The 72,089-nt window shown below is 36.3% G+C and overlaps 1 non-coding gene across 1 annotated transcript; it reads left to right on the top strand.

The window, feature by feature from the left end:
* Nucleotides 1–36,927: 36,927 nt before the first annotated feature.
* LOC120883418 lies at nt 36,928–37,032 on the top strand. Its single transcript, XR_005725777.1, has one exon. It is a non-coding gene; the product is annotated as a U6 spliceosomal RNA (small nuclear RNA).
* Nucleotides 37,033–72,089: the final 35,057 nt, after the last annotated feature.

A 72,089-nucleotide genomic window follows, 5' to 3' on the forward strand; every position in this document is an offset into this window, starting at 1 on the left:
TGGCTTACAGCTCAACATTAAGAAAACTAAGATCATGGCATCCAGTCCCATCACTTCATGGGAAATAGATGGGGAAACAGTGGAAACAGTGGTAAACTTTATTTTTCTGGGCTCCAAAGTCACTGCAGATGGTGATTGCAGCCATAAAATTAAAAGACGCTTACTCTTTGGAAGGAGGGTTATGACCAACCTAGATAGCATATTCAAAAGCAGAGACATTACTTTGCCAACAAAGGTCCGTCTAGTCAAGGCTATGATTTTTTCAGTAGTCATGTATGGATATGAGAATTGGACTGTGAAGAAAGCTGAGTGCTGAAGAATTGATGCTTTTGAACTGTGGTGTTGGAGAAGACTCTTGAGAGTCCCTTGGACTGCAAGGAGATCCAACCAGTCCATTCTAAAGGAGATCAGCCCTGGGTGTTCTTTGGAAGGAATGATGCTAAAGCTGAAACTCCAGTACTTTGGCCACCTCATGCAAAGACTTGACTCATTGGAAAAGACTCTGGTGCTGGGAGGGATTGAGGGCAGAAGGAGAAGGGGACGACAGAGTATGAGATGGCTGGATGGCATCACTGACTCGATGGACGTGAGTTTGAGTGAACTCCGGGAGTTGGAGATGGACAGGGAGGCCTGGCGTGCTGCGATTCATGGGGTTGCAGAGTCAGACATGACTAAGTGACTGAACTGAACTGAATTGAATGAGATTATGTTTTAAACCAGAATTATATAGGTTTCTTATGAGAAAAAAAAATGTGCTTAGACTAAAATTCTATAACCTCCCAAATTTACTAAATGTTGTGATAATTCTGTTTGTTGTTTAGTCACTAGCTCATGTCATGTTCTTTGTGACCCTATGGACTAGAGTCCATTAGCCTCCTCTGTCCATGGGTTTTCCCAGGAAGAATACTGAAATGGGTTTTCATTTCCTTCTCCAGAGGCTCTTCCTGACTTAGGGATCCAGCCCAGATCTCCCGCATTGGCAGGTGGATTCTTTACCACTGAGCCACCAGGAAAGCCCTATGATAATTCTATATGCAACTAATATCTTATTCTTATAGTGAAAGTGGTTTATAGTTGATTTATTAGATTTTTATCATATAAGGTGTACAGTGTCACAAAAAATGATGTCATACTTTCAACTTCATATATGGCCTGCTGTACCTAATTTTACAAAAGCAAAAGCAATTAAGGAAAAAATAATAAATTGTGTATGAAAATAAGACTGTATAAAAAGTTAATATAATTTGTCACTTCACAGAATGTTTTTAGATATTTTTGCTTTATGTCTTTCTTCATTACATTTACTGATTAATGTATCTATTTATATTTTATCTAAATATAATATTTCATTTTGAGTTGGAAATCTATCTTAATAGAATCTTGTAAAAGTTTGGGATTTTTACCCCCAAACCATCATTTGATAGATTTTTTTCTTGGAAAATAATGTACAAGTAAACCAAATGTATACTATAAGTTATGCCTGTAGATGGATGTCATATATAGCAGTTTATTTGCAATTTATTTGAGTTTTTGCTTCCTGATTAAGCTTCTGTGTTGCTAAATGGAGCTTAGATAAAAGTGTTATGTTAATGAGGTATAATGATTGTGGGGGAGAGCAAATTAGCCAAGACGGCATGACCAGGTTCTCTTGCCCCACAGCCTCTTGCTGTCGCCTCACATTTTGTAAATAATGTTTATTTAATAGGTGAGATCCCTTATTGCACTGCAAATGTGTGTCAGGAGGTTCTTACTTGGTCACAAGATACTCACTTTGTCATGAGGTACTCAGGAGCTGCTTTGTGCAGGATGCCTGTAACAGCTTCACCATGAAAGCCCTGGCTGCTGTGGCACTGGGGCTATATTAGTGTGGCATCATGGTTATGTTACATGAGGTTATGTCATAGCTATGTTATGGCTATGTTATGGTTATGTTGTGGCTGCTGCTAGGGCTGCTGCATCAGACAGAAGAGAGGCTATGTTATGGCTGCTGTGCCAGCCAGGAGAGAAGAAATGTGTTTGTTGTTCCTTTGGCTCCTCAAGTCTCCTTCCAGCCTCTTAGCTCATGCCTTGCCTACCCTGCGTTCAGCGAACAGTGTGGGCAGTGTGAACAGCAAGACAATTGGTGTTATGAATAGCATGAAATGATACAATGAGTAACCCAAAGTCTGAGGAAATGACTTCATTAGACTTCCTTCATCTGTTACTATTATTGTTATTATTATCTGAAAGAAGTTTTAGGATAACTAAAGGTAGGTACTGAGATACCTCATAGTGATTCTAAAACAATTGTGGACATATGACATACACATACATTTTGGAAATTCTCACTAATATTAATTTAACATTTGCTTCCTTTTTCTTCCCAGCTGCCTTATCTCTAAAGTGTCCGTTTAATAAAATCTCCTTGAAATCTCTATTACCTATCCTTTTCTCTTTTTTTTTTTTTTGCCCTTGCAATTTATCTAAAGATTTAGAGCTGTGAACATGAAGATTTCTTCTCCTGAAATGTTTTTGCTGATGGATATTGTCCAAACAATTTGTGTAACACTACCAACCCATTCATGTAAGAGCGTGTTTGCTTTTCTGTTCCAGGTCATTGTAGAACATACTCCAAATCATTAAGAAGTGTGGAGAAATAGTGCCTTAAGGAAAAAAGCCCTGTTAAGCAATGTTTGACTATATATTTCTTCACAGAAGAGTCCATAAAAAAGTGGATATTATGTTTTGTTTATGGAAGTTTAAAGCTGTTACAGACAAAGACTGTTATATAACCATTAAAGAATACTATTTTGAAATATGTTATTACCTTGAATATGAAAGTTTTATTTTTAATTATTTGTGTCTAACTGAAAAATATTGTTTAATTGAGATAGACTAGAGTTCAATAGTTCACAGTTAGATGTTAGATGCCTGGAGTATCTGTAGTAGTGAATCATCTGAAAACATTACTACTTTTGGCATTTGACTTTAGAAACAGTTATAGCTCCTATAATTACTCTTGATATATAAGAAACTTAACACTCTTCCCAAAGTTGTTTAGCTATAAAATTAATCTCTAGTATATTACCTCATGAAGACCAATTAACCCTGTTTATCTTTCTGTGCTGAGAGATAACATGTGTATGTAACCAACTGAATGTTAAAGATTCAAAACAGTTGTCAAACACTATATTCCCCTCATCTGATTAGGCATTGCTGAACCATCAGCACTAGAGATCATAGATCATTTCTTTTGATTTTAACATTCATCTGGGATAGCATTCATGATTTACGATCTTATAATTGCTGACAATGTTCTCAGTTTTCTGCCTACATCCAGAATCACATCATGGTGTCAACAGGTATTAGGCATGTCACTTACTTTGTAGACTTGGTCAAATAGCATTAATGCTTCAGGTATAATATTTTTATAGCCAATTTCCTTGTAATCCCTGGGATGTACCCCATCTGGCCTTCCATATTTTTAGCCATACAATATTGTAGTATCAAATCCCTCTTCCTTTTACATGTTAGTGTCTGTAACAAACATATGCTACTATGCCTTCTGTTTTATATCAGTTGTTTGAGTATATTCAGTAAAGCTTTACATGTGAATTTTTTTCATAGAACTAAAATAGTGCTATACATTATATTACATATTAGAAATCATAATTTCTATATGAGCTATTTTAAATTTCATTTGAAAATTACCATTTTGTATTTAATCTGGAGTTTTTTCTTCCCTAATGTTCTTATCTATTTCATGTTTCCTAGCAAAAGTAAGTCTAAGACATTCTCACAATATGTTAGAATTAAATGTATACATAAGATGATAAATTTTGTGTAAGTTTAATTTGTCAATTTTTCTCATATGATTACTATAACATACTATTTGAATAAAATGAAAAACCTGGACATCTCCCAAAGCTGAAGTAATGTGCAACTGAAAAAAAACTCAACCTTATCAATGTTGTTGTATTAGTGGAATGTCCAATTTTATCCCTAAATATCATGAAAGAATCTTGGATTGGATTTACATGGAGACTGTGCATTGCCAAATAAAACATTTTAAACAATTCAGTTCATATTTTTAATAGAAAGGGACTGAACAATAGTAATAAGTGCAGGTCTAGAATTCTGAGTCTTATAATACTGATAATTTGGGCATATTTTTAAATCTTAGGGTATATAGTCATAAGTAATTTTTTTCTAATAAAACAAATAAATCACTACTACAGAAATTTGACCCCAGTGCTAGGAAATCTGTATCATTCAGTATTGACCAAAGAAACAGTATGAAATGAAATGACATAGTAAAAAAAATACTAGGGAACACAAATAGTTAAGATATGGCTGAAATGTAATGAATAAGTGGTATAATTACATCAACTTGGAAATATGTTCTTAAAACTAATGTTGGAATATAGCTAGCTTAAAATATTTTAAATAATTTTAAATATGTTCTTATTATTTTAAAGACAAGTAACATACATTAGTTCTAACTTTTGCATCTTAGAGCTCACAGCCAGGAGAAGGATTTCTCTTCTGATGGCTGACTGTGAAAAAATTAATTGGAACGTATCTGTAAGGGCTCAGCAGGAGAGAGAATGTGAATTCAAACTGGATTTTGATGAAAGTTTAATAAAGAGACTAATTTAAAAATGTGGGCAGAACTTAGGGAATCCAGAAAGTTTAAGTGCAGCTGGAAATTGTCCAAACACGAAGGAGCTGCTGCTGCTGCTAAGTCACTTCAGTCATGTCCGACTCTGTGAGACCCCATAGATGGCAGCCCACCAGGCTCTCCCGTCCCTGGGATTCTCCAGGCAAGAACACTGGAGTGGGTTGCCATTTCCTTCTCCAATGCATGACAGTGAAAAGTAAAAGTAAAGTCGCTCAGTCGAGTCCGACTCTTGAGACCCCATGGACTGCGTCCCACCAGGCTCCCCCATCCATGGGATTTTCCAGGCAAGAGTACTGGAATAGGGTGCCATTGTCTTCTCCAAACATGAAGGAGAGGGAATGTTAACTCAGAGAAGTAGTTGTTATCAAGAAGGTCCCCAGGAGGCTATAACCTTTGGTAGAGGATGCAGTCACTCACAGGTGCTTTGCAATAAACAAGCTAGGTAATACTAATGAGCATCCTAAAGTTCCTTTTCTCCATTCTGATTTCTCACACAAGCACCTCCTATTGGTCAAAGTCAGTTGGAAGCCCTAGTGGAGAAAGCCTATTGACATAGTCTATAAGGTCAGTCCATCAGAGCACAGAACAGAGTGGACATGCAGAGATAAGACACATCAAAGATTTTTAAACAATAATGAAGATAAACCATCCATTATACCACTTGTATGAAAGGTAAAACCAGAATATCCTTTAAATGATAATAAGATACAGCTGGAAATATAGTTTACACCTATGAATATTATATAGGAATCAAAATGTTGAGCTTATATTTAAATCACATAACATAATTCTTTTGCAATTGATATCGTATGTTGTGGACGGTGGGAAGAGCCCTCTAACCCATATCAAAATTTTGTTCAAATGTTGAGGCTGTTGACAAACCAAGGGGATAGGCATGTAGGAAGAAATGTATTACTAATGTAATGAGGTTTTCGGGGTACAAGTAGGATCTCAAACAGGTCCAAAAATAGCTTTCTCTGAGAACATATGATAAGTTTGGAGTTTTATAGAAGTTAGCTGGGGCAAAAAGCATCCATGCAAATAGGCAGAATTTTCATGATGTGAACATTCTGCAGGAACCAAAGGAGAGAACATTGAAGCTTATAATCTTGCTCAAATATGGTGCAGAAGAGAAAGGTACGGTGGTGATGCTTGAGAGCTATCAGCAGTCAAACAACAAAAATGGAAACAAACTCTTTATTACCTTAAGAAAAATGAAAAGAAATTCACAGGTAAAACAATTAAAGTATAGGTAACCGTTAAAAGACCCTACTGTGTGTCTGCTGCTATATAGATGCTAACAATAAAGAATGCTAGTGAAAAAATAAAGAACATTTCCTAAAGGAACTTATTTTCCAGTTGTAATTCAAGATTACAATTTGAATTACAAAATATGTGAAGTTATTAGGACACACAGTCTGTTCTTTTACCCTGATTTGTCTTTCTTTGCCTCACCAGCTAATTTATTGTTTTGCTTATTTACGTTACCTAAATCTTGAATTACATCTTCTCACCAAAGACTCAATTTAGATGTGAAATTGGTCAGTTACTTTTAATTCCATGGGGTCCTGAGAGAGTAGAATTGTTCATATCAAGGCTTGTTTTATTGCTACCTTCACTGTTTTTATCCTTTCCTTCTATAAAGGTTCCCATTCAATTTTGGCTGTTTGTCTAATGACTTGGACAGGAACCAGAGTAAAATCTTCAGATGTAAAATAGTCAATATCTATAAAAGCCATTCAGCATTGAGGGTTCTTTATTGTAGTTGGTAAATGCAGATCAACATTTTTTCTTAATAAGCTCTGAAATATTTCTATATGTTGCAAGATGCATTGATATCAAGATAGGCCTGTAGAGGAAAAGACATTGATTGTGTCCCCATTCTAGTTACATTGGGTTAGTAACAAAGTAATATGCAGCACAGGCAAGTTTTCTTTTTTCAGTGCAAACTCTTAGCAAACTATGATTATTGTAAATACAATACTTTATGTTATCTACCAGTTTACATTGAGTTGCAGCTCTTTCAACCCACAGGTGGATATCTCTCGTATATTCAGGAGAGTAAACATACTGAGTACTTTGCCTGAGAGGTATAGTAATGGTGTCATTTGCTAGCAGCAGACTTACTATCTGTACTTCTTACTGCCTTATTATCATTATATCTTATTTAAATAAAAATGCACTTCTCTTTCATATTCTTCATTTGTTTGGAGATTTGGTGGCTAACAGACTTTTATTCTGCTCCTCATGCCTATAGGCCTGGAGCAGACATTTCTGAGGCTTCACTGGATCCTGTCCTAGCTAACTTCCCAAACCTCTGGAGGACTCAGCTCCTGGACTCCTCTGGCTGGAGGAGGAATCCTTCATATTTACTCATGGTTGGTATATCCCTGTTGCTGTGCCATGGGAGTTTGCAACTGGTGGTATGACCCAGTGTAGCTCTCTCTACACAGAGCATTGGATCTGAATGTGCTCACCACAAGGGGGAAAAAAAAATATATATATATATATATATATACACACACACACACATATATATATGATAGAGGTATTAGCAGCTAAAGCTATGATGGTAATCACATTGAAATACATAAATGTATGGAACCAATGCCTTGTACACCTTCAGCTTATACAACTTTATCAATTATACCTCCGTTAAAACATAGAAAGTATCATGTGAAGTCATGTCCACCTCTTTGTGACCCTGTGGACTGTATGTAGGCCAACAGGCTTCTCCGTCCATGGGATTTTCCAAGCAAGAATACTGGAGTTGGTTGCCATTTCCTTTTCCAGGGGATCTTTCTGACCCAGGGATCAACTTGGGTCTCCCACATTGCAGGCAGATTCTTTACTGTCTGAGCTATCAGGGAAGCTCCAAAACCATACAAACCATTGTTCATTATTCACTGAAGATATAGAGAACTAGAAAGAGTGATTTTTCTATCCTTATTTTGAAAAGGCAGAAAAAAGTACAAATTCAGAAATTGTCTTGGAATCAACCAGCCAAAGTCACAGGGCAGCAAAGCAGACATGTCTAAGAAAGATGCACATTTGCAGAAAGTGATAGATGACATATTTGCTTACCTAAAGCAAACACTTAATGATATATCTTACATTTTGTATGTTAAACTTTATTTCTATAATTCTACTATCTAGTTTGATTTTTTCCTTTGACTATGAACTATTAAGAAGTGCTTATTGTTTAGTGAATGAAATTTCTTTAATTTAATGTGTGACTTAATTGCATTGTGATCAGAAAATGGGTTTTGTATAATGGTAATTCCTTAAAATTTGATTGTGATTGTTTTATAACCATTGTTTACTGACATTTACTGTTAACGATCCTTTTATCTTTTGCTTTTTCTTTGGTACTTATTTTCTATTTGTTTCTCCCCCTCCTTCCTTATCTTTTCTTCTTTTGAGTTGATTGATTTTCTTCTTTTATAATAAATCATGTGTACTCAATGTTCATAAATGTTCTGGGCATATTTTAAAAGTTTTATGTAGTCTTACTTCTGGAGCATATCATTCTGTATGCTTCCATTAGATCAAACTTACTAACTGAATATGCCAAATATTAGCTGAATATGCCAAATATGACTAACTGAATATGTCCTTACTGTTATTTTACATTTCACCCATTAAACAATAAAACAAAGGTATTCAATATGAGGCCTTCCTTCGTAGCTCAGTCAGTAAGGAATTTGCCTGCAATGCAGGAGACTCAGGTTTGATTCCTGGGTCAGGAAGATCCCCTGGAGAAGGAAATGGCAGCCCACTCCAGTATTCTTGCCTGGAGAATTCCATGGACAGAGGAACCTGGCAGACATAAGACTGAATGGCTTTCACTTCACATGATCCAAGACATATAGCAATAACTGTTTGTGATGATCATTTTCACACATTTTCCCATTCTTATTTGATGTTAGTGTGTGCATGTGCACGTGTGTTAGTTGTTCAGCCGTGTCTGACTCTTCACGATCCCATGGACTGTAGTCCTCCATGCTCCTCTGTTCATGGGATTTCCTTGGCAAGAACACTGGAGGGCATTGCCATACCTTTCTCCATGGAAGGCATAATATAATAATATAAAATCCATTTATATTATTTTATTGGTTAACCCAGATTTTATATATATATATATGACAATATATCTTATATACTCACATATGCTCTGAATTATGTGTATTTGAAGTTATGCTAAAAGTATGCATATATTAGAAAGCTAAAATTTTATATTTGTAGCATATACCTGCTGAATTATACAGTATTTTTTTACTTTGTAATGACCATGTTTCCTCAAAAACTTTAATACTGTAATAGTTTCTTCTTTTTATAAGCTTAGTGCTATGAATCTTCCAAGCTATTTGATTTTTACTTATTTATTTTTTGGTGTCTCTTTAAAATAGCTAGATTTTATAAAGTTATTTTTTTTAAGTTCTAAATTATTTTCATCCTGTATTAATGTCCATTTATTTAAATTACTGACATTTATGGTTAACAGCTATTTTATCTTTTGCTTCTGATTTGGTACTTATTTTCCATTTGTTTATTCCCCTCCTTCCTTATCTTTTCTTCTTTTGAGTTGGTTGATTTTCTTTCAAATATATTCTGTGTGATTTCTTTTAACTACATGAAAAGCTATTTATGTTATTTATTGGTTAACCCAGAAATTTCAGTATGTGTACTTAAATGATCAAAATATGTAATGCAATTACTAACTTTACTGTCTTCTCATACAATATAAAAACCTTAGCACAATTTTTCCAATCACTTCTTCTCAATTTTGATATTGTTGTTAGTAATTTTTACACTATTTTCATCACACACTAGTTTATTGTTATAATGTAAGCAGTTAATGCTTTTCTATGTATTGAGAAAAGTGTGAAGCTAAAGAAAGCCAAACATTGGTTTTTTATTAATATATTAATGTTAAAAATATGCCAAGGATCACAAACAAATTGCAAATCCCATTTATCATTTTCACCACAAGAAGGATTAATTGAAAATGAAGAGTGTAGAAAATGCCATTGCTGTTGTTATAAGAGTAACAGTTTCAGTTATTGCATATCCTGGTGCTTCTCAAATTTTAATGTGCGTTGGAGTCACTGCACATCTTGTTAAAATGTAGATTCTGAATCGATTGGTCTGAGATGAGGCATGGCATTTTGCATATCACAGAAATGAGTATGTGATGCTGGTAGTCACGGTCCATGAATTACACTTTAATGCAAAGTGCATGACCTGTTTAAACACTGTAATAAGAATACATTTCATACAGAGGATGAAATGGAATCTACGACTACTTTCTCCACTTAGAAAAATATTGATAAATCTTTATCCCTTTTTTTTCCAATGTGAGCAAAATATAGTCTCATGATTGTTAAATCTAAAATATATGAGTTTACTCATTGACTAACAAACAATACACTCCAAAAATAATATGAAATGAAAAATAGACTATTTATCTTTTCCTAACTACTCATTTGACATATGGATGTCATTAATAAATAGATTAAAATAATCTATTCTGATGTATATTTGTTGCAGTGAATAATCAACAGTCTGATTAACTTATTGCTTATCATAAAAATAACATCAAAAACATGTAAACATTTGCACACTTTGTTATACTAAATATTTTTTAATTTACATTTTATATTCTCTATGGTAATTTTAAAGGAAATGTCACAACACATGTTGCTAAAATAAGAATAAATTAAATCAGTGATGAACTGATGCCATTAGTAACTTCTAAAATGAAAACACTACACAAATAATAAATATCTATTTATGTATTAGCTATATATGATTATATCTTTATGTCCAATGCCTTTAAACCATAAATCAATCTATTGTTTTTTGTTGTTTTGCTGTTTTTCAAAATAGAATTGACTATATCAATTTAGGTACATATCAGTCATGAGATATTTACTAGTCATTTTCCAAATTAAAACACACAGTAAATACCTTTCAATTAACCTTTCCCATTTGGTTGCATGCATGTATGCTCAGTTGCTGAGTCATGTCCAACTCTTTGCAACCCTACAGGCTATAGCCTACCAGGCTCCTCTGTCCATGGGATTCTCCAGGCAAGAATACTGGAGTGAATTGCTGTTTTCTCCTCCAGGGGATCTTCCCAAACCAGGAATTGAATCCATGCCTCCTGTGTCTCCCTCATTGGCAGGCAGATTCTTTACCATTGAGCCACCTAGGAAGCCTTCCCATTTGGTTATCCTGTTATATCCTAGAAATCATTTAATTCAGAGGAAAGTTAAATTTTTGTGTAGCTTAAATTATCTAAAATTCTGCTTTTATTTTGTTTTGATTTAATATCTTTATTATTTATATTGCTTTACTGGTTTCTGTGCTCACAAATCTCCAATATATACCTTCTTAATTTATTGATTCTCAACATTTACCTGAAGGAAGAAGACATATTTATTTAAATTATGTCCTAAATATGTCATGTATATTTAACTGTTAACTTTATTTTTTGAAGAAAATATACCTTATATTTGAGCTATGCTTATGGACTACATTGTCAATGAAAAAGACAGAGCATAAAATAATAGTGCTTAAATGCACATGCAATATTTCATTTCAGAGAGAGATCAAGTTGAATTTTAAAAGATGTGTTTATGCATAAGTAATCTTAACTCATTATTACCTATGTTTACTTTTTCTTGACATGACTTAATCTGCCTATTTATTTCTGCATTATTATAAGAAACAAAAAGGAAGTAACTGCACTTAACCAGAATGTACAAGAGAATAACATGATTCATGTTTAGCAACAGCATACCAGCAATGTACACTCAATGTATGGTTTGTTTTCCTTCAAAAATATGGTTTAACTTATATGTATACAGCTAAGGAATTCTGTTTAGAAATATTTAAAATAATCTTTATCATCATAATTATTTATAATCCCCACCCCTACTGTCTGGCCTGAAGTAGAAATAAATTAAGCCTCACCAGTGAAGATCATGTCAGCACGTAGGACTAGATTAGGAATTCATAATTTTTATTAAAACAAAACTAAAGACAGTTTTATCATGATTACACTACAAATTAGAAAGATTTTCTTCATTATTTGCTGATTTATAAGTTTAATTATAAACTTCACTGTTTGCATTGAACTGTCTTTATATGTAAACTGTCATAATTGGCATTAGGCACATCCATATTTAGAGCACAAAGTCATGTTATCTAGAGTCCATATTAATTAAAGGAAATATATGGAATTTTAATGACCTAGTTTCTGTGAATAGATTTGTATTTCAGACCCTACTTTCCTGTTTAGATAAAACACTTATTTGATAAAATTACCTAATCTTTGCATTGTTATATCAACAAAGAGAATAATAACTAGAACAAATAATTCTAAAATTTGTGTGGAGACACAAAAGCTCCTGAACAGCTAATACAATCTTGAGAAAGAAGAATAAAGGTGGAGGTATCGTGGTCTCTGATTTCAAATTATACTACAAAGGAACAGTAGTCAAAACAATATGCTGCTAGCATAAAACAGACACATAGATGAGAGAACAGAATAGAGAGCCCAGAAATGAGCCTCCACTTACATGGGCATCATTCTATACCATAGGAGGCAAGAATATGCAATGGAGAAATGATAGTCTTTTCAATTTGTTTCGGAAACTGTACAGTTACATGGAGAAGAATCCAACTGGACCATTTTCTCATGCCATATACAAAAGTAAACTCAAAATTTATTAAAGACCTATTTGTAGTTCTTAAAAACATAAAAGCACGAGAAGAAAACATAGACAGTGAGCTCTTTGATATTGGTCTTAGCAATACTTTTTGGATACCTTCCCTCAGGAAAAGGAAATAAAAGAAAAAGGAAAAAGTGAGACTACATCAAACTAAAAGGTTTTACACAGTTAAAATTGTCAACCAAACAAAAAGGCTGCCTACCAAATGGGTGAAGATATTTGCTACAGTTATGTGAGATAAGGAGTTAATTTTGAAGATATAAAAATAATTTATACAACTCAACATCAAAAACAAACAAACAGCAAGAAAAACCCAGGTAAGAAAAATGAGCAGAGAACCTGAATAGACATTTTTTTTCAAAAAGACATGCAAATAGCCAACAGGCACCTGAAAAGACATTCAACATCTTTAATCATCAGGGAAATGCAAGTCAAAATCATGATAAGTCATCACCTTGCTTCAAAATGGCTGCTGTTCAAAAGACAACAATTAACAAGTGTTGATAAGGCTGTGGAGAAAAAGGAATCCTTGTGCCCTGTTGGTAGGAAAGTAAATTGGTTCATCCTTTATGGAAAACTGTACTGAATTTCCTCAAAAAATTAAAAATAGAGCTATGATACAATCCAGAAATTTTACTCCTGGATATGTATTTTTAAAAAAGCAAATAAATGAATGAATATATACACTTCTATGTTCATTGGAACACTATAATAGATAAGTGGATAAGGATGTGGTATATACATGCAATGGAATATTAGTCATAAAAAAATGAAATTGTGCCATTTGCAACAACATGGATGGACTTAGAGGGTAATATGTGAAGTGAAATAAGTCAGAGAGATAAAGACAGATGCTTTATGATCCCATTTATATATAGAATCTAAAAAGCAAAATAAATGAGCAAACATAACAAAACAGATACAGAATCATTAATACAGAGTACAAACTGGTGGTTGCCAGAGGGGAGAGGCGTGGGGGATGAGAATAATTGATGGAAATTAAGACATGTGACTTCCAGTTATAAAATAAATGAGTCAAGAGTATAAAGTGTACAATGTGAGGAACAGAGACAATATTAAACTCATGTATTTCTATGGTGATGGACAAAAAAAGGTGAAAAACCCTTGGAATATGAACAGACACTGTATTGGACAAGAATAATAGCACTTAATATTTTAGTATGTCTTTAGTGTGTGTTTAGCATATTAAAAAGATATATACGTTCTATACATCTGTAACAACTCTGATATGCATATAAGGAAATAGACGCACAGAGAGATTGTATAACTTTGCTTATGTTCACACAAATGTTAAGTGGAAGAAGTGAAATCCAACTTGGACAACATTATAGGTGAATTATGTCCCTTCAAAAACATGACTTGAAGTTTTAATTACAGTTCTTCAAAATGTGGACTTATTTGGAATTAGATTATTTGTTTGTGCATTTAACCAGGTTAAGATGAGGTCATTAGAGTGAGCACTAAATCCAACATGAATAGTGTACTTATCAAATGGAGATATTTGGACACAGTCACATCCAGAGGGAAGATGATATGAAGACACACAAGGAGAACTGGAAGATTGGAGTAATGTATCTACAAAACCACGAATGACTGAAGCCACCAGAAACATGGAAAATTTTCTTTCCTGATTCCTTTAGAGGGAGGGTGGTCCTGCTGACCCATTTCACACAATAAATTTTAATTATCATTCATCTGCTGCTGCTGCTAAGTCGCTTCAGTTGTGTCCAACTCTATGCAACCCCATAGATGGCAGCTCACCAGGCTTCCCCATCCCTGGGATTCTCCAGGCAAGAACAATGGAGTGGGTTGCCGTTTCCTTCTACAATGCATGAAAGTGAAAGTGAAGTCGCTCAGTCGTGTCCAACTCAGCGACCCCATGGACTGCAGCCCACCAGGCTCCTCCATCTATGGGATTTTCCAGGCAAGAGTACTGGAGTGGGGTGCCATTGCCTTCTCCATCTAGTGTGTGCTATTTTGTTATAGCAACTTAAAAATCAATGTTATCTTGAGAAAGTCATATAATAACACTGTCTACTTATGAGACACATAGCTTTGATTGAGGTTGATAAAAGAAAATTACAGTAAATATTTTTGATTCAGTTCAGTTCAGTTCAGTTGCTCAGTCGTGTCCGACTCTTTGCGACCCCATGAATCGCAGCACGCCAGGCTTCCCTGTCCATCACTAACTCCCAGAGTTCACTCAGATTCATGTCCATTGAGTCAGTGATGCAGTCCAGCCATCTCATCCTCGGTCGTCCCCTTTTCCTCCTGCCCCCAATCCCTCCCAGTATCAAAGTCTTTTCCAATGAGTCAACTCTTCACTCAGAATGGACTGGTTGGATCTCCTTGCAGTCCAAGGGACTCTCAAGAGTCTTCTCCAACACCACAGTTCAAAAGCATCAATTCTTTGGCCTTCTTCACAGTCCAATGCTCACAACCGTACATGACTACTGGAAAAACCATAGCCTTGACTAGACGGACCTTAGTTGGCAAAGTAATGTCTCTGCTTTTGAATATGCTATCTAGGTTGGTCATAACTTTTCTTCCAAGGAGTAAGCGTCTTTTAATTTCATGGCTGCAATCACCATCTGCAGTGATTTTGGATCCCAAAAAAATAAAGTCTGACACTGTGTCTACTGTTTCTCCATCTATTTCCCATGGAGTGATGGGACTGGATGCCATGAAGAATTGATGCTTTTGAACTGTGGTGTTGGAGAAGACTCTTGAGAGTCCCTTGGACTGCAAGGAGATCCAACCAGTCCATTCTGAAGGAGATCAACCCTGGGATTTCTTTGGAAGGAATGATACTAAAGCCACCTCATATTTTGGATTAGATTAATATATGTTAAAATATAAAAACACAGGCAACTGAGAAATAGCATAGTAGCAACCTTTTGGCTCCACTGTTTTTAAAATTGATGTCATTTATGTTACTTTGTAAGACATTTAAATATACTATTACTGAAAATAGAGGGCTTAATCTGATAATATAAGTTTATAAGGGAAAGACTGTACTATCTTTCAAGCACACAAGAAAATGGCTTCTACTATAGTCAGTCAAAAAACTATCACATAAATCATTGAACCAAATACTTTGTAACTTGCTGTCTCATGCCATCGATGTCTTATATTTAACTGTTATCTTTTCATATTAAAAATAAATTTTTTGTCAGAGAGTGTTTTCCTCTCCAACATAAATCACAGCAGAATCCTCTATGATCCACCCCCCAGAATTCTGGAAATAAAAGCAAAAATAAACAAATGGGATCTAATTAAAATTAAAAGCTTCTGCATAACAAAGGAAAATATAAGCAAGGTGAAAAGACAGCCTTCTGAATGGGAGAAAATAATACTAAATGAAGCAACTGACAAACAACTAATCTTCAAAATATACAAGCAACTTATGCAGCTCAATTCCAGAAAAATAAACGACCCAGTTGAAAAATGGGCCAAAGAACTAAATAGACATTTCTCCAAAGAAGACATACGGATGGCTAACAAACACATGAAAAGATGCTCAACATCACTCATTATTAGAGAAATGCAAATCAAAGCCACAATGAGATACCACTTCACACCAGTCAGAATGGCTGTGATCCAAAAGTTTGCAAGCAATAAATGCTGGAGAGGGTGTGGAGAAAAGGGAACCCTCCTACACTGTTGGTGGGAATGCAAACTAGTACAGCCACTATGGAGAACAGTGTGGAGATTCCTTAAAAAATTGCAAATAGAACTGCCATATGACCCAGCAATCCCACTGCTGGGCATACACACCAAGGAAACCAGAATTGAAAGAGACACATGTACCCCAATGTTCATCGCAGCACTGTTTATAATAGCCAGGACATGGAAACAACCTAGATGTCCATCAGCAGATGAATGGATAAGAAAGCTGTGGTACATATACACAATGGAGTATTATTCAGCCATTAAAAAGAATACATTTGAATCAGTTCTAATGAGGTGGATGAAACTGGAGTTGATTATACAGAGTGAAGTAAGCCAGAAAGAAAAAACACCAATACAGTATACTAACACATATATATGGAATTTAGAAAGATGGCAATGATGACACTGTATGCAAGACAGCAAAAGAGACACCGATGTGTAGAGCGGACTTTTGGACTCTGTTGGAGAGGGAGAGGGTGGGATGATTTGGGAGAATGACATTGAAACATGTATACTATCATGTAAGAAACTAATTGCCAGTCTATGTCCAATGCAGGACACAACATGCTTGGGGCTGGTGCACAGGGATGACCCAGAGAGATGTTATGGGGAGGGAATTGGGAGGGGGGTTCATGTTTGGGAATGCATGTACACCCATGGTGGATTCATGTCAATGTATGGCAAAACCAATACAGTATTGTAAAGTAAAATAAAGTAAAAATAAAAATTAAAAATAATTAAAAAATGATTAAAAAATAAATTTTTTGTAGTTTATCAGTAATTAGTTCTTACTTTGAAGAAAAATCTATTACTTTATCATCCAAATGTCTCTTTTCTAATGCATGTGTGTTGAGGTACACCTTTTGTATTATGGCTTCCAAGACAAATGACTCGAGATTGTCATTACATTAGAGTTTGTATAATGTATTTTGGATTCTAGCAAGAACCTTCTTTGTACTGATTATACAATCTATGGCATCTGCTCATTTTCTGTTTTATTTTACTCTGTCAAAAACATTTTATTTTCAAAAATTTCATTGACAATGAGAAACATACAGTTCATTCACACTACTGGAATGTCTATCAGCCTTGCAAAGTGTGAGGATACCAAAATTTCTGACATTAATCATAGCAGTACACAATGGATGGCACATTGCATTTCAAGAAAATAATGTATAAAGATTAATACACCAAGTTTGTGCTTTACTGAATGGCATTTATTTTATCAAGTGGGGCCATCTCAATTAGTCCCTATATTCTAAGAATTTTACTGTTGTGTTCAATTCTTCCACTAGTTTTCAAACTGCAATGCATCAGAAACACACGTGAACGACCATAAGGCCCTACTACTTTAAAATGCTTACATTTTACATGTAAATAATAAAAATTAAGAAAAGCTTTATTAAGGTATCCATATCTAACATAACTTTTTAAAACATTTAGGCCCCAGATCAAAGCAATATTTTCAACCAGGCTGAGTTGACTAAAAATAGATGAGAAAATAGAATTAATTTGAAGCAGCAGAGAAAACTTGGCTGAATAAAAATCTGCAGATTAGACTTAATGACGGCTACACCAAACAGAGAATAAAATTGTATGCAGTGGAGTTTTAAAGATAATGGAAGTTTGTAGATTAAATATAACAAAATTGCATTGAATGAATATGTTGAACAGAGAGTGATGGCTATGAAAGTTTAGAGCCAATATTGTCAAATTGCATTACAGATATCCATGAATTTGAAGAAAATTCAAAATAAGGATATTTCTTAAAAGGAGTTAGACTAATGGTTCAGTTCAGTTCAGTTCGTTCGCTCAGTCATGTCCGACTCTTTGTGACCCCATGAAGCACAGCACGCCAGGCCTCCCTGTCCATCACCATCTCGCGGAGTTCACTCAGACTCACGTCCATCCAGTCAGTGATGCCATCCAGCCATCTCATCGTCTGTCGTCCCCTTCTCCTCCTGCCCCCAATCCCTCCCAGCATCAGAGTCTTTTCCAATGACTAATGGTTACTGAATGCCTATGTGCCACACGCTATTCAAAATGCTGGAGTTACAGTGATGAACAAAATAGACCTGTTGCCATACTACCTTTTTAGCAAAGGGAAGCAATGATATTAGACTTTGAGAAAAGAGATAACAAGTGATGAAAGCAAAGTAACCTATTCTGAAGCTGATGCTGTAATACAGGTAAGAGATGACAGTGACTTGACAACTGAATGTAATGTGGTCTCCTAGGTAGAATCATGGAACAGAAAAAGAACACTAAATAAAAACTTAGAAGAACTGAATAAAGCAAGGCTTTTAGTTAATAACAGTGTATCAATATCAATAAAGGTTCAAAAATTGCACAAATGTACCTTACTAATGTAAGATGTTAGTAATAGGAGAAAGGGTTGAGATATACAGGAACTCTGATCAATTTTTCTGTAACTCGAAAACTGTTTAAAACTTTAGGTTACTATTCATAAAAATAATAAAATACAATGACAATATCATAATAATAGAAATAAAAAGCTTAATGTTATCTTTGCTGTCATCTGTATGTTTCTTCCTTACTACTCTGTTTTGCTAAGAGGTCTATTGGCCTCTGGTTATCCTTTCTCAGGGGTCATTTTTTTAACCCCATACTAAAAACTATTTTACTCATACCTTCTGAAATTTCACAAGACTTGTTAATATGCTTCCTTTTTTTAAGTCAGTACATCTCTGTGGGCTCTTATAATGTGACAACATCTGTCTATATTTTATTCAAGGACTTTTTTCCTATTATTTATTCAATTCTTTCTCTCTCACCACCCTATTGAATTTTCTTATTTTGGCACTCTGATATGAGGGCAATTTTCCTTTTGTAATTTATTCTCCAGTGCTTTTTGTTTTAATTATGTCCCACTCCTATCTTTATCATTTCCTTTCATGTTAAAAGATTTCATTTACTTCATACTGAATGTGAAAAAGACTTAAATGTATTTCGTGTTGTTTATTTTCAGTCTTCTCATTACAAATTTTTATGGCAGTAATTGTACTTTAATTTTCACAACAATTTGTTATTTTCTGCTTTTACCTGTGTGTGTGCTGTTTGCTTAGTTGCTCAGTCATGTCCAACTCTTTGCGACCCCATGGACTGTAGCCTGCTAGGTCCTTCTATCCATGGGGATTCTCCAGGCAAGAATACTGATGTGAGTAGTCATTCCCTTTTCCAGGGGATCTTCCTGAGCCAAGGATTGAACCTGCATCTTCTCATCTCTTGCATTCCCAGGAGGATTCTTTAGCATTAGGCCACCTGGGAGGCCCCTCAACTTAAATGTTTGACCACAAAATTCAAGTGAGTCCTTAGCCCTTCCTGGAAATCTACTACATATCTCTAATTACTTATTTCTTTTCCTCTTAAACAAATTTTTCAAACATTCTTCAAAAAAGGTTCACCACCCCCTCACTTTTAGCTTATGAGCTTAATTCTGATTTAATAAAAAGAAAAATCAGTATAGAATTTTCTAATCCTATTACAACAAATCTGCCTCCACCTCTGTCCCCTTTTAATATAATAGCACTCTCTCCAACCTAACCTCAGCCCCTCCACCTTTGTGTAGATTACATCATGTCTTACTTCCTTAGGCAGGCAAGTTGCTGAAATGTCTCGAGTTACTGTCTGTGCCCCTGGTTAAAGAATAATCTCTTTATGGAAGAAAATTAAACTTTTATAGAAGCATCCACATAAAAAGAAGACATTTGGCTTCCCAGCTGGTGCTAGTGGTAAGGAATCTGCTTGCAAAGAAGGAGCCACAGTTAAACGTGGGTTCTTGGGTCAGGAAGATCCCCTGAAGAAGGGAATGGCTACCCACTCCAGTATTCTTGCCTAGAGAATCCCATAGACAGAGGAGCCTGGCAGGTTACACAGTCCGTAGAGCTGCAAAGAGTCAGACAGGACTGAAACAATTTAGCACGCAAAAAACAAAACAAAACAAAAAGATAGTCTTCTTTCATCTCATACCACCCTCTAAGGGCCATTTCTTTCTTTGTTACCCATTTTTGCCAGTGTCATCAAAGTAGTATTCCCAACTTACTGATCCACTTCATTGTTGTTAGTAATCCAGTTAGTTAAAGTAGGTTATTATTCCCAGCATTCATTTTAATATTTCAGTTCTCAATTTAGTGGACAGTCACTTTCATTGTGATTAGCTGACTATTTATTCTTGAAGAACGAGTTTTACTATGCTTCCACTATTTTCTTGCTTTTCCTCTACTTTGCTGGCTCCTTGTTTAAGATAAAGTGAAAAGTGAAGTGAAAGTGAAGTTGCTCAGTCGTGTCCGACGCTTTGCGACCCCATGGACTGTAGCCCACCAAGCTCCCCTGTCCATGGGGTTCTCCAGGCAAGAATACTGGAGTGGGTTGCCATTTCCTTCTCCAGGGGATCTTCCCGACCCAGGAATCAAACCCATGTCTCCTGCATTGCAGGCAGACGCTTTAACCTCTGAGCCACCAGGGAAGCCCTTGTTTAAGATAACCTACTGTTAAATCTTTATCTTCTAAATCACTGGATGATGGAAATGTTGGGGAAAGTTCTAAGGCTTTTTTGTAAGAGTGATTTGTAACTATGTAAGTAAAGAGAAGGGCTTTGGTGTTATAGAAGGATTGAGGAAAGAAAAAGAGCAGACATGAACGTGTGAAGGCACTTACTTTGCAAATAATTTGATTCTAAATAATAGATTTAAAGGGACGAAAGTAAGAAAATAAACTGCCAAGCAACCTCTCTCATTTTCATTCACTTTGACTTATGTTGTTATCCAGTGAACAGGTAATACCTCCTCTGAACTCCCATACCATTTCACATATGTCAAGATTAATTTTTCTTTCTTGTGGTTCTTAATGTTCTCATTCTCTCCCCTTAGGTCCCTGCAATATATTAAAACTAATTTTCAAAATTAAGTTAATCTATTTCCCCTAAATTCTTCCTGGGAATATAAGTTTGAATGTATGACTTGCATCTTTTGAGGGCCTGGTCTTGAATATAAAGAAGGCAAAGCTTCACAAGACATATTCATTCTCACAATCTGTCTGATGGGAACATAGGAATGAAATTGCAGTTTTACTTCTTCCACATTCTCCTTTCTTTACTAGTTAACAATGGGATTATTTAAGGATAAACTCTATCACTCCTCTATTTCATTCTCTTGAACTTGTGATTGAACATAATTTATATGCTCTTATCATAGAGCTGAGCTGATAATTTTTATGCATGTTTATATGATTTTTATTTTATGTGGTTTTTATTTTATAATGTTGGTTTATGTGACTTTTCTTCTCATTTAAAAGCATTTTGAGAGAAGGGTAAGGGCTTCCTAGAATAGATTCTCTTATTCATTATATAACAATGAAATAGAATGGTAGAAACTGAAGAGAAACAAAGTGTTCCATTGTTTTTATTAAAATATTATTAATGTTGTTTCCAGTCATCTGTCCATAGGTGAGTATACATCACTTTGATATTACAGACAGAAGTACTGCTGACATTTCATCATTTGGTATATGACAAGAAAGTCTATTGGCTCCCACAAAGCAGTCTCCATAGATAATTCATCTCAGGTGTTCTGAAAGAGAAGAGGTCCACTCAGTGTTTTACAACTCTTTTGGGGAAGATATTTGGGTCCATTTTGAATTCCATCACAAGTGCTTTTTGCTTTATGTTAGCTAAAGAGGTAACAAAATTATTTCTTAACTATATGACAGAAATTCTGAGCCTTATTTGGAGATTGCTGATAGTTTTTTTTATAACCAGCTAGAATTGGAATCAATAATCTTTTTTATATCCATTGCTAAATATAGCATGCACACATAAGCATTAATAAAGATTTTGTTGATTGAATAATTAAATGACTAAAAAATTAACAATTACAAACTGAACAATGGCTATGGTTACATAACTTTCTCTTGCAAGGTATTTCATGATATTTTGCATATATTTATGTATGAATATTTAAACTTATGATCATGCTTAATAAAACAAGAGATAAATGATAATAGATGACAGGTTTTAAATGAATAAACTATCAATCACAGTGAAAAGCTATGAAATTTTATTAAGCATATTTGAAATTCAGTGCTATTTCAGCCACAATTAAGATATTAACTCAAACTTTTAAATCATAATTTTTCTATTGAATAGTTCAAATTATGAATCATTCTAATTTATAGGAGTTTATTTTGTTTTTACATTTTTGAAATTTCAGAGAGTGAAACTTCACAAAATTGTTACAAATGCATAGCTTCAAAATGGACCTTATGAAAATATTCAGTAAAATGGAATTCTACTATGATTTATCACAAACTTCAATATATTTAAATATTTAATATATATATATATATTTATGTGATATCTATCTTCTTTGACTGCTGTACTGGCTACTTGTGGCACAAAGAAATAGAACTGAATGGGAAGCTAGACTTAAGATACAACTGTTGCTAGGGGTGCTTAGTCATTCAGCTGTGTTCAACTCTGTTGACCCCATGGACTGTAGTCCACCAGGCTCCTCTGTCCATGGAATTTTTCAGGCAAGATTCTGGTGTGGGTTGCCATTTCCTTCTCCAGGGGATCTTCCCAACGTAGGATCAAACCCAGGTCCCCTGCATTGCAGATGGATTCTTTACCTGCTGAGCCATTGGGGAAACCCTAAGATACAAATATTTAAGCATATATTTTCCTTCTTTGTAACTCTGTGAAAGAAATTTGACCTCTCTGGGATTATATGTAAAATCATATATTACCAAAAGATATGTAAATATTAAGGCTTTTAGTAAGTTGTATCTTATATAACTGAAGTACTTTCATGTCTTATATAGCCAAAGTAATGCAAACATAGGAAGATACTTTATGTAAAATTGGTCTCTAATTTTTAAAAATTTCACTCATGTATTAAATAAAACACTGGGACTAGCTAACTCTTTTTAAAAGTTGTTTTTTAACCAACTAAAATTTATGAATTGCATTCAAATTAAGCAAAATATACATACTTTTTCATTTTATAAAATATTTTTATCATTTATTTAACTTATACTAAACTTTATCTCGTTGTTGTTATTGTTCAGTCATTAAGTCATGTCCAGCTCTTTGCAACCCTGTGGACTGCAGCACTCCAGGCTTCCCTGCCCTTCACTATCTCCCAGAGTTTGCTCAAATTCATGTCCATTGATGAGTCAGTGATTTTATCTAACCATTTCATCCTCTGCCACTCTCTTCTCCTTTGCCTTCAATCTTTCCCAGCATCAGAGTCTTCCAATAAGTGGCTCTTTGCATCAGGTGGAAGTCGCTCAGTCCTGTCCAACTCTTTGTGACGCCATGGACTGTAGCCTACCAGGCTCCTCTATCCATGGGATTTTTCAGGCAATAGTACTGGAGTGGATTGGCATTTCCTTCTCCAGCAGATCTTCCTGACCCAGGTATTGAACCCAGGTCTTCTGCTTTGTAGACAGACACTTTTACCATCTGAGCCACCGGGGAGGAGATCCTACCAGTCCATTCTGAAGGAGATCAACCCTGGGATTTCTTTGGAAGGAACGATGCTACAGCTGAAACTCTAGTACTTTGGCCACCTCATGCGAAAAGTTGACTCATTGGAAAAGACTTTGATGCTAGGAGGGATTGGGGGCAGGAGGAGAAGGGGACGACAGAGGATGAGATGGCTGGATGGCATCACTGACTCGATGGATGTGAATCTGAATGAACTCCGGGAGTTGGTGATGGACAGGGAGGGCTGGTGTGCTGCGATTCATGGGGTCGCAAAGAGTCAGACACGACTGAGCGACTGAACTGAACTGAACTGCATCAGATGGCCAAAGTATTGTGGTTTCAGCGTCAGCATCAGTCCTTCCAATGAATATCCAAAGTTGATTTCTGTTATGATTGATAGGTTTGATCTCCTTGCTGTCCAAAGGACTCCCAAGATCTTCTCCAACACCACAAGTTGAAGGCATCATAAATTTGAAAGTATTTTACCTTATGCATTATCATTTGTTGTTGAACTTTCTTTTGCTTTTTTTCATATAAAGCAACATTCAGGAATGATTACCTTTCATGTATACGGAAGTCATATGACTATCTGATTTATTGTTTTGAGGGTCAGAATTAGCCTGTTTAGCTTATCAACTAGAATTCTAATGGTTTTAGAATCACACAATATCAAAAGAGGGACCATTAACTTGAATAAATTGTGAGAATTCACATTTCAATATAAGTACTGTAATTTTTGCTCAATTGATTTACTTATTGATTATTCAAACTAAGCTATTTTCCACCTTTTGCAAATTCTATGAAAAATAGCAACATAAACCTAGGATGGATTTGCAATAATGTAATTTCTATTTTCCTTCTAAGTGAGAAAGTATTTTTCATGCTTTTTTCTTACTAATAAGCTATTGGCTACTTTGATAATTGATTGGTGTTGCCTAACGATTCATCTCTGAGAAAGTAATACATTTCTTATTTATAGATATATTTCTCAATATTTTTAGCATAATACTACTTTTCAAAACATTTCTATATGTAATATTTAGCTGTTATTGATTTAGTTAAACTTTTTCACAAGGCACATTATGTCCAGTTTATAACTGATAGTAACTTTATTAACAACATGTGTTTAAGGTAAATATTTTTAATACACTTAATGAATAATAATAAAAAAAACCTACATCTTTTTTTGTGTGGTGCACATTCACTTGGGCCAGATATGTGAATTGTGCTTAACTCTTAGAAATGTTTCAAAATGAAGATTTTTCAAGGTACCTTTTCCCTTGTTCTTAAAACCCATTTAGAATTTCTTTGAGAAAATGTATTACAGCCTTAAGTAACCTTAGTGACTGCATCATAAACAACTTAAGTAAGGTGTGCTATTTCTCAGAAGTAAATCTTTCTTTGTAGTTGACACAATAATAGCTAACACTTTTATAGCTCTTACCATGTGCCAAATATTTCTAAGTACTTTGAGTATATTAACACACTTAATCTTCTTAATGACTGTATGAGTTAGTGCCCATTTTGAAGTTGAAAAAAAACGAAGGACAAAGTAGTGAAGTAACTCAATGTGTATTACAGAGTTAGTAAGGAGAAAAACCAGGATTCTAACCCAAGTACTTTGGTGCATTCTTACAGCTTGCTCTTAGTTGGTAGCTCTGTTAATATTTTTACTCCTTCTGTCTCATCAATATTTAAATCCACTATCTCCTTAGGATATAGAAAAGCAAAGAAACCTACCAGATATTTTTTTTTCAAATATTTTTAATATTAAATAAGGAAAATTATATTTCTCTGCTACTAATGAAGGAATTGAGACATTTAGATTATGAGGTTAACACTAAAGATCTATCTACTCCAGAACAAATGCTTACCAAGAATTTTAAATTCTGGAGTGAAAACGGGTTTAAAATCATGAACGTGCCAAAATAAGAAAAAAAATGTACTGATAGTGATGAATTTCAGAGATATTATGGGTTTATATGTTTTAAAGAATGGTAAAACAATTTCATTAAACAGCTGAACCATAAAACATATGTGCTTCAACATTTTGAAGGAAATCAATCTTTACTGAAATAGTTATCACTATATTTGAGTATATAAATTATATATACTTACCTATGCCCATATATGTATCATAAATATAGCAAATATTCTTTTTTCAACAATATAATAAAAATTTTATGTGATCACAGTGAATGTACTCATTTGGATAAATTTTTATCAAAACTCTTTCAGGTAATTAAGTAAATTAATTGCTATGAAATGTCCTAAAACTTCTATATTTTATCTCCTAGTATTCTATATCAAACTTTAATATATAATTCCTTTGAAGATCAAGGTACTGAGTACAGCAAAAACAAGTGAGTAGTTAGCCCTTGATAAGATGATATAATTCATATAAAATAATTTGCCTTTGAAGTAGCAATATATCCAGATATGATTAAACTCTTCAAAAATAGTTTAAAATATTTAATTAGTTTTTTTCTTCTAATTATTGGTCAGCTTCCATTTGTCTCAAATATTTATTTTCTGTGTGAATTTGTGTGTCAAAGTGCAGGCAAAAATCACAGTGGTTATTTTAACTTAGAAAATTTAGTATGAACAATTTTAAATTTGATACAAGGTTTTATTTAGGTAACTGTAAAAGCAAATTAAAATACTAAAGTGTTCCTTAGAAAACGGAGAACAAAGGGAAGAAGTTGGGATTCTTAAAAGTTTGAAGTTTGAAAGGGAGGCCTTAAAGAACTGAAGCTCACATCTGTCAGAAGTTGTATCTGTGCCTTGAGAAGGAGCTCCATGGCCCTGGTTCCAGACTTTTCAGATGGTTCTCCAACAGAGAGGTGAGGGTTATGTCCCCTTCCTTTAATTCACTATCATAATGCTAGCCAAGAAAATGCATCACAAGTGATGCTGTGTAATTTGAGTCTATATCTGAAAATCTTCCTTTGTTTCTCATGGAACACTTGTGGGGCAATCACTTGCTATGTAAAAAGTCTATCTGCCCTGACACTACTGTGGTATAGAACCTATTTGTATGTATTGTATTAATAGTAAGTAGCCTAACTGAGCTGCCAGTTGACAGCCAGCATCAATTGCTAGCAATGAAATGAATCATCCTGTATGAAGGACCAATTATGCCAGATGATGATTGCGTGACTTCAATTTTAGTCAATAGCTAACTTCAGTGGCACAGGACACCCCAAGTCAAGCCCATACTGAGTCCTTGAATTAGTAGTCTATTATATTTTTTTAAATGGGAGTTCTATACCTACAGAATGTTACATTTTGGAGGTTGTTTGTTTTGTGGCAGTAAAAATTGGAGCAGAAGTAACAGTAAGCAACTAAAATGCAATATAAAATAACTGTATGCATATGAAAAAGTAAAAAGTAAAAGCTCTTTATTCCTTCCCCAACTTTGCAGATTCTTTCAAGTGCTCACTATTGGCAATGCCTCGTTGGGTGGTAGCTGGCAAAACAGGAAAGCATTTTTGCAGAATTTTAGTTTCTGCATCACAAAGAGGAATATAAAATATCAGATTTAGAGCTGAGAGACAATAGTTTAATAGATGGTGCTGGATATTTATATAAAGGATGAAGATGATTTCAGGTTAAAACTGAAATTTTGATTACACATAATAATACTTACAGTATTACTTTTTTAGGTATTAAAAATAATCCCAAAGTATAAAACTAGGATATGAGTTTGAAAAATGGTTAATATGGGTTAATATTAAGTGAAACTAATCTACTTAATAGAATCAGCATACATTAAATTCGATCTCAGTTACCACTGCCATGAATAAAAAATAGCTGATTATTAATACAGCTTTCAGATAAACTGATGTTATCAGTAAAAAGACTAACACACATTTAACCTGCCTCTTGTCACTGTTGATACTCTGGCCACATTACCAGTGTAACTTCATGAGTTAAAAAGAAAAAAATTCCAAAAAATAAGAATCAAGAGACATTACTTATTTCCTTTTTGCTATTCCCTACTCAGACTGGTCTTATTATAGTGTATTTGCGCCTATTAATATTATTGCTATCAAAATACCAATAGCATTTTTCACAGAACTAGAACAAAAAAAAAATTAAATTTATATGGCAACACAAAAGGCTCCAAATAGCCAAGCAATCTTGAGAAAGAAAAATGAAACTGAGGAAGCAGACTTCCTGACTTCACTTCTATAATATAAGGTTACAATGATCAAAACAGTATGGTATTGGCACAAAAACAGAAATATAGATCAATGAAACAGGATAGAAAGCCCAGAAATAAATTGATACATCTATGATCAACTAATCTACAACAGAGGAGTCAAGAAAATACAATGAAGAAAAGAGAGTCTTTTAAATAAATGCTGCTGGGAGAACTGGACAGCTGCATGTAAAAAAATGAAACTAGAGCACTCTAACACCATATACAAAAATAAACTCTAAATGGATCAAATCATTAAATGTAATGATGGACAGTATAAAAGTCTTAGAGGAAAACATAGGTAGAACTCTTTGACATTAATCACAGCAATATGTTTTTGATCCACCCCCTTGAGTAATGAAAATAAAAACAAAGATAAACAAATTGGACCTAATTAAACTTAAAAGTTTCTGCACAGCAAAAGAAATCGTAAACAAAATCAAAAGACAACCCACAGAATGGGAGACAATATTTGCAAATGAAGAGACTGACAAGAAATTAATCTCCAAAACAGCTCATGCAGATCAATGGTAAAGTTTTTTTGTTCTTTTTTTAATGGACAGGAGATCTAAATAGACATTTCTCCACATAAGATATACAAATGGCTAAAAAGCACATGAAAAGATGCTCAGCATCAGTAAATATCAGAGTAATGTAACTCAAGCTGCTGTGAGGTAATTGGCCATCATCGAAAAGTCTACACACAATAAATTCTGCAGAGTGTGTGGAGAAAATGGAACCCTCCTACACTATAGGTGGGTATATAAATTAATACAACCGTTACGCAGAACGCTATAAAAGTTCCTTAAAAAAATATAGAACTACCATATGATCCAACAAACCCTATCCTGGGCATATATACGAAGAATTCAATAATCCAAAAGGATACTTGCACCCCAGTGTTCATTATAGCACTGTCTACAATAGCCAAGATATGGAAGAAGCCTAAGTGTCCATTGACAGAGGAATGGATAAAAAAGATGTGGTGCATATATACAATGGATTATTACTGAGCCATCAAAAAGAATGAAACAATGTCATTTGCAGTACATGGATGGACTTAGAGATGATCATATTGAGTAAAGTCTGACAGAGAAAGACAAAACCATATGATATTGATAACATGTAGAATCTAAAAAAAAAAAAAGGTACAAGTGAAAATATAAAATAAGAATAGAGTAACAGATGTAGAGAACAAACTTATGGTTACCAAAGGGGAAAAATGGAGAGAGACAAGTTAGGTGACTGGGATTGACAAATACATACCACTATGTATAAAATAGATAATTAAAAAGGACCTACGACTGTATAGCATGTGTTTCCCTGTGGCTCAGATGGTAAAGAATCTGCCTGTGATGAAAGAGACCTGGGTTCAAGCCTTGGGTCTGGAGGATCCCCTGGAAAAGGGAATGGCTACCCAGTCCAGTAATCTTTCCTAGAGAATTCCATGGACAGAGGAGCCTTGTGGATTATAGTCTATGGGTTTGCAAAGAGTCAGACATGACTGAGTGTGCACACATGCACACACACACATACACACACACAATGGATAGCACAGTAAACTCTACTCAATGCTCTGTAATAATCTATATTGGGGAAAAATCTTTAAAAACGGTGGATATATGTATATGCATAACAGATTCACTTTGCTGTATAGCAGAAACTAACACAAGATACTATAAATCAACTATACTCCATTAAATTTTTTTTAAATTAAATAAAACATACCAAGAAACCCATTCTTCTGAACAAGATTAAGGAAAGTCTATAATTTACAACTGATGGCCCCACCCATCAGAACAAGACTCAATTTCCCCACAGTCAGTCTCTCTCATCAGGAAGCTTGCATAAGCCTCTTATCCTTATCCTTCAGACAGAATGAAAACCACAATCACAGAAAGCTAATAAAACTGATCACATGAACCACAGCTTTGTCTAACTCAATAAAACTATGAGCCATGTCCTATAGGGTCACCCAAGAAGGACAGGTCATGGTGGAGAGTTCTGACAAACTTCGTCCATTGGAGAAGATAATGGAAAATCACTTCAGTATTCTTGCCTGAGAACCCCAAGAATAGTATGAAAAGACAAATATATGACACTGAAAGATGAACTCCCCAGGTCCGTAGATGCCCAATATGTTACTGAACAAGAGTAAAGAAATAACTCCAGAAAGAATGAAGAGAAAACAACACCCAGTTGTGGATGTGACTGGTGATGGAAATAGAGTCCAATTCAGTAAAGAGCAATATTGCATAGGAACCTGGGATGTTAGGTCCATGAATCAAGGTAAATTAGAAGTGGTCAAGCAGGAGATAACAAGAGTGAACATTTACATTTTAGGAATCAGTGAACTAAAATGGATTGGAATGGGTGAATTTAATTCAAATGATCATTATATCTACTACTGTTGGCAAGAATCTCTTAGAAGAAATGGAGTAATTCTCATAGTCAACAAAAGAGTCTGAAATGAAGTACTTGGGTGCAGTCTCAAAAACAACAGAATGATCCCTGTTCGTTTCCAAGGGAAACCATTCAGTATCACAGTAATTCAAGTCTATGCCCCAACCAGCAATGTTGAAGAAGCTGAAGTTGAATGGTTCTATGAAGACCTAGACCTTCTAGAACTAACACCCATAAAAGATGTCCTTTTCACCATACAGGACTGGAATGCAAAAGTTGGAAGTCAAGAGTTACCTGTAGTAATAGGCAAACTTGTCCTTAGAGCACAAAATGAAGCAGGGCAAAGGCTAACAGAGTTTTACCAAGAAAACACACTGGTCATAGAAAACACCTTCATCCAACAACACAAGAGAAAACTCTACACATGCACATCACCAGATGGTCAATACCTAAATCTGATTGATTAAATTCTTTGCAGTAAAAGATGGAGAAGCTTAATACAGTCAGCAAAAACAAGATGGAGAGCTGACTGTGGCTTATTGTCAAATTCAGACTTAAATTGAAGAAAGTAGGAAAACCACTAGACCTTTCAGGTATGACCTAAATCAAAACCCTTATGATTATACAGTGGAAGTGACAAATATATTCAAGGGATTAGATCTAATAGACAGAGTGCCTGAAGAACTATGGGTGGAGGTTCATGACATTGTACAGGAGGGAGTAATCAAGACCATCCCCAAGAAAAAGAAATGAAAAAACTCAAAATGATTGTCTGAGGAAGCCTTACAAATAACTGAGGAAAGTAGAGAAGGTAAAGGCAAAGGATAAAAAGAAAAATATACCCATTTGAATGTAGCTGCTGCTGCTGCTGCTGCTGCTGCTGCTGCTGCTGCTAAGTCACTTCAGTCGTGTCTGACTCTGTGCGACCCCATAGACGTCAGCCCACCAGGCTCCCCCATCCCTGGGATTCTCCAGGCAATTACACTGGAGTGGGTTGTCATTTCCTTCTCCAATGCATGAAAGGTAAAAGTGAAAGTGAAGTCACTCAGTCGTGTCCGACTCCTAGCAACCCCAGGGACTGCAGCCTAACAGGCTCCTCTGTCCATGGGATTTTCCAGGCAAGAGTACTGGAGTGGGGTGCCACTGCCTTCTCCATTTGAATATAGAATTAAAAAAAAAAAAAAAAAAAGAGAGAGAGAGAAAAATAGGAAAGTGTTCCTCAGTGATCAATGCAAAGAAATTGAGGAAAACAAAGGAATAGGAAAGACTAGATATCTCTTCAAGAAAATTAGAGATATCAAGGGAACATTTCATGCAAAGGTCACAATAAAGGATAGAAATGGCATGGACCTAACAGAAGCAGAAGATACTAAGAGGTGACAAGAATACACAGAAGAACTAGATAAAAAGATCTTAATGACCTAGATAACCACAATGGTGTAATCACCCACCTAAAGTCAGACATCCTGGAATGCAAAGTCCAGGGGGCCTTAGGAAGAATCACCAGGAATAAAGCTAGTGGAGGTGATGGAATTCCAGCTGAGCTATTTCAAGTCCTAAATGATGATGTTGTGAAAGTGCTGCACTCACTATACTATATACCAGCAAATTTGGCAAATTCAGCAGTGGCCACAGGATAGGAAATAATCAGTTTTCATTCTAACCCCAAAGAAGGGCAATGTCAAAGAATGTTCAAGCTACCACACAATTGCACTCATCTCACATGCTAGCAAAATAATGCTCAAAATTCTCCAAGCCAGGCTTCAACAGTACATAAACCATGAACTTCCAGATGTTCAAGCTGGATTTAGAAAAGGCAGAGGAACCAGATTTTCAAATTGCCAACATCTGTTGGAACATTGAAAAAGCAAGAGAATTCCAGAAAAACATCTACTTCTGCTTTATTGATTACCCCAAAGCCTTTGACTGTGTGGATACCAACAAACTGAAAAATTCTGAGAGATGGGAGTACCACCACCTGATCTGCCTCCTGAGATATCTGTATGCAGATCAAGAAGCAACAGTTAGAACTGAACATGAAACAATAGACTGGTTGCAAACTGGGAAAGGAGTCCCTCAAGGTTTTATATTGTCACCCTGCTTATTTAACTTATATGCCGAGTACATCATGCAAACTGCAGGCTGGATGAAGCACAATCAAGATTTTGCCAGAAATATCAATAACCTCAGATATGCAGATGACACCACTCTTATGGCAGAAAGTGAAGAAGAACAAAAGAGCCTCTTGATGAAAGTGAAAGAAGAGGGTGACAAGGTTGGGTTAAAACTCAACACTCAGAAAACTAAGTTCATGGCATCCAGTCACATCACTGCATGGCAACTAGTTGGGGAAATAGTGGAAATTGTGAGAGACTTTATTTTCCTGGGCTTCAAAATCACTGCAGATAGTGACTGCAGCCATGAGATAAAAGACACTTGCTCCTTAAAAGAAATGTTATGACAAACCTAGACAGCATATTGAAAAGCAGAGACATTACTTTGCTGACAAAGGTCAGTCTAGTCAAAGCTACGATTTTTCCAGTAGTCATGTACGGATGTGAGATTTGTACTCTAAAGAAAGATGAGTGCTAAAAATTGATACTTTTGAACCATGGTGTTTGAGAATACTCTTGAGAGTCCCTCGGATGGCAAGGAGATCCAACCAGTCCATCCTAAAGGAAATCAATCCTGAATATTCATTGGAAAGACTAATGCTGAAGCTGAAGCTCCAATACTTTGGCCACCTAATGCAGAGAATGAACTCATTATAAAAGACCCTGATGCTGGGAAAGATGATTGCAGGCAGGAGGAGAAGGGGACGACAGAGGATGAGATGGCTGGATGGCATCACTGACTCGATGGACATGAATTTGAGCAAGCTCCAGGTGTTGGTGATGGACAGGGAATTCTGGCTTGCTGTAGTCCATGGGGTCACAAAGAGTCGGACACGACTGAGCAACTGAACTGAACTGAATGTAAGTCATCTATTATGAAAGATTGATAGCATCTGAGATTTGATAAATGGAGAAGTAACCAAATTATATTTCCCAAAGTAAATATATACATACATATATACATACATATGTGTATATATATATGTATGTATATATATAGCCATTATGTTGCCTATCATAATCTGAGCTTGTTTGAAATATTTATCTATACATATATGTTTTATATATATCATATGATTTTGTTACTTTTTTGGGGGGGGCTTCTATTTGAGACCAAAAATGATAGCATTTAACTAACAAATAACTTTAGCAGAATGAAATATTTTCTGCTTTCTATCTGCCCTGACACTACTGTGGTATAGAACTGAACTAACTAAACAAAAATAAAATATTAGGACATACAAAGCAAAAGGGATCTATTATTTGGTGTGTTTGACTATAAAGAGAATGCTAAGTCCTGTCAGAAAGTGAAGGGCTGAATAAATGATATTTATTTTTAAAAATAAATGTTAGTGTTAACTGTAGGAAAAATATATACACAATGAATGATGTTCAGTTCAGTTCAGTTGCTCAGTCATGCCCGACTCTTTGCGACCCCATGGACTTCAGCAGCCAGGCTTCCCTGTCCATCACCAGCTCCCGGAGCTTGCTAACCATGATTCCAGACATCATGCTGCAAAGGGTCCTTGGAGGGTCAGTGGTGCTGATATCACCTGAAATATGTTTAGAAGCAAAATGTCTCAAGTCTCACTAAAGATTTATGGAGTCAGAATCTTCAGAAGTACACCAGGGAAATTTTGTTAAAATGTTGACTGATTCAAATTCTAGGGGTAAACTTTGGAACTAATAATTCAACTGTGAAGCTGCCAGGTGAGGCTAATGCTTCCTTTCTGCTTTTAGGGTTGATTAACATTCTAAAGGAGATCAGCCCTGGGTGTTCTTTGGAAGGAATGACTCTAAAGCTGAAACTCCAATACTTTGGCCACCTGATGTGAAGAGTTGACTCATTGGAAAAGACTCTGATGCTGAGAGGGATTGGGGGCAGGAGGAAAAGGGGGACGACCAAGGATGAGACGGCTGGATGGCATCAGCGACTTGATGGACGTGAGTTTGAGTGAACTCCAGGAGTTGGTGATGGACAGGGAGGCCTGGCACGCTGCAATTCATGGGGTTGCAAAGAGTCGAACACGACTGAGCAACTGAACTGAACATTTCTCAGCCATTAACCATATGTCCATAGATAGAAACATAAACATGAATCAACTAAATTCTGTGGCAAACAGTATTGGTAGGGTAAATGGAAGAAAGATGCATGCTTGGATATGATGTAAGGAAGCTAACACCTTTTTTTGCACAGGTAACTGGGAGTTGGTGATGGACAGGGAGGCCTGACGTGCTGCGATTCACGTGGTCACAAAGAGTCAGACACAACTGAGCAACTGAAATGAACTGAACTGAACTGAATAATCTATAATATTGATTATTAACTTAATAAGTTTTTTCTAAAATATAAATATGGTATTATTAAGAATAAATATTACATGAAACACAGCCACCTTAAAGAGTTTATTTGAATTTCAATATAAATTTCAAAAATGTAATATATGTTATTTTTATAAATTTTTAAAAATATTTATATTTAAATATTTTTAATATTTTATATTTATATAAAAGATATAAAAGTTCAAAAATCTGCCTCCATCACATTCTTGTCACAATTATTGGTTAAACAGAAAATTTATGTCATTGCTACCCATAAAAGAGAAAGAATTGCTGGTCCATATAAATACATTTTGATTGCATATTCTAGATTGAAATGTCTCTAATAATGTGCATGCATTCATGCTAAGTCACTTCAGTCGTGTCTGACTCTTTGCAACTCTATGGACTCCTCTTTCAATTGGATCCTCTTTCAACTGGATTCTCCACCCAAGAATACTGGAGTGAGTTGCCATGCCCTCCTCCAGGGGATCTTTCCATCCCATGGATCAAACCTGAGTCTCTTTTGTGTTCTGCATTGTCAAGCGGTTCTTTACCACTCATGCCACCTGGGAAGTCCTGTCACTAATATAAACTAGTATAAATAACATTCTGCATTTTAGATTTACCTGGAATAAAAGGAGCCACTATAAAGGCAATTTGATTCTGTAAGTCCATATGTCAAGAAAACAACAATTGGGCAGTTAAATCTGACTAAAACAAAATATGAATCCTGGGATATTAATATCATTAGTAGCCTTGGTTAAAACAGTATTAGCTATTAAATATTAGTAAAAATAGTTAATATTATGTAGTCATGTTTATCATCAAATATTTTCTTTTTTTTTCCTATTGTAAAGGGAAAAAAATTGCAATAGCTGAAGCAGAAAATATTTTTCTACTTATTGTCAGTCCTTTGGATTTCTACAGAGATATCCAAACATGTGTGACTTCTTTTCCTTGGCAAGAGAATAAGCAGCGTTTTAGTATGTTTTAAGACAAAGTTTTGTGTTGGTACAAATCCAAATTTTGGTGAGGTTCCAGATCTTTCAAATTAAGCATCCTTTAAACAACAACAACAACAACAATATCCAATAAAGTAAAAACAAAAGCCACAAAAATCCATATGGTCCAGGATGGAGCAATAAAACTTTTCCTTCCAGCTTTGTTTGCTTTATATATCCATTAGCTAAATTCCTACCACACAAGAAGCACAATGCCTTTTTCATCTCTTTGTGCTGAGCAATGAGAGTAAAACTGAAAGATACACAGTATTCACCCTGCATACTTTCTTTGACATTTCTGCATTAAGCCGAGATGAATATAAACAAAGACAGATGTCCATAATCATAATGTCAAGTTATGTTTTCATTAATTCTTCTCAAAGGCAAATAATGTTGTACATTATAGTATGGGGATGATGAAAATTATACATTCCTTAAACATGTCATATAAAGGCCCATGGGCTCCAGTATGTTTTGAAATGAAGCATTATCTTAACAACATGACTTCCTATAAATAGTGTGACATAGAAACTTTTAAAATAAGCGATGAGATACTTTTTAAAATAAAGTTTTAATCTAATCATTGGCTTTGCTGAAAATTTAAGGATCTAAATATCTCTAGGTAAAGATCATGTATCAATTCATGGATACTAAGTCTCTTCAGTCATGTCCAACTCCTTGTGACCCCATGGACTGCAGCCCACCAGGCTCCTCTGTGCATGGGATTCTCTAGACAAAAATACTGGAGTGGGTAGTCATTTCCTTCTCCAGGGGGGTCTTCTCAACCCAGGGGTCAAACCAGCATCTCTTAAGTCTCCTGCATTGGCAGGTGGGTTCAATAGACATTTGTGGCATATAGTCATTTTGCATTCCCAATTGTAAAGGCTTTCAGATCTGTGAGTCCGCCTTGTATCTCTGACTGCTTCACAAGCTTCTGTGAATAAGCTTCTAGTGACAAACATGATACTTTGTAATTTTGTAGTTGTTGATACTATTGAAGACTATTAATTTTCACTAAAAAATGGGAAACTGGAAGACCTAGTGTTTAATGAGTGTCAATGATCTACTATAATTCACACCTTGCTTACAATATTTTCCAAATTCTTTTAATTAATTGTTTAATTAGTTACAGAATATTAACAAGAGTGACTAAGCTGTCATTGTTATTCATAGTCATATTCATATTCATATCAATGATTAATTATGAACCACTTGTCTTTTATTTAACCTCAGTGAGCTTAGTTATTTTGAAGTCCATGGTAAAGCACTCCTTTAATTCCAATTCTCTTGCTCTTCAACAGCACATATATGCTAAAATTGGAGTGATACAGAGAAGATTAGCATGGTCCCTGCACAAAGATGACAAAAATTCATGAAACATTCCACATTTGAGGGCATATATTGAGATAAAACTAAAGAAGAAACATGTACCTCTATGTTCATAGCAGCACTATTCAAAACAGCCAAGACATGGAAACAAACTAAATGTCCATTGACAGATGACTGGATAAAGAAAATATGCTACATATATACATGGATTACTATTTAGCCATAAAAAAAAAATGACATAATGCTGTATGCAGTAATACATGGACCTGGGAATTATCATCCTAAATGAAGTAAGTCAGAAAGATAAATGCAGTATGGTGTAACATATAAACTATGACACAAGTGACCGTATCTCACTGACGCAGAGAACACCACTTGTGGTTGCCAAGTGGGAGGTGGGGGTGGGGGTGGATTGGGAGTTTGGGGTTAGAAGATGCACACTATTATATATAGGATGGGTAAACAAGGTCCTGTTGTATAGCACAGTGAACTGTATTCACTATCCTGTGATAAACCATAATAGAAAATAGATTAAAAATAATCTAAATAGATGTATAAATGAGTCACTTTGCTATAACGCAGAAGTTAACACACCATTGTAAGTTAACTACAATTAAAAAATAATTCTGATCTCTGTCTTCATCTCATTGGTATACCATGTTCTCTGTTGCCAGGACTCTCTATGTCAATAGAGCACCATCAGATGTTATATGCCACTGCTATCACCAAAGCTCCACACCTCTGTCAGTAGAGAAAGGTTTTCTGCAGAACCCTGTCACACCTATGACCTAAGCAGCAATGTTTATTCCAAGACCAGTACATGAAACCTATTAGCAAAGAAGATGAGACATTGGAAAGAGCATGGGAAGATAGAAATGGAGAGGAAATACGGATACAGATCATTGGATTTTACTGTTTACCTATTTATATCCATTTACTATACAAGGAAATAATGAATTAAAAGTATAGAACAAAGATGCAATGTTTGATTATGAGAATAGCACTTGTGCAGGTTAACTCTGAGGCAATAAATTATTGTTAACTATATCAATTCGCTCATGTAAGTGGGATTATCTTAACGAAATTGTCTTTCCAAAAATGATGACTTCCCATTATGTTTAGCCATTATAATAAAATAAAGGATTTTTCTGTCTTTTCTATTATTTTTCCTTCATCTTGCTTCTCCTAGGCTCTAAAAGAGAAATGAATATAATTTTCTAAGATATTTCTCAGAATCAAATGATAATGAAGACAAAAGTCAAACTATCTTTTGAAATTTGAAAATAATACCTTTTTTTTCTCCCTGAAACATTATCTTCTTTCTCCTTCCTCACAAAACAAGTAGACAACAAATTTTATTAACAGCATAGCTCTGTAAATCATCAATTTAGAAATTCAAGATTTATTGTAAAGAATGTGGATAATAAAGTAACCATGAACTTCATTAAAAAAATTCATTTTATATTGGTAGTATAGTTGATTAACCTCATTCCATAGTTCATCAGGCACTCTATCTATCAGATCTAGGCCCTTAAATCTATTCCTCACTTCCACTGTATAATCATAAGGGATTTGATTTAGGTCATACCTGAATAGTCTAGCGGTTTTCCCTACTTTCTTCAATTTAAGTCTGAATTTGGTAATAAAGAGTTCATGATCTGAGCCACAGTCCACTCTTGGTCTTGTTTTTGTTGACTGTATAGAGCTTCTCCATCTTTGGCTGCAAAGAATATAATCAATCTGATTTTGATGTTGACCATCTGGTGATGTCCGTGTGTAGAGTCTTCTCTTGCGTTGTTGGAAGAGGGTGTTTGCTATGACCAGTGCACTTTCTTGGCAAAACTCTATTAGTCTTTGCCCTGCTTCATTGTGCATTCCAAGGCCAAATTTGCCTGTTACTCCAGGAGTTTCTTGACTTCCTACTTTTGCATTCCAGTCCCCTATAATGAAAAGGACATCTTTTTAGGGTGTTAGTTCTAAAAGGTCTTGTAGGTCTTCATAAAACCGTTCAACTTCAGTTTCTTCAGCGTTACTGGTTGGGGCATAGACTTGGAAAACTGTGATATTGAATGGCTTGCCTTGGAGACGAACAGAGATCATTCTGTTGTTTCTGAGATTGCATCCAAGTACTGCATTTCGGACTCTTTTGTTCACCATGATGGCTACTCCATTTCTTTTGAGCGATTCTTGCCTGCAGTAGTAGATATAATGGTCATCTGAGTTAAATTCACCCATTCCAGTCCGTTTTAGTTCACTGGTTCCTAGAATGTCGACGTTCACCCTTGCCATCTATTGTTTGACTACTTCCAATTTGCCTTGATTCATGGACCTGACATTCCAGGATCCTATGCAATATTGCTCTTTACAGCATCAGATCTTGCTTCTATCACCACTCACATCCACAACTAGGTATTGTTTTTGCTTTGGCTCCATCCCTTCATTCTTTCTGGAGTTATTTCTCCACTGATCTCCAGTAGCATATTGGGCACCTAATGACCTGGAGAGTTCCTCTTTTGGTATCCTATTATTTTGCCTTTTCATACTGTTCATGGGGTTCTCAAGGCAAGAATACTGAAGTGGCTTGCCATTCCCTTCTCCAGTGGACCACATTCTGTCAGGATGGGTCAAGACCATCCCCATGGAAAAGAAATGCAAAAAAGCAAAATGGCTGTCTGGGGAAGCCTTACAAATAGCTGTGAAAAGAAGAGAGGTGAAAAGCAAAGGAGAAAAGGAAAGATATAAGCATCTGAATGCCGAGTTCCAAAGAATAGCAAGAAGAGATAAGAAAGCCTTCTTCAGTGATCAATGCAAAGAAATAGAGGAAAACAACAGAATGGGAAAGACTAGTGATCTCTTCAAGAAGATTAGAGATACTAAGGGAACATTTCATGCAAAAATGGGCTCGATAAAGGAAATGGTCTGGACCTAACAGAAGCAGAAGATATTAAGAAGAGGTGGCAAGAATACACGGAAGAATTGTATAAAAAAGATCTTCATGACCCAGATAATCATGATGATGTGATCACTAATCTAGAGCCAGACTTCTTGGAATGTGAAGTCAAGTGGGCCTTAGAAAGCATCACTACGAACAAAGCTAGTGGAGGTGATGAAATTCCAGCTGAGCTGTTTCAAATCCTGAAAGATGATGCTGCAAAAGTGCTGCACTCAATATGCCAGCAAATTTGGAAAACTCAGCAGTGGCCACAGGACTGAAAATGGTCCGTTTTCATTCCAATTCCAAAGAAGGGCAATGCCAAAGAATGCTCAAACCACTGCACGATTGCATTCATCTCACATGCTGGTAAAGTAATGCTCAAAATTCTCCAAGCCAGGCTTCAGCAATACGTGAACCGTGAACTCCCTGATGTTGAAGCTGGTTCAGAAAAGGCAGAGGAACCAGAGATCAAATTGCCAACATCCGCTGGATCATGAAAAAGCAAGAGAGTTCCAGAAAAACATCTATTTCTGCTTTATTGACTATGCCAAAGCCTTTGACTGTGTGGATCACAATAAACTGTGGACAGTTCTGAAAGAGATGGGAATACACCTGACGTGCCTCTTGAGAAATCTGTATGCAGGTCAGGAAGCAACAGTTAGAATTGGACATGGAACAACAGACTGGTTCCAAACAGGAAAAGGAGTACGTCAAGGCTGTATATTGTCACCCTGCTTATTTAACTTCTATGCAGAGTACATCATGAGAAACACTGGACTGGAAGAAACACAAGCTGGAATCAAGATTGCTGGGAGAAATATCAATAACCTCAGATATGCAGATGACACCACCCTTATGGCAGAAAGTGAAGAGGAGCTAAAAAGCCTCTTGATGAAAGTGAAAGAGGAGAGCAAAAAAGTTGGCTTAAAGCTCAACATTCAGAAAATGAAGATCATGGCATCTGGTCCCATCACTTCATGGGAAATAGATGGGGAAACAGTGGAAACAGTGTCAGACTTTATCTTTTTGGATCCAAAATCACTGCAGATGCTGATTGCAGCCATGAAATTAAAAGACACTTACTTCTTGGAAGAAAAGTTATGACCAACCTAGATAGTATACTCAGAAGCAGAGACATTACTTTGTCAGCTAAGGTCCATCTAGTCAAGGCTGTGGTTTTTCCTGTGGTCATGTATGGATGTGAGAGTTGGACTCTAAAGAAGGCTGAACGCCAAAGAATTGATGCTTTTGAACTGTGGTGTTGGAGAAGACTCTTATGAGTCCCTTGGACTGCAGGGAGATCCAACCAGTCCATTCTGAAGATCAACCCTGGGATTTCTTTGGAAGGAATGATGCTAAAGCTGAAACTCCAGTACTTTGGCCACCTCATGCGAAGAGTTGACTCATTGGAAAAGACTCTGATGCTGGGAGGGATTGGGGGCAGGAGAAGAAGGGGACGACAGAGGATGAGATGGCTGGATGGCATCACTGACTCGATGGACGTGAGTCTGAGTGAACTCTGAGAGTTGGTGATGGACAGGGAGGCCTGCTGTGCTGCAAATCATGGGGTCGCAAAGAGTCGGACATGACTGAGTGACTGAACTGAACTGAACTGACAGTTGATTAACAATATGATGGGGGCAGTGGTGATGATAGCTATGATGGGTCTGGTATTGATAGCATTGTTCGTGATGTGGTGATGTGACGCTGATGCAGTCTTTGAAACAGAGAAATGTCTTCTCATGAATGACTTCTTCCTTCAGTTCATGTCAGATTGTTAAATAGCTTTTGAAGATTACATGATCTTTTAAAAAAAAGATTGAAAATAATACAAATAAGCAATTACCTCCAGATTTGCTCTATACAAATTAATATGCAGCAATAAAATGTTTTAGAAAATTCTTATGATTATGAGGTATCCAGAAATATGGAAATTTGTGTGGTATGGTTCTTAGGAATTTGTACTAAAAGTAGAATCTCTAATTAAAATTAAAATTTAAAATTAAATTAGAACTAATTAAAATTAAATTCTAAAATTAAAAAAGAAAAAAGTTGCATCACTTACATGCTTTGTGACTCCTAACAACAACACTTAATCCAGACAAACTTAAGTTTTACCACCTCTGTAAAGTGTGTTATAACATTGACTTAATGATACAGTTATATAAAAGGGCTATGTAAGAGGGTCTAACCCAGTTCCAAAATACATTAAATATTCAATACATATTACTGTAGCTCTTTATAGTATTAATGCTGCTGCTGCTACTGCTGCTGCTAAGTCGCTTCAGTCGTGTCCGACTCTATGCGACCCCACAGACGGCAGCCCACCAGGCTCCCCTGTCCCTGGGATTCTCCAGGCAAGAATAGTGGAGTGGGTTGCCATTTCCTTCTCCAATGCATGGAAGTGAAAAGTGAAAGTGAAGTCGCTCAGTCGGATTCCTAGCGACCCCATGGACTGCAGCCTACCAGGCTCCTCCGTCCATGGGATTTTCCAGGCAAGAGTAGTGGAGTGGGGTGCCATTGCTGTATTGTTGTTATTGTTGTTATTTTATTGTTATTATTATTTTTTTAAGAATGAATTATAATGTTGAAAGACCAAAAGAATATATAAGTATTAGTCTCTTACTGGGAACAATTTCTAATAGATGTAAAATGTTTGAAAGACATTCATTATCTCCCAAAACATGAGGAGAGACACCTGAAAATATGCAAACTGCAAAATATTTATTGTAGTTCAGATAGAGCATAGACTGTGGAAGTAGTATGGCTATATGAAAACAGTGAAATAATGATAGAATGGGGGCATTGGAATATGTTTGTGGTTGCCCTTTGTTTACAAGACTTGAGGGGAAAAATGTGGATGAAAACAAGAAAAATAGTAATATATTCATGACAGGTTTAGTAGAAAAACACAGCATAACTTTCTAATCAAAACTTTGATTTTGAAAATTTGGTTAACAACTTATGAGTTAAATATTAAACAATTTATTCGATTTTTCTGGTTAGATTGGCTAATATATCTGTATATATAAAATAAAATTTTTATAGCTACCTTGCGGGATAACAATAAAGATTAAATAGGTTATATAATATTAAAATGATTTTACTGTCTCCTAGGAAAATAATTATGATTCATAATAATCCAAATAATACAATCACAGAAGTTTAAGAAAAATATGAGTACACATTACTTTTCTAGATAGAAAATAACAAACTCAGAAATTCTAATGAAAGTAGTTAGAAGAAAGTGCTGATCCATTTCCACTCATGGATACACATGTCTATGCCTCCAAGAAGTTGGGCCATCTGTGTGCACTGCAACTTCATTGCTCTGTCAAAGCTTGCTACTGAGTGCAACACAGCTAAATCTAGAGCAAATTAAAGAATGTATTTATTTTCAAGTGTGTTAGTCATTTATTTTGCTGTCAGGAAATGCTTTTATTTGTTGTCTTTGAGTTTCACATCCCTAATTTTACTGCATGTTTAAGCAAATAATCATTAGCCACTCTTCTATATGGCTGAGTGACTTGGCACACTCGAGCTTAAATATGTCATATTCTCTGAGTTGTATATGCTGAACAATTCCTGACTGAAGGTATCAAAAGAGGATTCATCATGTACAAAATTTGTTTAATAAAAGGTTTATCTTTTAACCTAAGTAATGTGAAAGTTCTATTTCTCTATTTTTTTTTTTTACTTCATAAATAAGTAATCAATATAGTAAGAAATCTCAAAACAGATGAAGATTTGTGTGGAATTTACTTCACAATTTAAAGATACAAATTTGTAAACTTTACAGAAAGTTAAGCTTGTATTAAAAGATCTATCTTTTCTTTTTTTTTCCCCATGGCTCTTCCCTGGAATTGCACCATACTTCTCCTAATTTTTACCAGCTCTCACATCTGCCTTTTACCTCAGGTTCTTTCAAAGTGTATCCTAGCATAAAATTGAAACCTTTAAGGTGGGAGGAATATCAACAGCTTACTTAAGTTCACTTATAACATATCTCCTTGTGCTTAAAGTGGTGCTGCTGCTCACTGTCCTTCTGCACAGAAACAAGACTTTCATACACACAAAGTGTTCATGGTTGATATTCATCCAGTTTGATTTTCCTGTTATCTAAGTCGCTGTTGCTGCCATGAGTGTTTGCAACATTTTATTTTCCTCTGCTTATAAAAATGAATTCTTGTATATTTTTTATACCTCTTCTTATATAATTTCTGTATTCAAGTGGTATGATGATGCTTTTATATAGGCTAAGGGATGCCCCAGATAACCTGTAAAACATTATTTCTGGGTGTGTCTGTGTGGGAGACTAGCATTTGAATTAGTAGAGTGAGTAAATAGATCCATCCTCACCAATCCTTTCAGGACCCTATTGGAATGTAAAGGTAGAGGAAGGGCCAGTTATCTCTCTTCTTGAGCTGGGACAGGGCATGTTCTCCTATCCACTGACTTGTGAGCTCCTGGTTCTTAGATCTTCAGATTTCTTTGTCCTTTGGATTTACCCTTTCCCAAATTCTCAGCCCTTTGCACTTGGACTGAATTATACCACCTGATTGTCTGATTCCCCATCTTGTAGAGGACAAATAGTGGGATTTGTCCTCCACAATCACATGAGTAAGTTTCCATAATCTCCTCTTGCATGTCTTTTAGTCGCTCAGTCCATGAAACACCACAGACTGCAGCCAGCCAGGCTCTTCAGTCCATGGGATTCGCCAGGCAAGGATACTGGAGTGGGCTTCCATTCCCTTCTCCAGGGGATCTTCCTGATCCAGAGATCAAGCCTGGGTCTCCTGCATTGCAGGCAGATTCCTTACCATCTGAGCCACCAGGAAAGCCCATATTTCCTTTTATTCAACTCTTTATATCCTATTGATTCTTATCTCTGGAGAACCCTGACTAATGCAGGGTTGTTCTCAGGCACCATGTACCCTTGCTTATGTCCCCTGGCTTCAAATACTTCTTGTATATAACTTAATGACAACAGATTTCCTGTTACAACCACTTTCCTAAACATAGTCATTTTATTACATGAATCCCTCCTTTGAGGGTTGTGACCTTTTGGGTTCTAGTCCACTCTAATCCACTCTAGCTAGTTTAAGTACAGTGAGATTTCCCAACTGTTGAAAAGATAAAAGACTTCATCTCTCAATATCTCTCAGTTAATAAAACTTTACTGATTTATTTTTAAAGGCTTTTCATAGATTTTTACTCATATAAGTAGCCCTCATCCTGACCTTTAAAATCCATTTTCAGATGTTAAAACACTTGTCAAATTGAACACTAGTTTTACCTAACTCCAAAGCATACTTCAAAATTTATAACAGTATTATACTCCTGCTAGAAACACACACTGACAAAGAATAATCTGTTTCATATTCATTCCCTATTGAAATAAAGGTAACTCATTCAGTATCCAAAAAACTAGTCTCAAGACAAACATTCACACGAGCTCAAATCTATACACAGAATTGCTTAAGATGTCCATTGGCAGATGAATGGATAGGAAGTTATGGTACATATACACAATGGATTATTCAACTACAAAAAGGAACACATTTGAGTCACTTCTAACGAGGTGGATGAACCTGGAGCCTATTATACAATGTGAAGTAAGTCAGAAAGAGAAAGACAAAAACTGTATATTAATGAATATAGAGAGAGAATTTAGAAAGCTGGTACCAATGATCCTACATGCAGGGCAGCAAAGAAGACACAGATGTAAAGAACAGACTTTTGTACTATATGGGAAAAGGCAAGGGAGGGATCATTTGAGAGAATGGTATTAAAACATGTACATTACCATATGTAAAACAGATGACCAGTGCAAAGTCAGTGCATAAAGCAGGGCACCCAAAGACTGTGCTCTGGGACAATCCAGAGGTATAGGCAGGGGAGGGAGGTTCAAGATTGCAAGGGGCACATGTATACCTGTGGCTGATTCATGTTGATGTATAACAAAAACCATCACAATATTCTAATCATCCTCTAGTTAAAATAAATTAATCTTAATAATAAATTTAATTTTCATAATTTATCCAAAAATTGAAAATTTGATATCCTTATTTTGCAGTGACCCTAATACCTGCTTCTTCTTGTCATACTAAATGGCACTGCCCTTTGTAAAAAGTGAGTCAACCTAGAATTATAAGAATTATTCCTGACACCTTCCTCTTCCAGACCCCTATCGATTCTACCTGAAAACTCAGGTACATGAGCAATCAATGTATAATCTATTTTTCATTGAACAATCTATCATAAAATGAAATAAGGCAAAAGACATAACTGACAAGAAGGAACAGATCTGAAGGGTTTTATATAATAGAGTATTGGGTACGATTTTTAAGTATGTGTGTGCATGTGTGTGTATACTTCACATATAGTGATAAAATATATTTACAAACTTTTAAAAATTAGCAAAGAATCAGACACTTAAGAACAGATCAGTAAAAGATCCCAGGAGAACTCATAGAAATAAAAATATCATTTTTGGAATTTAAATAATGCTGAGGAGGATTTCAACAGAAAATTAGGTAAAGTTGAATAACAAATTAAAAAGATAGATCAATGAAAATTATCCAGAATGCATGAAGCTCAATGAAGTTAGGTGATGAAATATGTAAATATTTTCCTTAAGTGCCCACATTATTTGTTAAAGTCTATCAATCATTAATTATGCATGTGATAGTTACCTGATATAGCCTAGTTCTCAACTTTGTTCAGAATGCCACAGTTGATATGTAATAGAAAAAAAAAAACCATAATAAAATATTCAGAAACATACCAGCCCACTAAAACACTCTAAGACCAAAAAGCAGTTACATATGCTGTCTATATTAAGACATAAAAACTGATCATCTTAAATTTTTAACTTAAATATTTATAGATTTTAATTAAAAATTTAAATTTCTGGGCTTTAGGTTTTTTATGTTGATGAAAATGAAAACCATTTTAAAAACTATTCATGAAAACATAACATATCTCAAAATAAAAGAGATATTGAAAACTCAAATTACAAATATTATTTGTTAATATCTTTTAAAAACTTGTGATGATTAAAAAAAAATCCAATATTATCTTGCTACCTATTTTCCTTAAATCGTCTAGAAACTAAGTAGTACTATTCGTGCCTGTTAGTGTAGTATACATTTAACCATTTATTAAAATTGAGAATTAAATTAATTATATATATATTTAATGTATTTATATATATATATTTTTTATTCATCAGTTGAGTTCAGTTCAGTCACTCAATCTGTGCGACCCCATGGACTGCAGCATTCCAGGCTTCCCTGTCCATCACCAACTCCTGGAACTTACTCAAATGCATGTCCACCAAGTCAGTGATGCCATCCAACCATCTGATCCTCTGTAGTCCCCTTCTCCTGCCTTCGATCTTTCACAGCATCAGGGTCTTTTCAAATGAGTCAGTTTTTTGCATCAGATGGGCAAAATACTGTATTTTCAGCTTCAGCATCAGTCCTTCTATTGAATATTCAGGACTGATTCTCTTTAGGATGGACTGGTTGGATCTTCTTGCTGTCCAAGGGACTCTCAAGAGTCTTCTCCAACACCACAGTTCAAAAGCATCAGTTCTTTGGTGCTCAGCTTTCTTTATACTCCAACTCTCACATCCCTACATGACTACTAGAAAAACCATAGCTTTGACCAAATGGACCTTTGTTGACAAAATAATGTCTCTGCTTTTTAAAATGCTGTCTAGGTTGGTCATAGGTTTTTTTCAAGGAGCAAGCATCTTTTAATTTCATGGCTGCAGTCACCATCTGTAGTGATTTGGGAGCCCCCAAAATAGTCTCTCACTGTTTCCATTGTTTACCATCTATTTGCCATGAAGTGATGGGACTGGATGCCACGATCTTAGTTTTCTGAATGTTGAGTTTTATATATCAAGGCTGTGTATTGTCACCCTGTTTATCTAAGTTATATACAGAGTACATGATCCGAAATGTCGAGCTGGATGAAGCACAAGCTGGAATCAAGAATTCCAGGAGAAATATCAATAGCCTCATATATGCAGATGACACCACCCTTTGGCAGAAAGTGAAGAAGACTCTCTTGATGAAAGTGAAAGAGGAGAGTGGAAAAAGCTGGTTTAAAACTCAACATTCAGAAAACAAAGATCATGGCATCTGGTCCCATCACTTCATGGCAAATAGATGAGGGAAACAATGGAAACGGTGAGAGACTTTTCCTTCATAGAGAGTGGAAAATAGAGCTGAAATTTAGTGATGTCTTTTTTATTTTCTTTAATAGCTTAGCATGTATCCAAATATCAACATAACTCATACAAAGTACATATCATAATTTTGGAAAAAATAATTTGATAATATCTTTGCTTAAGTTTATTTTAGAGAAATGCACTAAAGGTACAATTAAAGATCAGGAAGTATTTTGATAGTTTCTAACTTTCTTAGATATGCAAAAATATATTAGACTTGCCCTATAATTGCCAACTTAGTTGCTGAAATAGCTTGGCTTTAGATTTTTCATTATCAGCAACATGTAGTGTCCAGAAAATGTTATTTTGTTTGTAATAATTCATATATTATGTAAGATCAGATAACTTATCCTCCATTTATGTTCTTTTTAAATGTCTATAAAACACTGGTTTAAGGCAGTAAGAAATCCACTGAAACAGGACATATCCACATCTCTGATTTTTGTTCTAGATTAAATTTATAAGCCATTGTCAGTTGGACACTCATGATAAAAACCTGTGTTCCTTTGCTGCTTTGCATCACTGTTATAAACATGGCTTTTGATTAGCTTTTCTGATTAGCAATCTGTGTCTTTGTGTAGCTTGGAATATTGCCTTAAACTCATGTTCACTTGGTTAGGTCTTTGACATGAGGATTTATTTAGTAAGTTCCTTCCTTGGAAACTTATTTTGCCATTTTTTTCCTTTCCCCTTCTCACACAGACAGCTGACTGAGCCTCTGCTGGAATTATTTCCTGAACCACATCAATGTAACCTCACTTGCTATGTATTCACAAAACTCAAACAAATTTTCATGTCCAACCTTTTAAACTAGATCTCTCTGGATAGTTTTCTGACTGCAAATTGAAAGTTTAGTTTGCCATAAAATTTTTGGAAAAAATTTGCTAGACTACTGATATTTCCTTCAGCCCAAATCTATAAAAAAGTTTGTTCCTTTAGACTTGGACAGAGTTAGTAGCCATATGTGATATCTGTACTGGGTCCAATGAATGTTTCCAGTAAGTGAAGAATATGGACACATTTAGAGAAAGATGTCTAAAACAGGAGGAGATGAGAATGCTAGAATTCATATATTATGTAAGACCAGATAACCTACTCTCCAATTTGGCTCAGAGGTTAAAGTGTCTGCCTGCAATGCAGGAGACCTTGGTTCGATCCCTGGGTCGGGAAGATCCCCTGGAGAAGGAAATGGCAACCCACTCCAGTATTCTTGCCTGGAGAATCCCATGGATAGAGGAGCCTGGTGGGCTACACAGTCCACGGGGTCGTAAAGAGTCGGACACAACTGAGCGGACTTCACTTCACTTCACTTCACTTCAATCACTCAGTTGTGTCTGACTCTTCACGACCCCATGAACTGCAGCAAGCCAGGCCTCCCTGTCCATCACCAACCCCCGGAATTCACTCAAACTCATGTCCATCAAGTCAGTGATGCCATCCAGCCATCTCATCCTCTGTCGTCCCCTTCTCCTCCTGCTCTCAGTCCCTCCCAGCATCAGTCTTTTCCAATGAGTCAACTCTTTGCATCAGGTGGCCAAAGTATTGGAGTTTCAGCTTTAGCATCAGTCCTTCCAAAGAACACCCAGGGCTGATCTCCTTTAGAATGGACTGGTTGGATCTCCTTGCAGTCCAAGGGACTCTCAAGAGTCTTCTCCAACACCACAGTTCAAAAGCATCAATTCTTCAGTGCTCAGCTTTCTTCACAGTCCAGTTCTCACATCCATACATGACCACTGGGAAAACCATAGCCTTGACTAGACAGACCTTTGTTGGCAAAGTAATGTCTTTGCTTTTGAATATGCTATCTAGGTTGGTCATAACTTTCCTTCCAAGGAGTAAGTGTCTTTTAATTTCATGGCTGCAATCACCATCTACAGTGATTTTGGAGCCAAAAAAATTAAAGTCTGACACTGTTTCCACTGTTTCCCCATCTATTTGCCATGAAGTGATGGGACCAGATGCCATGATCTTCGTTTTCTGAATGTTGAGCTGTAAGCCAACTTTTTCACTCTCCTCTTTCACTTTCATCAAGAGGCTTTTTAGTTTCTCTTCACTTTCTGCCATAAGGGTGGTGTCATCTGCATATCTGAGGTTATTGATATTTCTCCCAGCAATCTTGATTCCAGCTTGTGTTTCTTCCAGCCCAGCATTTCTCATGATGTACTCTGCATGTAAGTTAAATAAGCAGGGTGACAATATACAGCCTTGACATACTCCTTTTCCTATTTGGAACCAGTCTGTGGTTTCATGTCCAGTTCTAACTGCTGCTTCCTGACTTGCATAGAGGTTTCTCAAGAGGCAGGTTAGGTGGTCTGGTATTCCCATCTCTTTCAGAATTTTCCACAGTTTATGGTGATCCACACAGTCAAAGGCTTTGGCATAGTCAATAAAGCAGAAATAGATGTTTTTCTGGAACTCTCTTGCTTTTTCCATGATCCAGCAGATGTTGGCAATTTGATCTCTGGTTCCTCTGCCTTTTCTAAAACCAGCTTGAACATCTGGAATTTCACTGTTCACATTGCTGAAGCCTGACTTGGAGAATTTTGAGCATTACTTTACTAGCATGTGAGATGAATGCAATGGTATGGTAGTTTGAGCATTCTTTGGCATTGCCTTTCTTTAAGTGTATACAAAACACTTTGTAAGGCAGTAAGAAATCAATTGAAAATGGACATACCCACATCTCTGAGAATGTTGATGGTGGCTGTTCTCTGCATTTTGTGGTTGTCAATAGGGATATAATGTACCACTTAATGGTCAATGGTAAGGTGAGACTGTGAAATAAAAGGGACTAGGTGGCAGAAAAACTAATATGTATATTGGTTAGCATGACCTGAGTGTCTGTCAGAATAACTTGATATTCTGGACTCTGATGACTAAATAGAGCATGGTTTTCCTAGAAGAGAGATAGAGTCAACTATGGTGCATCTTGATTTGTATAAACAGCTCAAGAGCTAGTGAGAAGTTATGGCATTGGCAAATAGTGATCGTTACCCCAGTCTCCAGATCTTATTATTGTCTTTCATTTGCTATACTGTGTCTGACTTTTTGTGACCCCACGGGCTGAAGAACACCAGGGTCCTCTGTCTTATACTGCCTCGTAGAGTTTGCTGAAATTCATGTCCATTGAGTCAATGATGCTATTGCAACATCTCATCCTCTGCCACCTCCTTCTCCTTTGCTTTCAATCTTTCCTAGCATCAGGGTCTTTTCCAATGCGTTGACTCTTCACATCAGGTGGCCAAAGTATTGGAGCTTCAGTGTCAACATCAGTCCTTCCAATGAATATTCAAGGTTTATTTCCTTTAGATGAGTGGTTTGATCTTGCAATCCAAGGGACTTCTCCACACCACAATTTGAAAGCATCAGTTCTTCGGCACTCAGCCTTCTATATGGTTCAACTCATACATTCATACAGGACTACTGAAAAAAGCATAGTTTTGTCTACGCTGACTTTTGTTGGCAACTTGATGTCTCTGCTTTTTAATATGCTGTCTAGGTTTGCCAAAGCTTTCCTTCCAAGGAACAATAGTCCTTAAAACTAGATCTGTTCAAAAATCCATAGCCTATTGTTTGAAGTTGATGCCAGGTCCCCTCAAGGAAGAGTCTTCTTATACCAGGGAACATGCAGGCATTTACAGCATATCACTACAGAGAAAGAAAAATGCCAAGGCTTTCAGTGATGTGTTTGATAGCTTTTGCTCATGTTAGTACAAAAGAAACAAGAAGCACAATCACAATTCTTCAGTTAGAGTGGAAGGAAGCTCAAGAATAACACTTGATCAAGATTTTGCCTTATTTATTTTTACAACTGGGCCAAAGGGGCCACCAATACAACTTTTGTTTTTTCCCCTCGGCTGAAATTTAATTACTTGGAATTTATATTTTTGCAACTTCTAAAACCCTGTGCGTGTTTGTGCTCAGTAGTGTCCAACTCTTTGCAACCCTATCGACTATAACCCCCAGGCTCCTCTGTCCAAGGGATTCCCCCAGCAGGAATACTGGAGCAGGCTACCATTTTCTTCTCTAAAGGCCCTTCCCCACCCAAGGATTGAACCCATGTCTCTTGTGACTACTGTATTGGCAGGCAGATTTTTTACCACTAGCACCATCTGGAACCCTCTTGGCCCCCTATTCTGAAGAGTAAGATGTATTAGGGTAAAAGGGGCTATATAAGAGCCTAATAAATTTCTCTTTGCTTCACCAACATAGTAAATCAGTAGCAATAACAACCCATGAGATCTTACAGTGATTAGTAACACTAACAAACACTTGAAAGTTACTAGGATAACTGCCTGCCATATCTCCTGTTCAATTGCCAGTATGTTCTCTGCACAAGCCAGAAGGATTTTTCTAAACCTAATCAAATATTAGCTGCAATAGCAGCTGCTATTTGAGTTATGGCAACTTTTACTGGAGTGTAACAGTAAAACTCCTGTTACTAACAAACTCTGCTATGTTAGTAGTGAATTAGTGAATAACTACTTGGTATGCATCAGGAGGAAGAATCAAAAACAATTAATGGTCACCTAGAATGGACTGTAGTACACATTCATTGTCTTGCCTCAAGGTTGTTAATTCCTTTATTCTCTATTACAGCTTGGTTTGCAAGGAGTTTGATCATCTTGGCATTTCACAGGATTTTTCATTAGTCTAATATATTGATCACATCATGTTAATTGAATGCAGTGAATGGGAAGTGTTATCTAGATGAACATTTGTCAGAAGTTGGCAGATAAACTTAGCAGAGATTTAATGGCCATTTGCAATGATGAAGTCTTCAGGAGTCCAGGGGTTGTGCTGTGCTAGAATATGCTCTTTATGATAAATGACAGTTTTTTTGCACCTTTCAGTTCCAATGTCCCAGAACAATGCACAATACTTGGTGAAGCTCTTTGGAGTTTGGAGACAGAGCATACCCCATTTGTGACTGAAACAAAGACTCATTTAATGGATAACTCTGAGAGTAGTTGATTTGAGTGAGAATCAGAATCTCTAGTATATCAAAGCTGTAGGGAAAGTAGATCTGTCACTTGGTTCATATAACCCAGTGTATTTGATGACGCTTGAAGCATGTATAATGGATAAGATGCAATTTAGAGCCGTTGGAAATGCCTGAAAGGAAAATCACAGTATGAAATCTTAGAGTTCTGGAGTTCTAATGACTTTTATAGCCAAGAACTCTTCTCTTCAATAAACCTCTTGTTATGCTGCTAGATGGTCATAAAGACAGTAAGTGACTGAAACTCAAGCTGCACATCTACCAATTCCTAACGTTTGGCAGGGCCAACTGCAACCTACTGTATGATGTAAGTGTCCATAAGGGCCCAGGCTCAAAAATATTTGGAAGCCTTAGCAAATTAATTATGAATATACAGGTTGGATTCCCATGTCACTTGCCTCTGTTCCTCTTCTTCAGCTCAAATCCTGGGTCTCATTGAGGATTTCCTATGACCAACAGGCATAGTCCAAAAAGTTGTTGGTGTTGGTTAAGTAGTAGGTTAGTGTAATAAGTGGGCACTAGCTGAAAAGAACAGCTGCCATTTTATAGCTTCTTTCATGGTTGGCACTAAAGGGCAGTGGTAAAGAGAAGTCCTTCCATGCAGAGAACTAGGAGTAGTATACTTACTCATCAAATTAGTATAAAGGAAGAGACAGGACAGATTGCAGATGTAGTTCAGTGGTAGAGTGCATGCTTTGCATATATGAGGCCTCGGGTTCGATCCTTGGCATCTACGTGACTAGTGGGTATATTGACTGTCAGGCAGTGACAAGTAGCCTGACCAGCTTCCTTAGAAGACAGCAGAGAAAAATACTGGGAGATCTGATCAAAGAAGCTCTGGGTATGGAAATGGTAATAAAATGTATATATCATTTTGTCTAACATTAATGATGGACCAAGAACATTCACTCTTAATAGAAAATCTTTAAAGCCATGTAGGCAGGAACAGCACCAGCTTCGTTATATGTGATACCCATATAGCCACACCAGCCCTTCATTCAGAAGGGTCTACATTTGGTTTAAAGTTCTTTTGAAACTATCTTGAAATTCATAGGAATTTTTGAATAGAAGCCCTAAATACTCATTTTTTTTAGTAGGTCCCATGAATTATGTCACCAGTCTCAAACAGGATGACCTGCCCATGGATGGCAACTACTGTCTATCATATGTAATTCTGGTATTTATCCCATGGACCTCATTAATATAATGTCCATTTTGACACTGGTAGTTGCTGTTAATGGTCTCTGAAGCCAGTACCCTATCTCCAATGCTGATTTTACTACAGGAACTTTAGAATATCCAATCGTATAGCAGTTAGAGTTGTCAGATAAATATGAGATGGTGATTTAAATTTGAGTTTTAAATAAACAACATTTCTTAGCATAAATATACTCCAGATATTGCATTGGATATGTTTATACTAAAAAAATATGTGGTGCGTGTCTGCAATTCAAATTTGACTGGGTATTCTACATTCTGATGTGTTAAATCTGTCAACCCTATCAGTATTAAGACAAACACAAAGTACTCAATTTCACACAATCCTTTGGTGATAGCATCCAGCTTCCTAGTGTCTGGTTTATTAAATTAACCACTTTCCACACTGGAAGTGAAAACAATATATTCTTATAGAAATTAATAAATGTTCCTGCTATAGAATTTTTTTCTTCCTTGTTTGAAATGTTTCTATTTGTAAGTATCATTATTATTCACAAAATGCCTGCTATTTTATTCAACAGATATGCTCAGTCTAAGTCACTGATTGTATTTCAAATTCAGTAAGACAATGAGCTCTTGATCACAGAAATCACTGATCTCCCTTTGTTCCCCAAAACAAAGAGGGAAATGGCCTGATAGAATGAATGGTGTAATAGCTCACTGAAGGCTCAGCTAAGATGGAAACTAGAGAGGTCTATACTTTGAGACTTGAGTGCTGTCTTCTAGGATATGGCATAGGAATCAAACTATGCTAGGGTAGTCATGAGACACTATTTACTTAGTAGCTAGAATATACTGTCTAAAAGGAGGATAGAATTAATCTCTCTAACCATCACTTACATGAGTCACCTGTATCATCTGTCCCCACAAACATGCTTTTCTTGATTTGGAGACCTTCATTTCCAGAAACTCAACTCACTTTCCAAGGGACACAGTAAAGGTTCCATTGAGCTGGAGATTTATCCTACTGTCTGGTCACTTTTTAAATTTATTCTGTTAGCTGATATAATTAATTCTGACTATTAAGAAGAAAGGTTGCTTCTATGCCATAAGTTTCTTGGAGAATTATGCCTATAAATAAGAGAATTCATTCAGGCATTTATTTTTGTTTGTGTATTCAAATGGCAAACATGATTTCAGCAAAAATTTCAATATCAGAGTCTGATTTTAAAAGAACAAAGACCTTGGAATATTTCTTCTGCAGGCCTGAAAGTATGGAGGATGGATTTTAACAAATTAGAGACAGACTTACAAGGTGCCAACAAATATATGTCTGACTCTTTGCAACCCTATGGACTGTAGTCTGCCAGGCTCCTCTGTCCATGAAACTCTCCAAGCAAGAATACTGGAGGGGTTGCCAATTCCTACTCCAAGGTATCTTCCTAACCCAAGGATCAAACCCATGTCTGTCGTATTTCCTGCAATGGCAAATGGATTCTTTACCACTGTGCCATCTGGAGAACAGGTCTCACAAAGTAGAGAGGGGAAAAAGACCTTGACACAGAGGATGTTGTAGTAGCTTAATCCCTGAATCCCAAGTCTGTTCTTCCTTTCAATAAAGACTTTAAATGATTTTATTATGATCAATTTACTTGCAAGAGTATTATTCTCTTTAAGAACGACTTTTCTTTCTCATCACTGGGTCCAGGTAGTTTAATAAGATTTAAGCCCCAACATGATCCAGAGTGAGAATTTTAAATTTGACTTCCAAAGAAGACATGTCTACACTGAAAGATCTGATAGATCTTGCTAACTTGTATCAGGTAATCTTAGGAAGTAATAGTAGAAATGGATTCTAAAAGAATTATACAAAGAAAGACAAGTTAAGATTGGAGAAAGTCGAATCTATTGTGTTGTGCATTTGGAATTTAATATGGAAGCATGAGTTTTTGGAGTCACTACCTGGTTTCATTGGTTAATTGAAGTCTAGATTCAACACTGGCCTATGATCGATGAAGCTGAGGGGTAATACCAGTACAGAAGGAGTCTGAAGGTTTGGGGAAACAGTGTATTGAAATGGTTTTATTATTGGATGGCCAAAACATTCATTCAGGTTTTTTCCATAAAATCTTATAGAAAAACCTGAATGAACATTCTCACCAACTCCATATATGCAACATTCTCAGAAACTCCAAACATTCCTTTGGATGGTATACATAAATTCCAATTTCAAATATGTAAATAACTGAACATAGAAAATTGTAAATTCAATTAAGTGAAATGAAAGGAGTATAGTTTCTTCATTTATACCTGAGTTTCTATGTTTCATTTGTTGTATATCTGCTCATATAGCAACAGCTATGCATATCATATACCACATAATAAATATCTTATATTTATTATTTCACTAATTCATTCCCCATTCCCATCAGTTCTCTCTTGCTTGGTATGAAGCATTCTGGAGATGGCTAATCTTACATTTTATATTTTAGAGGTGGCCTTATGACTTAATTTACATTATCTCATGGTATGTAATAACATTAAAATTATGTTTGCCTTCTGTTAAATAGTCTTAATTTGAGAAAACGAAAGCAATAAAAACCTAAATGGTAAAAGGCACAGTTGAGTCTTTTACTTTTGCACCCTTCTACATTTGTTTTCTACCTTTCTTTGTGCCTAAGAGGTTGACCTCTGTGACTGCATCACTCATGCAGGTATGGGCTATCTTCCAGTTAGCTGGGGTAAACAAGAGGCCTTAGGAGAGATGAGAGGGAAGGAGGAGGGACACCTCTCATCCACTCTCCTTGCTGTGGGGAGTGTTCTTGGGTTATGACAGCGTCCACTCACCTTATAGCATTGGTTGGTTGACTCTTTTCTGATTCTCTCACTGGGCTTCAGTAGCATGATTTACTCCTGCAGGGGTTTTTTTTTTTTGCTTTTTATTTTTTTTCTTTTCTTTTCTTTATTTGCTGTTGTGTTGTTTTGTTTTGTTTTGGTGTAAGGCCAGTAAAGGCATATCAGTATCTGAGGAACTCAGTGCCCCTTGTTACTATTTCCCTTAACTCTACCTTTATTTCTATAAATATTTTTTTGTTATAGACTCTTGAAAAAAAAATCTATGTAGAAATCTGTTTCCTTTCTGGTGGAACTGTGGCTGATAATTGCACCTACCATTTTCAAAAAGGTGTTTTTGGAATTGTACAGAAAAATGAGAGGCTGACGAGAATATAGAGATTGCATGTTTTATACTTTGTAACCTTAACCCTGACCATGGGAGAGGTTTCTTGTACATTGAGCTCTTCAAAAGAATCTATATAAATCCAAGGCTTCTCCTTATAATACTTGTTTTCTTTGAACTTTCCAAAGTTTAAATCCCTGCAGCAGTGCCAGGCAGGGGAGCTCCAAACAGACCTCTGCTGTCTTAATAAAAGAAATTGAAAAAGGAGAAAAAAAATAATGAAGTAAAAGGCCATGAAATGTGACTCAATTGTGAAACTCTGGGATGATTCAGGGGAAAAAAAATCAGTAATAAAGAGAAGTAGTTACTGAAAACTTAGATTTTATTTAAAAAGTACAATCAGTGATGTTAATTGTTTGCAGCATTTATAGAAAATTAGATTTATAGATATATTGTTATTTATTTTTAAGAATTTATTTCTCAAATGTCATAATAGGGTAACACTGTGCTTTAAACTTGCACAATGCCAACTGTGAAATACAAGTGTTCTAATCTCTGTAGGAAGTCACAAGAGCTGTAGGAGAATCATGTCATTATATAAAGTAATAGAAACCCTGGTCTTATTATTTCTAAAGCTTTGATCTATCTGGCCAAATAGGTTAATAAAATAAGGGACTCAGGGTGGCTATCTCTTCTAGTGAAAAGTCTGAAAACAGAGTAAAGATGTACAATTCTGAACCATTATAGATTAAAGAGCTAGCTGCAGCTTAAAGGCAAGTTTTATCCACATAAAGACCCACCAGGGTGGTGATGGATGCCTGGCTTGTCATATTACTGCTATTTCTTGAAATAAAGGATTATGATTAGAATATCTTGGTTGGATAGTTTTGGGAAGGAGAAGTTTCTGATAGTTTTGCTTTTAAGAGCAAAGCTAATGATGGCTTGTTGAAATTAACCAATGTAATGAGCTACCCACAGTACTCACCTGCAAATGAATGCCAGACCCCTTTCTGTAATGATCTATCTACAATACGTCTGCCCAGGTAGCTCAGTGGTAATGAACCTGCCTCCTATTGCAGGAGATGCAAGAGACCTAGGTTTGATCCTTGGGTCAGGAAGATCCTCTGGAGTAGGAAATGGGAACCCACTCCAGTATTGCCTGGAAAATTCCACAGACAAAGGAGCCTGGTGTGTTCCTTTGGGGTCACATGGGGTTACAAACAGACACATGCAACTGAGTTACTGAGTACAGCCCATCTATACATTAGATACTGTTCAAACATAATGCTGGAAAAGCCTACCTAAAATTGGATTGAAGAATTTGAATTATGCATATGATATCCTACCCTAAAACTTTAATCTAAACTTCTGGCTCTTCTATGTTGTCCTTTATAATGAAACCCATGACTTTAGGAAATTTTTTTCTTTTTTTCTACACATCCATTGTTTCAAAAGGATGAGGAAGAAATACCATGTGACATCAGGTTAATAATAGAGCACTGATCAACTAATAACATAAACTAAGGTAAAATATATCTTTAATGCAATATTTTTTTTCTATACATGATGTATTCTACTTCTAATCTTTTTTATAAATATTTACTTAATTTGTGCTAAAAATACATCAGCATACATAAAATTAGAATAATAAAGTGATAACTAGGATGTGGAACAATTCATTCTCATGTTATTAATCAAGTGTAAAATACAGAAAATAATAGTGTTAAAGTTGTAGAGAGTAGGATAAAGTATATAATATATGAAAGTGAAAGACTTCATGTATGAGTAGGTCCGACTCTGTGACCCCATAGACTGCCTGCCAGGCTCTTCTGTCCATGGAATTCTCCAGGCAAGAATATTGGAGTGGGTTCCAGTCCTTTCTCCTGGCATTTTTCCCAACCCAGGGATTGAACACAGGTCTCCTGCATTGCAGGCAGATTCTTTACCATATGAGCCCTCAGGGAACCCAGTATGTATAATGCATATATACTGCTTAACCTATTGGTTGAAACATTCTGCTACAATTCAAAATTAGGGACAAAATTTAAGAAGAGTCCTGTGTTTCCTACAGCAAGTGAAATCCCAAGAGTTTCCTAAATTCTCAAAGTAAATATCACTGCTTATCTTCTAATAGGATCTTCCAGCTATCTGAGTTCTTTCATAGTTTTACTCCTAATGTCCTTGACCTCAGCCCCTCCTCCTTATGCACTTTCCATGCTGGAATGCAAGTCTCTGATGATGAGAGATGGCAATGACAGGAACACCTTTACAGTCCTTGCTCATGGCAGAGTATGTCTTCCGTATCTACCTCATTCAGGCACGAAGAAATGCAGATTATTAATCTGAGATCAGCAACTACCTTGTAATACAAAAAGGCGTGTTGACTTTTCCTTTCATGTGACACCCTAACCTTGAACGGTGAGGAAACCTTATCAAGTTCTAAAGTAATTATTTTATGACATAGCATCAAGCATTTTTTTTTTAAAAGGACTAATCTCACATGCTAGTAAAGTAATGCTCAAAATTCTCCAAGCCAGGCTTCAGCGATACATGAACCGTGAATTTCTTGATGTTCAAGCTGGTTTTAGAAAAGGAAGCGGAACCAGAGATCAAATTGCCAACATCTGCTGGATCATGGAAAAAGGCAAGAGAATTCCAGAAAAACATCTATTTCTGCTTTATTGGCTATGCCAAAGCCTTTGACTGTGTGGATCACAATAAACTGTGGAAAATTCTGAAAGAATTTTTCACTGGACCTGCCTCTTGAGAAATCTGTATGCAGGTCAGCAAGCAACAGTTAGAACTGGACATGAAACCACAGACTGGTTCCAAATAGGAAAAGAAGTACATCAAGGCTGTATATTGTCATCCTGCTTATTTAACTTCTATGCAGAGTACATCATGAGAAATGCTAGACTGGAAGAAACACAAGCTGGAATCAAGATTGCCGGGAGAAATGTCAATAACCTCAGATATGCAGATGACACCACCCTTATGGCAGAAAGTGAAGAGGATCTAAAGAGCCTCTTGATGAAAGTGAAAGTGGAGAGTGAAAAAGTTGGCCTAAAGCTCAACATTCAGAAAACGAAGATCATGGCATCTGTTCCCATCACTTCATGGGAAATAGATGGGGAAACAGTGGAAACAGTGTCAGACTTTATCTTTTTGGGCTCCAAAATCACTGCAGATGGTGATTGCAGCCATGAAATTAAAAGATGCTTACTCCTTGAAAGACCAACCTAGATAGCATATTCAAAAGCAGAGACATTACTTTGCTGACTAAGGTCCGTCTAGTCAAGGCTATGGTTTTTCCCGTGGTCATGTATGGATGTGAGGGTTGGACTGTGAAGAAGGCTGAGCACCAAAGAATTGATGCTTTTGAACTGTGGTGTTGGAGAAGACTCTTGAGAGTCCCTTGGACTGCAAGGAGATCCAACCAGTCCATTCTGAAGATCAGCCCTGGGATTTCTTTGGAAGGAATGATGCTAAAGCTGAAACTCCAGTACTTTGGCCACCTCATGCGAGGAGTTGACTCATTGGAAAAGACTCTGATGCTGGGAGGGATTGGAGGCAGGAGGAGAAGGGGACGACAGAGGATGAGATGGCTGGATGGCATCACTGACTCGATGGACGTGAGTCTGAGTGAACTCCGGGAGTTGGTGATGGCCAGGGAGGCTTGGCGTGCTGCGATTCATAGGGTCGCAAAGAGTTGGACATGACTGAGCAACTGAACTGAACTGAAGACATATTTTCAAATCACAGAATCTACTTTTCTTCCCAGTGTCTGGATGAGTTAAAGCTTAGAGGAAAAGGGGGAATAGAAGTAGAAAGATAGACAGGAGAAGTTTCTTTATCTTTCTTTTTCTTTCTTTTTTTTTTTTTTTTTAAGTGAAGAAAGACAACAAGTAAAGTACAGGGCAGGTTCTCCTTCCTCTGAATTTCAGTTCTCTGGTGCCACTGCATGTGCATGAAGACCAACGTTTCCTGCAGGGGTCCAATACCACTTTATCAAAATACTCTTGAAAAGAAAGCTAGAGTTGGTGGAGCCAAGGCAGAAGGCTGAGACAGAATTACACCTGTGCAAAGCCACAGCAGTGTCTCTATAAAAGGTGAGCCATGCAGAAAAATGGGAGAGGTATACAAGAATTGTGTGATGCACTTGTAATGTTTCAGCTTCCCTGGACATTTTGGTTTCTCAGCGGTGCTGAGACGCTTCAACAAGTTTGTTCTCTGTGATCACTGGTCCTTGTGCTTAGAATGTTTTCCTTAAATGCCAGATGAGTAGATTTTCATTTACATTCAAGTTTCTGTTTAAGAAAATACCCTCTTGTCTTTTCATATATGTATACACCTTATCTGTATGAGGGCTTCCCCAGTGGCTCAGCAGCAAAGAATCTGCCTGCCAATCAGGAGATGCCAGTTCAGTCTCTGGGTTGGAAATATCCCCTGGAGAAGGAAATGACAATCCACTCCAGTATTCATGCCTGGGAAATCCTATGGACAGAGGAGCTTCATGAGATACAGTCCATGGAGCTGCAAAGAGTCAGACATGACTGAAGCACATTATCTGTATGAAATTCGTGTTTTTATTACTCAGCATAGCACTCATCAATTTTTTACTTGTACATTGGTATAGTTTTGCTTATATTTTCTCTGTTTATTGAAAATTACTATAGTTCCCTGACTATCTTGTGTTCCCTACTATATCCCTGTCCTAAAACAATATGACATAATATATTCTTTAAATAATTATATTGCAAATTAAATGCATAGGTGTATATTTTTCTAAATAGCAAGCCATACATGTCTCCCTGCCAATTTATTATTTGGAAAGAGAGTAATGATCTCAGGTGATGAGCAGCATGCTTAAAATCTGAGAAGAGTCAGCAATACCATGAAGGTTTGCAGGTCTCAACCAGTCCTCATATTCAAGTCTTTCCCGTGCTGGAAGTTTTGAAGAGCTGCCATGTCAACATCAGGAACCAACAGGGAAGCAGAGAGGAAACACTGGACCAGTGTGTAGTCTCTTCTTCTAAAACTAATAATATGTGGCTACTCACTAATATATATGTAGCCATTCATGAAGAGGCTGTCAACTCCCTCCTGGCGCACTGATGTACAGAAATTGTGTTTTCTAGTTTACAAACTGGAGAAGCTTAAAGAAAGCCTAAGGCACAATGTTTGAACTGTACTGGGACTGATTTATTTATCCAGAGTAAATAACTTTGAAATCATTCTGAAAATGAATGAATTGGTTAAATTTACATTTTAAGAAGTCAGATTATTATAGTCAGTAGGAAGGATTGGGGAAAATGTTCAGACTCAGAAATTAATGCTAATTTTAAAAATTATTTATTTGACTGAACCAGGTCTTGGTTGTGGCATGTGGGATCTAGTTCCCTCACCAGGGATTGAACCCAGGCCCCTCTCACTTGGAGTGCAGTCTTGGCCACTGGACCAACAGGGAAGTCCCAATGCTAATTGTTCTAAAGCAGTTCCTTTTAAAAATCTGAGGTTTATGGATTCTTGCAGATGTTATGTATCATATATGTGAACTGATTTTTCCCACCTACATTCATGTTAGTTTCTAGGCTAGAAAGTTAGACAGTTTTCTTTAATATTTTTCTAACAGGTGTAATTTATGTCAGGAATAGGCCATTCCTTGAGAAATTAGGAGTAAGTGGACTATTAAGTGGAAACATTCAAACCTTATTAGTTATTGCCAGACATTTTTCTAGGTGCTGTTTAATAAAATCTTCAAAGAATCCATATATTAATTTAAAATATGGGCACCATTTAAGATCTAATTTTATATAATCCATTGACTTGTTATTTATAGGTACATATACAGTTTATCCCGGAAAAGGCAATGGCAACCCAATCCAGTACTCTTGCTGGAAAAGTCTCATGGACAGAGGAGCCTGGTGGGCTGCAGTCCATGGGTCACGAAGAGTCAGACACGACTGAGTGACTTCACTTTCACGCATGGGAGAAGGAAATGGCAACCCACTCCAATGTTCTTGCCTGGAGAATCCCAGGTACCCAGGAACCTGGTGGGCTGCCGTCTATGGGGTCGCACAGAGTTGGACACCACTGAAGTGACTTAGCAGCAGCAGCAGCAGCATATAGTTTATCCAACTAGGATATTATTACTATTTTCTCTTCTTTCATGAGAAAATAAAATAAAAATAAAAAACACAGAAACAACGTCTAAGATCCTCTTACTACAGATCTTAACTCTATTTGTGGGGCAAAAAGAAACAACTTTATTCTTTGCAACAGATGTTTTGCTTTAATGCTAGGGCTGTGAGTCTATTTTTAGTGTCTGACATAATGGTGCAGGAAACACTTATCCAAAAATTGTTAAGACTACAGGAAAACAAAGTAAAGTGGGGACAGGTTGGCTGGAGTCAAATGTTCAAACAGAACTGAATGACTGAGGACACTGATCCTTCTGGATTTAGTAAAATTACTTTACCTGATAGACTACAGCTTCTCTCCACTACCTAAACAGCACTGGGTTTCTGACCTTGGCTTCCTCTTACCTGCCTCAGTTTGTAGAGGCCCTCCCCTGATGCCCCTGCAGTCCCCATTCATATTGTGAGAGTGTTCTCCTGTTTGGGATACAGAATGGCAGTATAGACTGGGCAAACTACTAACATGTCTGGTTTAAACTTTGTTAGTTTAACTTTGACAAGTTTTCACACCTCACTGTAACTCATCTACCAATTTTCTTTAAAGGATGTAATGAACATGATGATAGGTTTTCTTTTTACCTGAATAAATTAAAATTTTTTAAACATCCAGGAAAATTTGCAAATCAGTACATTCCAATATACTGATCTAATCAGTATATTCCAATCGATAGAATATTTTTTCTGATTATTTGTTGATATTACACATAAAATACTGGAGTTTAATATTTGATTTAAAGTTTGAACTTAGTTGATATCAAATGATCTGAATGCCAAGACTAGCAAGGAAACAAACATTCAGCTTTCTCAATAGAATAATCAAGAAAATGGGAAATGAGTTTCTGTAATGAAAGATCTTAGCCAGAACAATTACTGAAGTAGATTTTCATAAATCGATAGCTGTAAGTTATGGTTACAAGGCTGTGTTTGAATCACTTTTATTATCCCCAAAAATGTTATTATGTATAAATGCTTTTTGTACAGTTACTTCTTGTTCCTCTCCCTTATTAGGTATAAGGCTTAATAAAAAATGTAAAATTTTAAAAATTATTTATCCTAGAAAATAGTTTTGTCATTTATAGTGTTATTTTCCTTGTTCATTTACTTAGTAACATTGATATTTTCTAAAATGAACATATTTCCAGAAGGCATTTGGACATTTTTTTACCACTCTCAGTATGAGTAATAGCTTGATCATGTACATAGATTTTTAACAAATGGGGGGCTTCCCTGGTGGCTTAGCTGGTAAATAATCCACCTGCAATGTGGGATACCTGGATTCAATCCCTGGGTTGGGAAGATCCCCTGGAGAAGGGAAAGACTACCCACTCCAGTATGCTGGCCTGGAGCATTCCACGAACTGTATAGTCCATGGGATCGCAGAGTCGGACACAACTGAGCGACTTTCACGTTAATAAATGGCAGTAATATTTTTAGTGATGTAACAGCACATCCTTTTCTTTGATTTAAATGTTGACACACAGCTAAGTATCAATAAATCTAGACATTTTTGATGCAGAAATCCTTATACAATCTTGATTTTTTAAAAAAATCCCTTATTAAGGAATATAAATTATATCCTATATATAACATGGAGAAGGCAATGGCACCCCACTCCAGTACTCTTGCCTGGAAAATCCCATGGGCGGAGGGGCCTCGTGGGCTGCAGTTCATGGGGTCGCGAAGAGTCAGACATGACTGAGCGACTTCCCTTTCACTTTTCACTTTCATGCATTGGAGAAGGAAATGGCAACCCACTCCACTGTTCTTGCCTGGAGAATCCCAGGGACGGGGGAGCCTGGTGGGCTGCCGTCTATGGGGTCGCACAGAGTCGGACATGACTGAAGTGACTTAGCAGCAGCAACAGCAGTATAACATGGATTATAAAGAGCATATAGGACTTCCTGGGTGGCTCAGACTGTAAAGCGTCTGTCTACAATGCGGGAGACCCGGGTTTGATCCTTGGGTCGGGAAGATCCGCTGGAGAAGGAAATGGCAATCCACTCCAGTACTATTGCCTGGAAAATCCCATGGACAGAGGAGCCTGGTAGGCTACAGTCCATGGGGTCATAAAGAGTTGGACACGACTGAGCAACTTCACTCACTAAAAAGCATATACAAAAATCATGTGTGTAACTTTAGCTGCTGCTGCTGTTGCTGTCGCTTCAGTCGTGTCTGACTCTGTGCGACCCCATAGACGGCAGCCCACCAGAGGCTCCCCCGTCCCTGGGATTCTCCAGGCAAGAACACTGGAGTGGGTTGCCATTTCCTTCTCCAATGCGTGAAGGTGAAAAATATAACTAATTGGTAGGGAAAAACAAAATAAAACTGTGTTTAATGAGAAACTGTCCATTTCTACATGGACAGAAGCAAAAACTACATCAACCAACATTTCAAAATTTTATTAAGAATAATAGGAGGAAAGTCCCTGGTCGACCAGTGGTTAGGACTCTGCACTTCCACTGAAGGGAGACAACGTTCAATTCCTGGTCTGGGAATTAAGATCCCATAAGTAATGTGGCATGGTAAAAAAAAAAAAAAAAAAGAATAGGAAAAAATAAATAAAAACTAGAATAGGAAAAAATAAATACTTCTCAAATAAGTACTTTACAAAAATCTATTTCATATGTATTGAAAAATAACAAGAAGAGAAGAATTAATTGACATGCATTTTAAACTTTTTTTTCTTAAAGGATACATTCCAGAATCAGGTAGAGTGCTTGTTGCTGCAATTGCTATCATTACCATTGTCAATGTGTTTGCCTGCATGCATGCTAAGCCCCCTCAGTTATGCCTGACTCTTTGTGACCCTTTGGACTGTAGTCCGACAGGTTTCTCTGTCCATGAGGTTCTCCAGGCAAGAATGCTGGAGTGGGTTGCCATGCCCTCCTTCAGGGAATCTTCCCCACCCAGGGATTGAACTTATGTCTCCCAAATTGCAGGCCTGTTCTTTATAATTTGAGCCACTAGGGAAGTCTGAAACTTTCATTAACACAAGCTATGACAAACCTAGACAGCATAATTAGAAAGCAGAGACAGAATCCGGCACAGGTATACATGTGTTATGGCAAAACCATTACAATATTGTAAAATAATTAACCTCCAATTAAAATAAATAAATTTATATTTAAAAAAAAGAAATTTAAAAAAAAAAGCAGAGACAGTAATTTTCCAACAAAGGTCCATAGAGTCAAAGTTATGGTTTTTACAGTAGTCATGTATGGATGTGAGAGTTGTACCATAAAAAAGGCTGAGCACTGAAGAACTGATTCTTTTGAATTGTGGTGTTGGAGAAGACTCGTGAGAGTCCCTTGATTTGCAAGGAGATCAAACCAGTCAATCTTAAAAGAAATCCATCCTAAATAATCATTGGAAGGACTGATATCGAAGCTGAAGCTCCAATACTTTGGCCATCTGATGAGAAGACAAGACTCATTCGAGAGGGGGATGACAGAGGACAAGATGACTGGATGGCATCCCTGACTCAATGGACATGACTTGGAGCAAGCTCCAGGAGACGGTGAAGGACAGGGAAGTCTGGCGTGCTGTAGTCCACGGGGTCACAAACAGTTGGACATAACTGAGTGACTGAACAACAACAATAACTCCAATAGCCAATGGAATTTGCTGTATGCTCAGGGATTTCAAATGGGGTTCTGTAACAACCTAGAGGGCTGGAATGGGGAGGAAGGTGAAGGGAGGTTCAAGTATTTGGGGGGGGTGGTGCATATGTGTACCTATGACTGATTCATGTTGATGTTTGGCAGAAACCAACACAATTCTGTAAGGCTGAAAAATTAGATAATAAAAAAAGAAGTTCAGAAAAAAAAAATTGCCATAGAAACCTATTCACACCTTTGGGAAGAAAGGAAAGGATAAAAACTAAAATCTATAGAATTTTGTGTGTCCATTGGTCAAGTTTTGGGTGGTTTACATATAGTCTCTCCATGTTGCCTCATTACTACTGCCAAAAATAATAAGATAATAATAATAAAATAGAAATTTTGAATAACCCAGATTGAAAAGTTATTCTAGATTATGTTACTGATACTTTTAATTTCCCCTTTATTTTCAAAGAATATTAATTGTACTATTACCTCACAGGGTTTAACTTATCAATATTGCTACAACCGGTAAAATGTTCTTATTTTTCTCCAACAATCAAATCTTTATTTGATCTTTCTAATTTCATTCCTTTTATTTCTTCCATCATCATCACTTCATCTATGCTGCCAGGTTTCCATTACTTAAAGGTTGAAAATATACAGATGTTGTCAGCCAGGAGAAAGTCTTGTTTTTCAGCAGAAATAGCTGAGGAGCATTCCTTTTTGTTCTCTCCTCTCTATCCACAACTTACAATAAAAGTAAACAATCATTACTTATGGTTCTTTTTTGTTTTCTAGACTTCGCTGATTCCAATAAACAGTTGATCTTTAAACCTCATTTGCTATCTCCAAACTCTTTTTGTTAACTTCATTTCCTATATACTTTTAGTTCTCATATACACAACGTTGTCCTTAGTGAACATTTTGTAATAATAGCACACACTGAGAACCACTCTACTCGGAATTTATTATGTTTAAGCATAATATCTAACATAGCTGCTAGTTCTTTCTGTCCCTATGTCCCTCTCTTCTCTCTTTTCTCTCTACCATTCTTTCATTCCTTCCTTCTTTCCTCCTTCCCTTCCTCGTTTCTTTCCTCTCTTTCTCACTCCCTCCTCTCTGGTCTTATTTCCTTTCTCTTTGATATAAATATATTTTAAAATATGCTGGAATAATATTTAGCTTTTATTCAGGAAACATCTCCTTTCACTCCTGTTTTACATTAAAGGAATATATAAAGGAGAATAAAAATAAATGATTTGATGACTCAATCAATTTCCATATCTGAAGAATCAGGGCTGTAGGGTTTAAATGGAATTTATTTTTGCCTCTTGCCCCATTAAAACACCGATAAACACCTGATGTGAAACAGATTAAAATATTTATAGAATTTTCTTTAGTTTGTTACAAAAGAAGGGATTTGCATGTCCTTCCAAGTAATGTTTTAGAAGGAAAAGAATATCAAAGCAAGAAAGAAAGCACTTGTGTACTAAGAAGCACATATTTTATAAAAATGTATATTTTATAAAATTCTGCCACTGCTTCCCAATCCTATAGTAAACATGGATTTATATCCTGAGATTTTTTTATGACTAAGGTACACGTTGAAAGCCATATCATTCTGTAAACATCTGGACATATTTGCATTGGTGGCAATAAATTTGTGTTTGTGCCTATGAAATGAGTACTAAAGAAAGCAATCCTTTTTTTTAAATTTCTTTTTTGTAGTAGATTACTACAAAGAGAAGTATCAATCTTAATCTTCACTTTTACATGCTATATGGAAAGTTTTTAAAATATATATCAAAGAATTGAAAAGTTTCTTTTGAGCTTTTGAAGGAAATAAATTGTATTGTCTGTGATCGAAAAAGGCTCTTTAAAAACATTTAATGGGTGTTTTCCATTTTTGCTGTTGATGGACCGCAGGTTTATGAACCTTCATTAAAAACTTGTAGAAAACGTTGTGTTCTGTTTTCTTAGACTGTAAATCAAAGTAATTTGGCCCATTTCAATTCATTTGTATTACAACTGTCTTTAAATAATCTTTACAGTTATGAAATAAAGCTTTCCCCTACCTCACAAATAAGACCAACTCAAATATTTTTACTGTCAATAATAACACAGTTAAAGACGCAGCTGTATATTGTAAGTTTCCCTGACCTGGATTTTGCCTGTAGGTATCTCTCATCTTGTCCTTCATAATAATTTAAACGTTCCTCTTGATAAATTATTTCTAGTTCCTGAAGCACTACTTTTACTGTATATACTTTTGAGCTTTGAAAATGTTCTGTCCTCTATGTGGGTTAGTCAGTTCCCCAATGTTTGTGTGGAATTTTAGTAGTTCTTATTCTTATACACCCTTTGATTTCACACTCTGCCTGAGTCTTTACAATCTATTTGAATAAACATCATTGTCATTTAACTTTGTAGTTCTTTTATACTATATAGTCTACCCTATGATTTATAACCATGCATTTAAAAATTATTATATATAAATAATATAGTATTTTCCCTTGCACTATTTGATAACTGGAGAGTATCATATTTTTTTCTAAATTCGCAATTTCTAGAATAAGGACATTCAAATACTAGATGCTCAATATACGTGTGTAAAATGTACTTAAGATGTTAACAATGCAGAAAATTCTGCTTTGAAACAAGAGGTAAGTAAAAGTGAATAATATTTTAGGGCATTTCTGGATTCTCATTGAACTAACCATTATGGTAGGATTTTCACATATTTTTGAACCACACTTCAGCAATATGTGAACCGTGAACTCCCTGATGTTCAAGCTGGTTTTAGAAAAGGCAGAGGAACCAGAGATCAAATTGCCAACATCCACTGGATCATGGAAAAAGCAAGAGAGTTCCAGAAAAACATCTATTTCTGCTTTATTGACTATGCCAAAGCCTTTGACTGTATGGATCACCATAAACTGTGGACAATTCTGAAAGAGATGGGAATACCAGACCACCTAACCTGCCTCTTGAGAAACCTCTATGCAAGTCAGGAAGCAGCAGTTAGAACTGGACATGGAACAACAGACTGGTTCCAAATAGGAAAAGGAGTACGTCAAGGCTGTATATTGTCACCCTGCTTATTTAACTTATATGCAGAGTACATCATGAGAAATGCTGGACTGGAAGAAACACAAGCTGGAACCAAGATTGCAGGGAGAAATATCAATAACCTCAGATATGCAGATGATATCACCCTTATGGCAGAAAGTGAAGAGGAGCTAAAAAGCCTCTTGATGAAAGTGAAAGAGGAGAACAAAAAAGTTGGCTTAAAGCTCAACATTCAGAAAATGAAGATCATGGCATCTGGTCCCATCACTTCATGGGAAATAGATGGGGAAACAGTAGAAACAGTGTCAGACTTTATATTTTGGGGCTCCAAAATCACTGCAGATGGTGATTGCAGCCATGAAATTAAAAGACACTTACTCCTTGGAAGAAAAGTTATGACCAACCTAGATAGCATATTCAAAAGCAGAGGCATTACTTTGCCGACTAAGGTCTGTCTAGTCAAGGCTATGGTTTTTCCTGTGGTCATGTATGGATGTGAGCGTTGGACTGTGAAGAAGGCTGAGCACCAAAGAATTGATGCTTTTCAACTGTGGTGTTGGAGAAGACCCTTGAGAGTCCCTTGGACTGCAAGGAGATCCAACCAGTCCATTCGGAAGGAGATCAACCCTGGGATTTCTTTGGAAGGAATGATGCTAAAGCTGAAACTCCAGTACTTTGGCCACCTCATGCGAACAGTTGACTCATTGGAAAAGACTCTGATGCTGGGAGAGATTGAGTGAAGGAGAAGAAGGGGACGACTGAGGATGAGATGGCTGGATGGCATCCTGGACTCAATGGAGGTGAGTCTGAGTGAACTCCGGGAGATGGTGATGGACAGGGAGGCCTGCTGTGCTGCAAATCATGGGGTCACAGAGTCGGACACGACTGAGCGACTGAACTGAACTGAACTGAAGGAAAATTCTTCCATATACTCACACATAATAATTTTTATGTCCTTCTGTTTGTGGGAGTTTCCCACTCATTTTATAGTTCTGTACCTCTTCTTTTCTTCCTAATGTCTCTTTCTTGGGTTCCCTTTAATATGCCATGGCCAAAAAGATTTTCCTGACATTTCCAGTGCAGAGTCCTTCTTTCTTTATGCTTCTCCTGTCAATTATCTTTGCATAAAAAAAGAAAAAGAGATTCTCTTTGAATTGGCCTCATATTAAATTGCCTTACATTAAGAATTGTAAACTTCTACATAACTTAAAAATTCTATCAAATGTCTGACAGAAGCCAAGTATATAAAGATCCTGGTTATCTAAGTATATACAGAGAGAATAGAACATGGGCATTCTTTGTTTTTTCTCAAGAGGAGAGGCTTTTTATCTTTTCTATTTCCTTTCTTGTAGATAACTTTACAGCTCAGGAGATTAATAATTTGTCCTGTGCTTTCTTTTTCTACACAACCATAGGTGAAGCTGTTTCTTTAACAGAGTTCTCTGAGAAAATTACATTTGCTGAAATTGTGAGACAACTGTTTTCAAGTTTGCAGGTCTCAAGGTGAGTGATTCCAAATAAGGGCAAAGTGGTAAACTTCACATGTTGTGAAGGGTTTAAAAAAAAAACCTCTTCCCAATCCAATGCCCTCCATCCCCTGAGTGCTGGAATATCAAAAAAGAAATAGTCAAAATCAATGTCAATTTATACATAAAACAAATTAAAGACAGGAGAACTGAGTTTCATATCTTCTCATTTGTTTACTTGTAATATATCCTTGCTGGTGTAGATGTTTCA

Source organism: Oryx dammah, unplaced genomic scaffold, assembly GCF_014754425.2.
Source record: "Oryx dammah isolate SB20612 unplaced genomic scaffold, SCBI_Odam_1.1 HiC_scaffold_24, whole genome shotgun sequence".
Lineage (NCBI taxonomy): Eukaryota > Metazoa > Chordata > Mammalia > Artiodactyla > Bovidae > Oryx > Oryx dammah.